At 40.8% G+C, this 72,089-nt stretch overlaps 1 protein-coding gene across 1 annotated transcript; it reads right to left on the bottom strand.

Annotated features, from left to right (window-relative positions):
• Window positions 1–32,743: 32,743 nt before the first annotated feature.
• Window positions 32,744–59,487, bottom strand: LOC124795963 (trypsin alpha-3-like). Its single transcript, XM_047260044.1, has 4 exons — window positions 59,320–59,487; window positions 52,439–52,552; window positions 52,123–52,269; window positions 32,744–32,890 (listed from the first exon to the last, which is right to left on the bottom strand). Exons 1-4 carry the CDS (start codon window positions 59,485–59,487, stop codon window positions 32,744–32,746), a joined length of 576 nt encoding a protein of 191 aa, XP_047116000.1.
• Window positions 59,488–72,089: the final 12,602 nt, after the last annotated feature.

Raw genomic sequence — 72,089 nt, 5'->3', positions numbered from 1 at the left:
TTTGGAAGGTAGGAGGCGAGGTACTGGCGAAAGTAAAGCTGTGAGGACGGGGCGTGAGTCGTGCTTGGGTAGCTCAGTTGGTAGAGAACTTGCCCGCGAAAGGCAATGGTCCCGAGTTTGAGTCTCGGTCTGGCACACAGTTTTAATCTGCCAGGAAGTTTCAGCTGTAGTAAATATGCGATGTGACATGGGGGATATCAAGTATGTGAAATCAAAATCTATTGCTGAATAACATTTCGTAATATGTTACTTCCCCTGAAGCATTGCAGTACGCGTGGACCTTTCATCACAGGATGTTCTTCCTCAAGATTAGCTCCCTCTTCGAAGTGGAACTTCTGAGGCCAACCAGTGTGTCAAAAGCGCCCCTCCGACAGAGCACTGCATATTTCAGTTGTTGCCAAGCAAGCTCGATTGGTGGCTAGGAAGCAGAGACCTCAGATCATTCCACTCAATAATTAATTTCTGCCTTGTGAAGAGCAATGTTCACGATGTGGATGCGGTGTACTCCTGTGTTATCGTCTGGAGACGACCTCACAGCTGAAATGTTGACTGAAGTGCTGGACAGTAGGTGGGAGGAGTCTGCCACGAAAGAACGCAGAATTGAAATTACCTTAAAAAGCCATCAGATATTTCGGACATCTATACATGATACCAGCTCAGAAAATGACCACCCTACTTCCCTGCTAATCACACAGGATAGCATGTCTCATATCTGAATTACTACCTGGCCACCTACATTCTACTCTACGACAGTCATCAGGAATTTGACAAATCCTGTAAGAGTCACTGAACGTGAACCTCGCGGCACAGTTTCTGTTCTTCATGCACTACTGACAACGTCAGCGCTGTTCTGGAGCTCGTAGGCTGGCCGAGGGGTGTGGTAGGCTGCAGCAGCTCTCCGATCTTAAATGAATCAGCACGTCACTGAAGAAGTTAATCGGCCGCACGAAGGATACCAACGACCAGTGACGCGGGACTGGTAGGATAGTAAAGAAGTGCAATTGGTCTATGAAGGATGCTAATTACAAAACACTCCTGTGACTCACTATAACTCTAGCGTCTAAGAGCCATGCCACATGGTACTAACAGGGGTTATCGACAATATATGAAGGAGGAGAGTGAGACTGACCACAGGTTTGTTTCACCGCTGGGACAACATCATGGAGATGCTGTAAAGTTAAGATGGTAAGCACTTGAATATACTCACGAGACGTTATAATAAATCACATTGGAGAGAAAGCAACAGAAGAGACGTTAAATGACATTTTCCGAAGAATTGTGAAGTGGTTCTCTGAAAATGGTGTCGCGCTAATTTTTGAAAAAAAAAACCAAACAAACAAACACGTTCTATATTCAGTTCTCTACATCATATACAGTCATACCAACAGTTATTGATGTAGCACGAAATGTAAATGGGTTAGGGTGCTCCATATTTTTTGCATGTACACATTGATGAAAACGTAAACTGGATTAAGCATATAACTGAGCTTCTCAAAGAATCAAATTCAGCTACTTTTGCTCTTCGTAGACTAGCTACCCATGGAAACAAACGTATGAAATTCCTGATATATTTAGCAGATTTACTCTTGAAAATGTCGTACGGAATATGATTTATGAGTTAACGCATCACTTAGAAGGAAAGTACTTATTGCACAGAAGAGAAAAGGAAGAATAATATGTGTTGTTCGCCCACAGATGTCATGAAAGTACTGTTTCAAGGAGCTAGCCATTTTAACTGCGCTGACATAATGCATATATTTACCAGTGAAATTCGTCATGAGTAATCCATCACAATTTGAGAAGAACAGTGATGTACATATCTACCACACCAGAGGGAAAAGTGACGTTTATTGCCCATTCTTAACGCCGTCAGTGGCTCAGAAAGGAGTTCAATATGCTGCCACAAAATATTTTCATTATTTACCAACAACATAAAATGTGTGTGCGTAGTGAATAACGTTTAAAATCTGATTTAAAATCATTTTTCTTGGAGAACATATTCTACTGTGCTTGTGAATTTAAATTTAAAAACTAGTAGCCAAAAAGATAAAAAAAAGGTTGCATAGTAGAACTGAACATAATTAAATCTTCATTTATGTCGACTGTAATCATGTATACATACCTTCTTAATTGACTTGTTCCACATAATTTCGATAAAAGGGTGAATCAAATGGTGTATAGAACATGTAACTAACCAACTTACTAACTACATTCCTTGAAAATGTACTTACATAATTTCAAGGATCATCTATAAATGAAGAATCTAGGACTGTACAATAACCCCACGTGTTTCACCCCCGCATGGATAGCGTAGACATTATTAGACTACCTACAGTGTGCACAATACGTTAAGGTAAACATTCTTTTCATGATTCATATATTAATGGATCAGGATGAAGCTCTAATGACCAGTAAAGTTGTAAGAACCTTCTACCACGTGCCTCAGAGTGGGACGCTATGAATGTTGATGTAGGTAATCCAGAAGATTTCCGTGCTACCAGCTCTTCTTAGCATAATGTGACTGTGTGCGTGGTACAGCTTTGAAACTTACTTTGACCCGAGTCAATCGAGTGACCTGTGTAAACGAGAAACGTAATTACGATCGCTATTCAAGACATAACATGCTCTGCTGAAATTCAATAAACATGCATAAACATGCATTTTACGTTTACCTCTTTCCCGCAGGTAGCTGCAGTTAATGATGCCCCATTGTCAAGATGGTATAGAGGTAGGCGATCGAAAAGGACAAACTAAATTGAGTTGTCAGACTGGTGAAAAACTTATTTTGCACAGTGAATATTAGACGCAAGGGGGTTTTCTCTATCAAATACACATATTCCTCTACGTCTCCTCAGAAGAGTGTATGAGTGTGCCCTTTCGTATGGCTGATGCTGTGAACAGTGAGTGGTTGGACAGCAGCCCTTGCTACAGATGAGCCTAGAGAACCACAGCTGTCTCAAGTATTTGTATACCTGCCCAGCCCAGTTTTCAGCATAATTACACATTTTCTGAGCTTTTAATTCTTATCACTCCAATGATCTAGACGCCCTCTCCTTTCATAAGGCACGGTAATAGCATTTACTAGTGCTTATCAAATGACATTATCTCTGTGTTTTTTTTTGCGGATTAGGAACTCGTGACTTCGTAGAGTGGTTACTGCATCCTATACAATAACCCAACCGATTATGGATAATCATTGCGTTATTTTCCTTTCTCCTCCGTAATGGGACACACTTCTTGTTACTGCTTGTGGAAAAAATGCGTGAAACGTTGCATAGCCTACTGAATCACGTACTAGTCGATCAAGTTTTATCTCTGTTTTAATTGTTTATAAAGTAGTGTGCCAACCACTGCTGAGGATGCTGCTGCTGGTGCAGAGAAACTTCTGGACGGCGAGGATTCGCCATTGGCTTCCACAAGAATTCCTAATCTAGCAATGCCAGGTAACGTAACTGGTGCCCGTTTTACACCAGAGGATGAGGTAATGTCAGCTCCAGAGGGAGCTCATCAAAACACTGAGAACAGCGCGTGATGAGCGAGGGGATGTTATAGTGCTCGATTTAGCGCCCGCTGGCTGATGCAAGTACCGACCATGTCCAGCTGTCTTTCCCGGCGCAACATGATGTTCCCTTCTCCTTGTCGTGCAAGAGATGGAAGGTGCCTGCTTGTTGGATGCCAGGAAGGAACCAGACTGGGTGTGTGCGGATCAGATGCTCCACCAGCCCAAATTAGCATCCCGTCAGCTCTCCGTCACTGTCGTCGGTCCACTCGTTGATCCCGTCTAGTTCACGTGACACTGAGTCGTCATACAGCTAGTCAGACACAGACCCCCTGTCGAGAGACCCGCGGTGCTGGTGGCGACATGTCGTCCACCACTCCTGCTGCTCTCCGCCATCCCCATCTGTGTGGCCATCTTGTGTAGCTCACTGGAGTTGGAGTCGCCCTAGGTCGTGTAGGGCGTCTCGGACATGTACACCTTCATGAGGTCATTGTTCACTGGTGTGATCAGTTTCTCTGTCGGTGGTGTGTCAGTGTTTGTTGTTCTCGACGTTGTGATAAGACGAGACCTCATACGACAGGACTCTGGAGAAGGTTCCGCCCCTAAGGATGGCCCTCGATGGCCAACAGCTAGACGTGGAGAACCTAGGGCGTCAACAACTTCCAGAAGCAACGTTTCGTTTTCATTTTATATTTCTTGTCATATTGCACAATCGCTCAAAAAGAATTAAAATATTTTCATATAAGACAAAATCAGGTACATTCTTTAGTGGTTTCTTAACCCATACCTTTTTTCCTAGTAACCACAATAACCATTTAACACGATAATTAATAATTGGTAGTATACTGCAACAACAAATTATCATACCAATTTATTTTTGCTAATGTTCACAAGTTTCCGAAACTGTAGCTTTTACCTTCGCATGCGTTCTACGCACAGCTTTGTATTACTTTTGACTCAAGTCATTGGAATCTGCTAGATCCATTTAGCACAACTGACTTTTGTTTTACCTGCGCATTTCCCACACACGACTTTGTGGCACAAAATTTCGTCTGGTCTTATTACTTTTACAGAGGCTGATTTGGCACTGACATGTTCTGAGGGATCACAAATTTAGCATTGGAGGGCAGCGTGGAGGGTAAAAATCGCAGAGGGAGACCAAGAGATGAATACACTAAGCAGATTCAGAAGGATGTAGGTTGCAGTAAGTACTGGGAGATGAAGAGGCTTGCACAGGATAGAGTAGAATGGCGAGCTGCATCAAACCAGTTTCAGGATTGAACACAACAACAACAACAACAACAACGATTTGGCACTTCGTCCGCGCTGTAGGTGATTACAGTCCTGCATCCTATTCCGTTCCCTGGTGTTCTTGCTCTTTCGTAGCCCCTCAGTTCATTCGCAAGCTGAAGTATCAACCTCCACTTTTCTATTTTCTTGTTTGATACTATTTTGTAAATGACCCCTGCATTTATGTAGAAGACATGCATTAGCTATCTCCTACATGCAACCTTTGTAGCATATTTATGGGTCATTTGGTCAACCATGTTCATCCCCATACTTTGTTCCACAGTAGAATGTTATGGTTTTATGTTTCTTATTCCCTTCCTTGCTTTTGCTACCTCAGAATGCAGTGTATTAAGGACAACGACATGTTTATTCTTCTTTCCTTCTTACACAGTCATCATGCAGTCTGTGTTGCCACTATCGTGCGGGATAGCGATGAAGTGTATTTCAACACTGGGCTGCCTGACTTCATCGGGGTTTTGCGGAGGATCTTTCTCATTGTACCATCTAATGAAGTTTTCCTTTCTTTCAGTTTCTTAGCAAGTTCAAGAGAAGGAAAGCGGTTATCTGTCGTCAGATTTCGTCGTTGATTTACAAACAGCTCCATGAGACACTGAACGGTTCACTCTAAGTGGTTGCTTGTCTCTGTGTGCTTCCTCTTTACCGGGGTACGGGGAAGCATTACATATATACTTAATCGTTAGATCGACAGCCACCCATAGTTTGTGATCATATTTGTCTGGTTTCTTAGACGAAAATTTAGTGAACTTGCATTTGGTTGGTTTAGTAATTGTCGCTCGTCAGTGGTTATATTTTCTCAAGGGCGAGAAGAACGAATACCGTTTTCAACAAATTTCAAATACAAGAGTGAATTGGTAGCCTGCCAGACAATACACTCGAGTCGATTTTCCATCGAAATGGAGAAATCTAAGGAGCCCCAGAAATCTGTCTCTTAGCATAATATCCTTGATAAAAGTAGGTCCCATGAGTGCTTTCAGAAATCATCCACAGACAAACATTTTGTACAAATGACACTCTTAACATACATGATGGCTATCAGTTTCTCCAGATAGTCAAGTGACACAGTCCAGTCATTGTTTTTAGTACTTTTCGAGCAATTCATTCTGTGTATTTCTTCATGAGAGATGGCACTGCTTCGTCAAAAGTAAGGCAGAAGGTACTGGTGACAGAGTCGTCTACACGTTGGCAAGCGTAAGCAGTGAGACCTCCTCTCTCCTTCAGAATGTTCACAACCGACCTTCTTCCCGAAGATGATAAACTGACAGTCTCCAACACGGTTTCATCCATAACAACCAATCTTACAGACGCTTCCAACTTCGCCTGCTGTGATGGAAGAGTTGATGACTGACGTAGATCAACAAATGAATCCTCTTCGACTAACCGCTCTTTGTTCACAGTGCCTTCATCTCCACTTGTCTCATGTACGTAATAATTATTTTCATCACTGAAGTCAATTTCCGATTCATCTCCGGAATTCTCTCAGAGACGTAACACATATCCATCAAAAAGTTTACATTAACGATATACGTCCGGGAATGTGTTTGGGGAAGATGACTGATAGCTGAATGACTCAATATAAACTGTTGTGGATTGGAATTTACATGTGCCAAGTTGCAACAATGAGCAGCAACTACTCTGCATGACTACTGACTGTTGCTGTTCCATTGGTGGATAATTTACGCATATTCAGAAGAGAAATTACAGTGGGGTCAAATTGACCCCTTGCACCGTCCTAGGTATACTACATGAAATGTCGCAAAAATATAGCTATTTTGTAAATCCTGATACATCATCGTAAAAAGGAAAATTAACTACCAATACCATATGATTTCATCAACAAAGTAAATAAATTGGATATGACAATGAAGGAAAATTGTACGAGAGGGGTCATTTTGACCACTTCCACCATGATAGTGTTAATATACTTCATACAGAACTGGGCGATACCGTCCTGTAACACGTGCATCTTAAAGTGCCGTTTTTGGGACAGGGAAATTTTCGAATTAACAAACGATCATCTACCAGAACAAACATAGTCCTAGTAGAGCATCCAAAATGGATGTCTTATCACTATAAACCGATAGTATCAGTTGCATATGCACATATCGTGAACACTTTGAGTGTTTTTAAATTGATACCAAGAGCAGACAATGACAAACATAAAGATAAAGTGGAGGTACAAGGTTTTAACGTGAGTCAAGGTAAACATTTACATATGAGGCACTTCAAATGTTTCGATGACATCAGAATTTCACTTCAGAAAAAATTCCAGTGGCTTGTTCTTACACATACTTGTGTAACCAAGTCTTTCGAATCTGCAGTTGGAATTATTTTACGTCGAACACTATACATGCAAACAATGATTTGAAAATTTACACAAGTGTTCGAGAATAGTTATCACTGAAGATTATATACCACTTATATGAGAAACTAAATAAATACTGAATAAACTGGTTTATTGCGGTTTGATGATAACGCTGAGTTGGAACTGCTGTTATGTTTAATGGTCTTTAAGTCTGAGAACAGAATAACTGTGTGAGATATGTAGTTGTGGAAATGTTTGGTCTCGTGCTATCGTCTAAGATTCAGTCTGGCAGACAACTACCTAGATACAAGGACGCATTTCATAGAGAAGTACAATCAGGAGAGTGAGGTACTTTACTTGTACAGTCTTCCCGTCAAGGGATTCTGATATCCCCACATCTTTTCAAAAGCACCAGTTCACAATGGCGCGAGTTTTTTACACTTCCTTTAAGCACTGCTCACGATTCGCGTGATCTGTTGATGTACCACGTCGAGCGTTGTATCATGTGAAACGTATTTAAATTCAGAATTAGGATCTAATATTTCAATGTTCTATCTGACAACCGATAGGTATGAGGCATGTCATTATGCTTGCAAACGACAAGAGGAATAACTCTTTAAAGCAAATCACAAAGATGCTTGTTCGAAAATTCGCCAAGAGAAAATGAGGGTTAAACATCTCGATCTACTGTCGCACCTGACATATGCAAATACGTCACGTATTATAATTCATTTTAGTACTTAAATTCTTTTCAGTACCAATATTTTTTCACTAGTAGTCATGTGAATCTAAAATATTGTTCATCAGAATCATATTATGGCTGTTTAGGCTCATTTGTAAATTAAATCAACATATTTCTCTGGAAAATCATACTAATAGTCGTTTAACTATCGTAGGACAAAACATGTACCTTAAGATGTTAACCTTACAACGAACAACAGAAAAAAAATGGATTTTAAATCGGCCATGTATTAATTCTCAATTCTCGTAACGCAGTGAGCGACAGAGGAGGGCGACAAAAGGTTTTTAAATTGTGCATCAAAAGAGCTTCTTGATATTTACGCCACTTAGCAAGGATCACTAACATCGCCAATCACAATTTCTAGACAGTATTTATTTCAACGGCTCTACTGGAGACCGAGTTTATTTACTACGTAAAATAGTCTGTCACCTTTCTGTTTTCACTTTCATCAGTAATTAGTTATCTATATTTTTATGAGAGGCCAATTGTTGTTATTTTTTATGTTTTCTTTCTTATTCCCTTTGTTTCTTCTCGTTCTTTAACATGGAACGGAAAGTTTTTCGTTCATCTTTTCTCATGTGTATATAAACATTAGATATCGATGTAAATTGTGATATCATGACGTGAAAGAATAAAGGTGGACTTACGTAATAAGTTCAGTGTGTTGAATATATCAGTAAGTTAGAGATTGCTTGGTTTCTGAACAGGTATGAAGTATCAGTTACAGTCTCTGTTTGTTTTGCTACTCGTGACGTTGGTTTTTATCTTTCATCCTGGACTAAAAGTTTCTTTATGCAGCTGCACTATCTAGTCACTTCTCATGGGAAACGAGGGAAAACTGCGAGAGGAGCCTGAACCTCACTGTCAGGACTGGCTCTCCCAAGGCTGTCAGTATCAATTTTGGTATTCTGGCTTCCTCCATTCGTCGTACGTGCCATTCGTTACCACTGTAATTTCTTCCTATCCATTACGTCATATACTCTTTCTTTTATTTCCATTCTCCTTGTTATTTCGGTGTTCCTTATCTTCTCTTTCCTGCAGATTCATGCTGATTTCCTCCAGAAGTCCATCTCTAGAGCCTGTAACTTTTTAATGTGCTTCAGGTTAATTGTGCAGGAGTCCGTTCCATACAGAAGAGAGGCCCAGTATAATCCAAGGTAGTCATCACACTTTAAACCCACCATCTTAATTCTTACTCCGTTCTGTGAGCAATAAGACTCTACCATCTGGTGAGCAAGATGTATGAGACAGGCGAAACACCCTTAGACTTCAAGAAGAATATAATAATTCCAATCCCAAAGAAAGCAGGTGTTGACAGATGTGAAAATTACCGAACTATCAGTTTAATAAGTCACGGCTGCAAAATACTAATGCGAATTCTTTACAGAAGAATGGAAAAAATTGTAGCAGCCAACCTTGGGGAAGATCAGTTTGGATTTCGTAGAAATATTGGAACACGTGAGGCAATTCTGATCCGACGACTTATCTTAGAAGGTAGTTTAAGGAAAGGCAAACCTACGTTTCTAGCATTTGTAGACTTAGAGAAAGCTTTTGACAACGTTGACTGGAATACTCTCTTTCAAATTCTGAACGTGGCAGGGGTAAAATATAGGGAGCGAAAGGCTATTTACAATTTGTATAGAAACCAAATGGCAGTTCTAAGAGTTGAGGGGCATGAAAGGGAAGCAGTGGTTGGGAAGGGAGTGAGACAAGGTTGTAGCCTGTCCCCGATATTATTCAATCTGTATGTTGAGCAAGCAGTGAAGGAAACAAAAGAAAAATTCGGAGTAGGTATTAAAATCCATGGAGAAGAAATAAAAACTTTGAGGTTCGCCAATGACATTGTAATTCTGTCAGAGACAGGAAAAGCCTTGGAAGAGCAGTTGAATGGAATGGATAGTGGCTTGAAGGGAGGATATAAGATGAACATCAACAAAAGCAAAACGAGGATAATGGAATGTAGTCATATTAAGTCGGGTGATGTTGAGGGTATTAGATTAGGAAATGAGACACTTAAAGTAGTAAAGGAATTTTGCTATTTGGGTAGCAAAATAACTGATGATGGTCGAAGTAGAGAGGATATAAAATGTAGACTGGCAATGGCAAGGAAAGCGTTTCTGAAGAAGAGAAATTTGTTAACATCGAGTATAGATTTAAGTGTCAGGAAGTCGTTTCTGAAAGTATTTGTATGGAGTGTAGCCATGTATGGAAGTGAAAAATGGACGATAAATAGTTTGGACAAGAAGAGAATAGAAGCTTTTGAAATGTGGTGCTACAGAAGAATGCTGAAGATTAGATGGGTAGATCACATAACTAATGAGGAGGTGTTGAATAGGATTGGGGAGAAAAGAAGTTTGTGGCACATCTTGAATAGAAGAAGGGATCAGTTGGTAGGACATGTGTTGAGGCATCAAGGGATCACCAATTTAGTATTGGAGGGCAGCGTGGAGGGTAAAAATCGTAGAGGGAGACCAAGAGATGAATACACCAAGCAGATTCAGAGGGATGTAGGTTGCAGTAGGTACTGGGAGATGAAGAAGCTTGCGCATGATAGAGTAGCATGGAGAGCTGCATCAAACCAGTCTCAGGACTGAAGACCACCACCACAACAACATATAACTGGCACATTCAATGATAAGTTTCCTGGCTAGTCTATTTGATACCTCACTGGCTTCATGTAAACCAAATGGCCCTCTACATATTTTACAAAACACACATTCATCTAACACCCTCGTTAGGATGGGTAAATCTATCCGAATATAACATAACCTACCATTTTCATCACTTTTTTCGAGAAAGCGTTTTATTTTAATCTTCGAAGCACTAATGGGAAGTTTCTCTAGATGCTTGCATTTCGTTGTCTGTAACTTCATATGTTGAACACAATGTTTCCCTTTATTCGAAAATTTATTACCATAAAACCAATGTTTCTTAAAAACACTTCAGTTTGGCCTTGTATATAATCCTACTCGGAAAATTACATATTTTGTAATGAGATAAAAATACGAAAATGTAAAAAAATATTCCATACTAGCTCCCCTTAAAGACACTCGAACTTGCCCATCATCGTCGAATGTCTGTGGAGTGATGTGACGTGCTGTCGAGACTGTGCTACTCTGCACTGCGCCGATGTCACAGACGCTTCTGCTTCAGCCAGCCCAAGTCTCTGGACATAAGGGCATAGCTCTGTGTTCTGCTACTGGCCCAAATATATCGATCCCTTGTCGGCGCTCATAGGCAGCATACCGCACCTGGTACACGCGGCGCTCGGGGACCACAGCACAGCTAAGGCACCTGAGGATGGGCTTATAACAGTCCGAAACCGGTCGTGTAAAAATAAAGTAATTTACAACTGAAGCGGTATTATCAACCTCTGCTATGTTTCAGAAGTCTTACCTACGAAACTGGTCGCGCAAATATTTACAGTTTCCAAACAGCCAGGCACAAATTCAAGAACAAACATAGTGAAGTGCAGCAATCCTGAAGAAACTGCAGGATGCTTACACGGAGGAGTTACAGAAAAGTTCTGGAATGGACATGTTCCTAGTAGGTGAGGTCATAAGACATGGAGAAAGCATCAGTGTAATGGCTCGCCTTCCACACCCTAAACTATAACCTTGGGGCGATGCTCACAAAGTGCTATGTACTGGAACCAGCAAATCTTAGACCATGCAGTAACATGAGTACTAGGAAATGAATCAACAGAAGTGGAGATGGTATTCTTGATAACCTACCCCAAATTCCTGGATACAACATATGTGGACCTGGAATAAGCTGTAACAGCATCTAGCTCGCAGTGACCGAGGTACACATGGAGGACAACTTCCTATGCCACAAATAAAGATCGTCACATTGCGGACCGAATTTTAGATGATAAAGTCAAGCAGATACATCATAGAAAATACATTGGTAATTTGCAACATACTGCTGCATTCACAGTTGGTAAGGTAATGCATGCCAAACTGAAACTGAAGAACTGGATGTAAAAACATCACCAGTCCATCTTTTGTCAATTTTCGCTTTTAATCTGTCCCTGCCGAGAAGAAATTTCCCACTCCAGCTATTACCCCTAAAACTGTCACAACACATTTTCAAATGAATGAAATAATATCCCAATTCCATGGACTTGGGTTGTTTTTCCATTCAGTAATACATTGGAAGCCACATTCTATTTTCAGTGCCACACGTCAGCTGCATCAATCAATAACAATCAGTAAGGGATCAGCTTACAACATACTGCGTTGTTGATATTTTATGTATTTTACCATCCTCACAGTTTCTGTGAGGGACAAGGATATACCACTCATACAGGAGAAATACATCTGTGTCTAAAAACAGGCGCAAACTGCAAGTGTAGGAGAAAACGTTGTGATTTTTGAAATACTTAACCTGAACGTGAGGTATATGGTAACGCAAGGCAGTGTAAAAGGATTTACAGGGAAGAAGTGTATCAGGCTACTTCATGCGCAGATTACTGATCCGAATCACTGGGGGCATCTCTGACTTTCACAACAGTACTGTTAGAGAAAAGCCTATTAAAACACCAACAATTTCAGATGTTCTCCCCAGAGAGGATATCTCTTCACCCAGCTGTATTCATAAAAGCTTTGAGGGGATTGAGAAACAGAAAATTCAATTTGCTATATCTCAGGACCAGGGTGGTATAGCCTTCTGGGCAAGTGAGGCAGCTGTAGCTTGTACAGCACATAATGAATTTGAGAAGGCATTCGTCGCCAAGTATTGGTTGACATGCATTCAAGAAAGACTGAGAAAATAAATTTTTAGTCTGGAGATTTGCAGCACGAAACGAGGAAGACATCAGAAATGTTTTGAGAGAAATATAGCTAAGACCAACAGCGAACAACGTAGTTTTGAGAATGCTGAAAACCGTTACTGATTCCAGTATGTGAAAAACTTATCAGTGTGACAGATAGTAACCCGGAAAATTTCAGAATCAAGTGTCGCAATGGCGGGGCACCATATCCTGCAAGCGAAAACTGTAGTAGACAACAAGATACTCATAGACCAGCCCACTCAGACAGGCGACAAAGAAATCATAATGAGGGACATAGGTTGACTCAATGAGTACAACGGCGCTCAGAATGGAAGAAATGACGCACGTTGGCAACCAGATTACACTATCCAGTGGCAGCCAGATTTTAGATGCCCGTCGCAGATTAGTTATAATAACAATAGCCCACGTATACCTGCGTGAAACACGAGGCGTCTGCCAAATAGGTTACCACCCTCAAGCATCATGCAATAAGAATAGTTGAGATATCTGAAGAATAGCTCTCAACTAACACTGACATGTCACACTAATACTGACCTGATGACGTTTTCTGATGATGGTCAGAAAGGGATGGAATGGGAAATGTTAAGACACAATGAGGAAGTCATCATCGGGAAGAGCTTTGTGGTAATTTTGAATTGTGCAGAGAACCTATAGAAGACCCCGCGAGAATGGGATACAATGAGCGACTTTCGAAGCGGAACATGCCATTCAGTCAAAGGTGGTAGTAAGTTAATTTTGATTTTAATAAAGATCGAGGCAGGAAATATGAGAAGGAAAAAGTGAAACTGTAAAAGGCTGAGGTACTGTATACTAATGGTGAACAGTACTACGTGCACAATGCAACAGACTGATTGACCGGGTGGATGATTGAGGAGGATAACTAGACTCATTGGCGAGATCATGAGTCCAGCGATTCAAAGGTTAATTGCGTGAGATAGAGGGTCCGCTAAAAGTTGGCGGATCTAGTCAGAGGGCTCAAAATATATAGCGAGGAAGTTAAAACACACACAGCAGAAGGCATAAAAGGATATGCCAAATCCAAAAGCTGGAAAAACACAGGGATAAAAGAGTTGTCTTTGCACAGGGAATGGACATGAGTCACACGAAGACAGGTCCCAACTACAATCCTTCGAACCCTACTCGAGCAGTAAAGCAAAACCTTATAACTGAAGATAAAAACCACGATCACATAGGTAACTGAGAACCAGGTCAACCACCCGCGAATCATCTACTAACTTTAAAGGCAAGTAATGAGGATGGCTGTACATACTACGGAGGGCCAAAAGTCAGGGACATTCCACGATTATATGGGATACGGTCAGTCTGGTTCAAGAGGAAAATTGTGGAGTTTGCTTGTTACGCAAGAGAAAACAAGGGGTGGGCATAATATGCCCAATGCTTAGACACTATAAGACAGTGGACTCTTTCCGAAAGGAGTGGAAGGACGGGCGCCAAACTGCAGTAGACTCCTTGATTGTGCGGAGCTCATACTGACAGCAGTAACACACTAGATGTCATTGCTCTTTCTCCCATAGAGACACTTGATGTGCATCCGCTTGTCTCCACCTGGAATCATGAAACGGGATGGGAGTAAATATCCGCCTCTCTAGCTAAATGATCAACCAGTTCATTCCCTGGGATGTCCACATCACTTGACGCCTAGAGTAAGCCAACGGAACAGGCGGCACCGCCAAAGCAGAGAGAAAGTCATGGATAGTAGAGACCATAGGGTGACGAGAATATCATCGGTCTATATCCTATAAGCGACTCATTGAATCGTTAGATATTGAAACACTTTGGTGGGAGTCTTAAGAAACAGAAAGGAGGGCTCTGTTAGTAGCTGGCAACTCTGTTTTGAACATACTACGTGATTATCGCAGTTTTTTTCAAGGATGGAACATACAAGATGCTGGGATATCATAGTGGCGACAGAGACCTTAGGACCACCCAGTAGGTCGGCCTCTAAACCGTGGTTTGGCACCATCCAAGTGGGGGTAGTTTAAGAAATACAATGGGCAATTTTCCAGTGAGTGTAGGTGGAGATACCAACAGAGGGAAGTGAGACGTTTTCCAACTGGTAGTCCCACCCAGGGGAGGATACCAGGAAGGAGAAATCCGTCTTTTGCAAAGAGCATGTGGTACGTGGGACAGTCAGGGAATTGTTGATTGGCGATTGCACAAGAAACAAGGAGTTGGCTCCATCATATTTGTAGAGGGGGAATCCCCACTTCTACGAGGAGCCTGTCGAGGACAAGTGCGAAAGGTATCAATAGCTGGACGCACTACATAGTGATGAAGAGGATCAAGTAGTGTCAGAGTGGAAGGAGGCACCGAGTCATGAACGTGACAACCATAATCAAGCCTGGGCAAAACCAGAGTGTGTTAAAGATGGAGAAGAGTAGCAGAGTCTTCATCCCAAGATGTGTGGGCCAGGAGACAGAGAACATCAAGCTTCCACATGCAGGTAGTCTTAAGGTTTCGAATATGAGGCAGCCACGTCAGCTTTTTATCAAAAGTAAGGCCCAAAAATTGGGACTACGCTGCAGTATCTAGCACTGGTCGGCTAAATACATTTCTGGATTGGTGTGTACTGTGGCGTGATGGCGAAAGTCCATAAAGCGCATTTTGGAGGAAGAAAACTGGATGCCTTGGGAGAGGGCCCATGCAGAGCGTCATTGGGTGACATCTCGGAGCTGGAGTTCAGCAGATGCTCCTGAGTGGGAGCTGAATCAGATCCAAGAATCATCGACACACTATGCTGGAATAACAAGAAGATGTGGTTTCAGGACGACGTAGGTCACCATCCCGCAAGCTAGCAGCTGGAGAGGACGCCCCCCAACACGCCGATCAAGGTCTTAATCGCCGTTTAGAAGCTCCAGCCTATCACCTAGCCGCCGCAACCTGGAAAAATGATAGGAAACTACGTCCATATCCTCATGGACGACCAACCAGCCCAAGCTCTTGTGGAGTCTGGAGCATCATATTCAGTCATTTCGGAGAAGTACCGTCGCCAGTTGCAGAAAACAGTATTCGTCGACAGCAAAATGTCTCTTCTGAAGGTGGATAATGGGAAATATGTAAAACCTACAGGGAGACGTACCATTCCTGTGGGTATAATTGTCCATACACAGCCATTAGAAATGATCGTCTTATAAGAGTGTAGTGAACTGTCGCCGAGAACCGCAGATCCTCCCAAGACGCATGTGCGTAGCAAACGCTGAGCCGTTAATTGAAGAACAGCTGAGCGTCATAGAAAACTCCCATGCTGAGTCTGTGGGCTAAATTAGAGCTACCACTACGAGACAAGATCTTATAGCTCGACTGTCACCAGCTCTCACTAAGGACTTGCCATTCTTCAAAAGTTCTGTGAATGCTTCAATCCACAGGTGAAGAGCAAATTACACAAACCGACGGTGAAGCACCTGATTAGTACTGCAGCCCATCAACCAATAAACCAGAGAGCATACCGTGTGTCAGCAACGGAACGTCGGATAATTCGTGACGAGGTAGAGAAAATGATGAAGAATGACATAATTCAGCCTTCACAGAGCCCATGGTCGTCACCAGAGGTCCTCATCAGGAAGAAGGATGGCAGTTGGCGCTTTTGTGTTGTTTACAGGAAGCTTAATAAGATAGATAAAAAGGACGTATACCCTCTTCCACGAATTGACGATAAACTGGATTGTCTGAAGGGGGCTAAGTTTTTCTCAACAATGGACATGTGCTCGGGATACTGGCTAATCGAAGTATATGACGCTGATCGTGAGAAAAATGAATTCATTACCACTGAAGGTCTGTATTAGTTTAAAGTAATGCCGTTTGGCTTCAAATGGCTCTGAGCACTGTGGGACTTAACATCTGAGGTCATCAGTCCCCTAGTACTTACAAGGATACCTCCCCATCGCACCCCCCTCATATTTAGTTATAAGTTGGCACAGTGGATAGGCCTTGAAAAACTGAACACACATCAATCGAGAAAACAGGAAGAAGTTGTGTGGAATTATGAAAAAAATAAGCAAAATATACAAACTGAGTAGTCCATGCGCAAGATAGGCAACATCAAGGATAATATGAGCTGAGAAGCACTTTGGTCCCGTGGTTAGCGTGAGCAACTGCGGGAGGAGAGGTCTCTGGTTCAAGTTTTCCCTCGAGTGAAAAGTTTATTTTTTTATTTTCAGACAATAATCAAAGTTCAAGCAGTCACACATAATCAACTTCGCTCTCCAAAATTCCAGGACATGTTCAGATTTGCTTGGACATATGCAGGATTTGACGGTCTACACACGGAAAAATTTAAAAACGTTAAAAAGATGTTTTGACAGAGCACAGAGAAAACTGTGCGACTGTGAAGCTGTTGCATTCATTTGTTGCAGTTTATGTGACAAACTCTTATGTTTTAATCACTTTTTTGGGAGTGATTATCACATCCACGAGAAAACCTAAATCGGGTAAGGTAAAAGAATCTTCTTACCCATTCGCCAATTGTACAAGTTAGGTGGGTCGACAACATATTCCTGTCATGTGACGCACATGCCGTCACCAGTGCCGTATAGAATATATCAGACGTGTTTTCCTGTGGAGGAATCGATTGACCTATGACCTTTCGATCAAATGTTTTCGGTTCCCATTGGAGAGGCACGTCCTTTCGTCTACTAATCGCACGGTTTTGCGGTGCGGTCGCAAAACACAAACTTATTACAGTGAACAGAGACGTCAATGAACGTGCAACAGATCATAACTTTGCGAAAATAAAGAAAGTAAAATTTACACTCGAGGGAATACTTGAACCAAGAACATCTCGTTCCGCAGCTGCTCACGCTAACCACGGGACCACGGCGTTCCTGAGCGTATACTGTCCTTGATGTTGCTCATCTTGCGCATGGACTACTCAGTTTGTATATTTTGTTTATTTTTTTGGCAGTTCCATACAACTTCTCGATTGATGTGTGTTCAGTTTTTCAAGGCTTATCCACTGTGCCAACTTATAACTAAATCTGAGGGGGGTGTGATGGGGAGGTTCCCTTGTTAGAACTACTTAAACCTAACCAACCTAAGGACATCACACACATCCATGCCCGAGACAGGATTCGAACCTGCGACCGTAGCGGTCGCGTGGTTCCGGACTGAAGCGTCTAGAACCGCTCGGCCACAACGGCTGGTGATGCCGTTTGGTTTCTGTAATGCACCAGTAACTTTTGAACGGTTGATGGACGATGTGTCTTTGTTATTTAGATGACATAGTGTTCTCAGAGACATTTGATGAAGATATAAAAAGACTGAGGGCCGTTCTTAAGTGTCCCCAACAAGGCAGACTGAGACTTAATCCAAGAATTTGTCTCTTTGCTACAAATACTTTGACACCTTGTGACAAACGAAGGTGTGCGGCCAGACCCAGAAAAGGTGAGATGTATAACGGAATTTCCTATTCCTTAAAGTATCAGAGCTGTGATAAGCTTCCTCGGATTATGTTCCTATTGCCGTCATTTTATCAAAGACTTTTATATCAAAGCCAGGTCACTCCAAGAATTGTTAAAAGCTGATGCTAAATTTATCTGAGGTGGTGCTCAACAAGATTCTTTCGATTTGCTGCGAAAAGCTCTGACGACTGACCCTGTACTTGGTCTGTATGATTAGAGAGCACCTACAGAAATACACACAGATGCCAGTGGGTACGGGATCTGTGCAGTTCAGGTGCAAGTTTCAGATGGAAAAGAGAAAGTTATAGCCTAAGCTTCTTGGACATTTACAAAAGTCGAGAGAAACTACTTAACTACAGAAACATAATATCTTGCTGTGATCTTGGTCGTGTGCAATTTTCGACAGTATCTCTATGGAAGGCCATCCACATTTGTTACAGACTATCATCCACTTTGTTGGCTGACAGATCTTAAGGATCCAATAGGTCAACTCGCCAGGTGGGCAGGGCACTACGTCTTCAAGAGCATGACATTACCATAGTGTACAAAGGTGGAAGAAAACACCAAGATGCTGACTGTCTCTCAAGAAACCCTGTGCAAGACCATCAACACTTTGTGGAAGATAGTGACTGTCTCGCTGCAATCCAGCATCTCTCTGCTGAGCAGAAGAAGGATGCCGAGATATCTCAAATTATGCTTGCCTTAAATCGGTCAGAGGATAAGAAAGGACAATTTAAAGAAGTTAACGGATTGCTTTGCAAGAAAAACTTTGATCCGTTTGGAAAGAGGTGGCTACCAGTGGTTCCTAAACACGTGCGTTTGGATGCTCTACAGGAATTCCATGACACACCTGAGGCCGGACATATTATTAAGACATACGATAGTATAAGCATGACATTTTTCTGGCCAGGTTTATTTAGCAGTGTCCGTCACTATGTGTCGCACTGTCGAGAATGCGAGAGGAGAAAGTTAGTTCCTCAGAAACCACCTGGCCGACTCATATCAATTCGACCAGCCAAAACGCCTTTCCAGCAGATTGGGATTGACCTCCTCGAACGATTTCCAACGTTTGCTAGTGGCAATAGATGGATTATTGTTTGCACAGATTATCTGACACGCTATGTAATTACGAAAGCCGTGAAAACAGCCGAAGCATCCGAAGTAGCGAAATTCATCGTGGAAGACATTGTATTAAAACACGGTGCCCCAAGGTCCTTAATTACGGATCGAGGGAAATTTTTCAGTCGAATCTTGTGACACAGATAAGCCGTCGGAGCAGAATTACTCATTACATGATGACTGCCTACCATCTTCAAACTAACTGGCTCATTGATCGCCTTAATAAGACCTTAGCCGACATGCTATGAATATTTGTCATTGTTGAGCAGAACAACTGGGATGAGGTGCTACCTTTCGTGACGTTTGCCTACAACACCGCCAAATAAGATGCCACAGGATTTACGCTATTTTTCCTGGTGCATGGGAGTCAGGTGACTACGACGATGGACACTGTCTTTCCATTACATCCTGGTGACGTGGACGACTACTAAATCGGCCAGGTGTTAATCAGTGCTGAGGAAGCTCGGCAGTTAGCTCGACTCCACACGCTGCAGGCTCAAGAAATCGATCGCCGAAGGTATGACACGAGCCACCGCCCTGTTGTCTATCAACCTGGTGACCTCGTCTGGATCTTCACTCCTGTCTCTCTGAGAAGCTCCTCAGGTGCTACTTTGAAGATGTCTACCCCGACACAAGACGACGAAAGGTCAGAGATACGGTCCACGTCCTTTTTAATGAAGCCCTACAAGGATCCTGCAACCCAGGGTAAATTCGAAGCTCCAGCGACTGGCAACAAGCGGAAAGGTGATGAAGAGCGTAACGGCAAAAGAAGTTCTGAGAAGATCACCTCCAGTGCAAGTATCAGTCAACGGGAGTCGGAGTAAGCAGGACCGTTCACTCGTTCCCATACTAGGAAGACGTAACACCGAGACGCTGTTCCCTTAAGGAGGGAGCAATGTCGCAGAAGAAGCTGAGTAGCACCACGGTCTAGTGATGCCGGCACGGTAACTCAGCGTGTTCGGCCAGAGGGTTATCTGCACTCTGTAATAAATAACTGTGTTAATGGATCAACGACGAACTGAAACGGGTGTCTTGCGACATCCGCCCCGAGCAGATGTAACAAACGAAAACGAACAAAATGAGATTAAAAAAAAGTGGTTATTATAATATACTGTTGCATGGAGGATCGTGATTTCAAAACTCACCTAGACTGTACAATTTTAATTTCTTCATTCGGTTCTGGTACTTTCTAGATGTATCCATAAATGTCAGGAATCATAGTACTGAAATGTTCTGAAGCTGTATATATACTGTATGTGTTCTGGCCGGTGGCAGTTCGTTCCGCGCTTTTGTATGTGCAAGTGCTGAATAAACCTTCGTTAAGTGAAGTGTTCGTTATTCATCTGATTACACCTTCTTTTACGTGATAATATTAATGATGAAAGGCATGGCATGAGATACGAATATATGGGCTTCAATTTTTAAAACGTGCTTGAGAGAATCGAGTGGTTCTTGGCTGCCAGAAACCTGAGGTAGCTGCCCCTTCTTGTGGAGAATGGGATGGCCACTGTTGTCTTGGGGAATAGGAGCTTAGAGTCAGTTTGTGGAGGGCCAGTCAAGAAGGACTCGGTAAGGCAGCAACAGAGAAAGTAGTGTGGATAGTACAGGTGGAGCTGCAAGTTTGCTTGACCAACAGTATGACAGCTTGATTTGGAGTACAGGCATGAGCTAGCAGCTAGTGGTTACTTGCTATCAGCATGCAAACAACTGTTCCTGGGTGCCTTCGCTCCAGTGAAGACCGTGTTTTGTTATTTAACGCAGTGCTGTCTGATAAGCTTAGATGTAATATTAATAGATAATACTGAAGTTGACAAGTATTCATGTACCACAAGTTCCCACCATTTACCACTCCTCATGTCCCCTGCACTACAGCACAACTGTGTGATGGGGCTCATCTCGGAGGTACGCCAGTTCATATCCCTGTGAAAGATTTGCACTGCCAATATTTGGCTGACAGGTGACAAGGAGTGGTGGTACGAAGTTCCTGATCACGAGTCAATGCCCTAATGTCTAGTACTTAATTCGAAACCTCTACACAGTGTTTTATAAAATGAGTGCAATGTGACACTCTTGATGGCAAGTTGTCACTCGCCCTTCCTTACATCCATAACAACACCAAACCATCACTACACTGTACAAGCAATGATCACAGTCATCCACACGACAGGGATGTTGTCACTACATGAGGAAATAAATGGCAGCCTCCTCCATTCACACCTTGCCACAATGGTGATGCAGGATTCATCCGTCAACTCCCCTGTGTTCAGTCCATCGCAAAGGGATTACTACCACTCCTACCACGACTAATACTATTAGTGCTTATTTATAGTGTTTTCTCAATAGTTTATTGAATAAAACAGATGAAATAAGAGAGTAATTATTAGCAGCACTACAATTTGTACTGCAATCGGTTCCAGGGCTTTTGGCTACAACCAGTATCATGACAGGTTCCATTGTGGGGAATGAATCTTTCATTCCTCATAGCAGTTTCATCACTTGGCGACTGGTCTACAGGTCTTTGGTAGATTGATGGTTCTGTGTCATGAACTGGAGCCAGCAAGTAGGGGCACCAAATAGGGGCGACTACCAAGTAGGAATGTCTTCTAGAGATCAGTGATATACTCTCAAACTCACTCAAACAACCATGTACTTTTCCAGAGTGAATGATAGGTGACACAGAAAAAAGGGCAGTAAACGTACAGATCTGAAATGTCCATCGAGGGACGTCAGTGAGCAGAACAAAAACTCTAGGAGGTTCTGCTGCAGCAGTGTCGTTGCAATATGCTGAGTTAGTTAGTATGGCATAGAATGTGTTGCAGATGAATACACCATGGGTGAAGTGTATGTCTATGTTGTTGCATCTCACTTTCAGAAGCACCTTCTGTCAGCCTTGTACGAATGGAAAGTGAAGAGAGATCAGTTCGTTAGAACACCATATTCCAGAGACGCCAAAAAGCTACCAATACGCTGCAATAAACAGATCTTGCCTGATTTTCCTCGTAGCCAGCACAGGCCTGTCCTGCTACATGTCGGTATACAGATTCCAATAGTGAGATCTACACCTAAACCTCGATGGAATTTTGGCAAAGCCAACTGGGAAGCCTTTACCGCTGAAATGGACCACAACATCCAATGGATCCCACCCGCATCGAAGAACTACAACCGCTTTGTGGGATTACTCCTAGCCATTGCCAAAAAACACATTCCCAGAGGCTACAGGAAAACTTATATTCCCGGCTGGAGCCAAGAATGCATAGACCTATATAATGCATATTCGCAAAACAACGATCCTGAAATTGCGGACGAGCTTCTCCAATGCCTGGACTCAGCAAGACGAGAAAAGTGGCACACTCTCATGAAAAATATGGACTTCAAGCACTCCAGCAAGAAAGCCTGGTGCCTTCTTAAAAACTTAGGTGAAAGCTCCACTAAAACCTGTATGGGTGGCAACATACACCCCAAAGAGGTAGGCAAACAGAATAGTTAACCTTACGAGAAAAACACCACACAGCAACAAGGATAAGACTATGAAAGTAAAGAAAGAACTGAGAACCAAGCTCCGACAATCCACACCCGACAACAATTTCTCAAAAACCTTTACCATCCTAGAGATCACAGAAGCAATGAAAGAAATGAAAATGGGTAAAGTGGCTGGTTTAGATGAGGTCTACCCCGAGTTCTTACGGCACCTAGGACCTCGAACTCTACTGTGGCTAACTCAGTTTTACAATGACATCCAACGATCGGAAACACTACCACCACTATTTAAACAAACCAAGATCGTCGCCATTCTTAAGCCTGGCAAAGATGGAAAGCTCCCAGATGACTATAGACCTATAGCTCTTCTAAGTGTATGCTACGAACTATTGGAGAGACTTATTCTCAACAGAATAAAACCCATTGCTGAGAATTTCATTCCTATTGAACAAGCTGGATTTAGACCCGGTCGGAGCTGCTGTGATCAAGTATTATCTCTTACCACACATATTGAGAGTGGATTTCAAAGGAAGAAAAAGACAGTCGCCGTGTTCATAGATCTATCGTCAGCATATGACACAGTGTGGAGGGAGGCAATGATTCTTAAACTCCAACGCATTATTTCTTGCAAGAAAACGGCTACCCTAATCAACAATATGCTTTCAAATAGATTTTTTGAAGTACACCTAGATGGAGAGATAAGCAAGAAATATAGGTTAAATGATGGCCTGCCCAAAGGATCCGTGCTAGCTCCATTACTTTTTAATATATATACATCAGACCTACCAGAGACGTCTTCTAAGAAGTTTATCTATGCAGACGATATTGCTCTCACATATCAACATCAAGACTTCCACAATTCCGAAAGAATCATTGAGGAAGACCTTATCAAAATGGATGAATATTTCGAAACATGGAGGCTCAGACCTAATACTTCTAAAACCCAAGTCTCCTGTTTCCACCTCAACAACAGACAGGCAAACTATGCACCCCACGTAGAGTTCAGAGGCCAGCTGCTTAACTACAATCCCCTCCCAAAGTATCTGGGAATTACATTGGACCGATCTCTGACGTACAAGGAGCAGTTATACAAATGCGTAGCAAAAATCAAAACCAGAAATAATGTCCTACACAAACTCACTGGAAGTAGCTGGGGAGCAAGCGACACAGTTCTCAGAACATCTGCACTTGCATTAGTATATTCGGTGGCTGAATACTGCGCTCCAGTCTGGCTAAACAGCACTCATACAGCAACGGTGGACACCCAGCTAAACGACACCATGAGGCTCATCTCAGGCACTATTAAACCGACGCCCCACCAGTGGCTCCCGGTACTGGCTAACATAGCCCCACCTCATCTAAGGCGAAGATCTGAACTGAAAAGGAAATGGCAAAAATGCGCTAACAACCGTGACCTACCCTTACACGAAGACTGCAAGAATCCCAGCCACAGGCTCGAGTCCCATAAGCCATCATGGAGATTAGGGCAACAGCTGATCGAGGACAGTTATGATATCGACGAAGCCTGGCGTCGGGAAAGGGATATGTCTAACCCTTATCACCTTAACTTAGTCTCGGACCCAACCGTACGGCCCGAGGGCTTCGGTCTTCCCAGAAAATCTTGGACAACTTTAAATCGTATCCGAAGAGGCTATGGTAGATGTAATTACTGGAAGCACAAATGGGGACAGACTGACTCACCCATCTGCGACTGTGGGAATCCACAAACTCTACATCATATCGCAATGGACTGCCCTACGAGGAGATTCCGTGGCACAATGCAGGAGCTGCACCTCCTGGAGGGAGTTGCTTCTGGTTGGCTGAGGGACTTGGACATACAACCATGAGTCTGGTCTACTCTTCTCCTTCTGAAAAACCTATTACTAGATACTATTACTATAATTTCTATGTATTTTTGTGTATTTTGTGTTTTACTTCCTTTTTTAGATCTAATAATTGTTTGTTGCCTGTAACATTGACCATTCATTGTTTTTATCCGTTGTTTGTGTTACTACTTACTTACTGCTGTATTCTATTAGCCATAAGAAATATATATATATTGACACAGATGACACTTTCTTGCCTCTTACTTGCATCCTTGATTTGAAAGGAAAGCTTGGAAGAAAGCACTTGGCAGCTCTCTTGGGAGTGAGTGAGCTGCAAGGAGCTCAAAAAGGAGGAGTCGCCCCATTCTCTGTGCTCTTGCCTCATTCCCTGAGTCAGCTCCTGATCGCTGCTCACTGTTCTCTGTTTCTGTATAACTCGCCACTTCCCATTCTCTGCTTCCCTACAGTTTAAAGTTCTCTGCTCTTCTACTGATAAATACTTTCAGCTTCCCTACTTCCCACTACTCTCCATTTCCACACCACTGCTGACTCTGTGTGGAGCAGATCTCAGCACTCTTGGCTCATTCATCGATTCAGATCGAAGTTTGACTTCATTTCTTCTTGACTCAGTGCTCTCCCTTAGAGTCTGGCTCACCATGGATATCTTTCATTGTAATAACAACAGTATGTGTGTTGCATTACTATGTTTTATGTATATATTACGCACAAATATATTTTAGAATACATAGCCTGTACATTTCATCTCACTTCTAGTTTCTACTTTTTAAAAAGTACATTTTAGTAGCAAGTATTTAATTTTTGTGTACAACATATTTTTCTTCTTTGGAGGATGTAAGATACTCATGTTAATCTCGAATTGAGTAGCTTCATGTGGTATATGTATATTACAAAACTGGGTAAAAAATGTAAATTGTCCTTTCTGTTAGGAGAAAACTCCTTATTTTTCTCATTCTTCATCAAAACTGAAGACACATCTAAAGTTCAGTCATCTAACAGTACCTATTAAATGGTATGGATCAGGAAGCCGATCAGTATTACAATCAACTGCTGAAATTCCAGAAAATGTCTTTCATAAATGGTCTTGAGTGATGACAGTTTCCAGTTTAGATGAAATATTCTTCCAAAAAATCAAAGTGAATATCAGGCAGTATCCAGATAGCCATTTTTTTCTTTTGTGACGCCCTCGATTTTTGTTTGCAATACTATCATACATAGACTTGAAAATGTTATAAGACAAGTCACACCAAATAAAATAATGACGTTGGATACACCATATTTTTGTTTCGCATAAATTATAATTTACAAAGTAGAAAACGTTACCAAAATTCATAACGCCCATTGTTTGAAGAAACTGAAAATAACTGCATAGGCAACGACAGGCTGACACCTGTAAACAATATTCTTTTCTACGAACTCATGGTATATTTTATACATGAAAAGAATCAAAGTAATAGTTTCTAGAGTTCTTCCAGTCTGAAGAAAGATGAACTGTCGAAAATATTTCTAATGCGGCAAAGGCAGTTACTGTCAAATTTAAAATCATAGCCATAATAATGGACAATGCTTCAGACATGAAATCTTCTCTGATGCTTTTGAAACTTCCAAGTATACCATGCTTTGCAAATTCTTTAAATTTTCACTAACAACATGGAATGGAAAAGTTAATACAGAATACAGTCCAAGAGGCCAGATGAGCAGTAACACTTTTCGAAAAGAGTCGATTTGCCGTAAGCAACATGTTGAAATATAAGGCGATTAAAGGAGAGGCCGTTCGCCACACATTCGCAGCCATAACAGGAGGAATTCTTCAGTTTGAAAAGAGTATGATGATGCCATCATACAGCTCCAAGTAAGCCACGACCCAGAACTGCAGCTGATGTTGGACGAGACGCATATTGTGACTCTTTAAGTTCATGACGTAATTAGCATCCTAAAAAGTTCTGGAACTGCATCCGGATGACGTCGGTTTCTTACAACCGTATTTCAGCTCACAGTTATTCGATCGTCTTCAGTTGAGTGTTTTACACTGGAGATTGCTACGTCCCCAAGTTCATACCAAAAGTTGATGTGGAGTCACATACGAGTAAGTTACCATTCCATGCGTGTGTTCTGTCGAATTCAGGCCCTCTTCGAGTATTGGTCATCTCCGGCGCATAGGCACCTGTGTAATGCTCAAATTAGAGGCACGCCCTCTGTCTGAATGCTGATGTGCATGATAAAAAATTTAGATATGAAATTAACTGTCGCTATGTTTGTTATTAGGCGTAAAATGTATTCTTTCTGTGGCCATGTGTGAGCATTGTGTAAGAGTACGTATTCCCTGTTGGTAAAAATCCTTTTTCTGTGCTCGTAGTCCTGATTTTACTGTACGAATTGAGCTGTGGAGGTGGATGAGGCAGATATGAAGTCCCCAACCTAACTTTCGGATGAGTTTCTTCTGGTGGTGGTAGGAGAGCAGTAGAAATAATCGCATTGGTATTAGATACTAAACCAAACAACTAGTTTAATGAATTACCAAACCTAAAACACTGCATCAACATTATTGGCAAATAAAAGACTGATATCAACAATGACAACAACCCCTTAAATTTATGCACTTTTCAAAGGCAAAGAACCCATCCTAAAAGCGACGACACATCACCACATACGTGAAACTTGGCAAGTAACTGCTCTAAGTAAACAAGTTCCGACTTTTTAACTAATAGTTTTGAAATCTATAATAGACTTTTGACCATGTTTCCTCTCAATTACAAAACGCATGTGATGGAGGTAAACGTATTATTTTAGTAAATGCATAGGCAGAAGAAAACCATTAATACTTCTATAAACCTGTTACCAGATCATGACCACATGAGTCAATTTCAAACAGTTAAAATTAAAGTAAATTAAAGCAACTTTTTTTTTCCAAGAATATGAGTAATGTATCCTTTTCATCTTTCTGATCATCAAATATTTAGTAACTGCTTGTGAAGAACAAAGTCCTACGAGGCAGAGAGTACAAACCGAGGGACCAATTCGCAATGCACATGATAGCTTCAAAAGCAATCATAACAAGGTAAAACGAGGTACACAGACTTGAATTGGATATGGCATATGGATCACATACATTACCTGGCATAACGAGATACACAGACTTGAATTAGATGCGACATATACATCACACCCATTACCTGGCGTGATATACTCTGTGATTAACAATCAACCGTTTAATTTGATTATTAAAATGAGTATAGCTACCTGACAGTGATCTAAATCAGCTAAAAAGAGATTAAAAACAAATTATTGGTACTAAACAACTCCTACTATTCCATAGGAAATAACTGAGTATATAATATCCATGCACTGTTGAACATAATTTATTAAATACTAGCCTTTTCTCCACTGCAGTGCTTGCTTGTATTTATGTCTCATATAATGCGGACATCTTTTGGTCCACCTCTTCCTGCCCTCTCTCTCCCTGCCCATCACCTCCCTGACTCTCTATTGGTCCACGCCATTCTCCCAGCTTTTTCTACCCATCCTCTCCCTTCTTTCTGTCCATCTCATCTACCAATCTCTCTGTGTATCTACCCCTCCCTCTCTGTCTTTAGATCTTCACTTGCACCTCTACCCCTACTCTTCACCTGCTGCCCCTCTCCCTCCCTATCCAGCTCCTCCTGCCCTCCCTCTCTCTTCATCTCCGTCTTTATCACTCTCAACTTTCTGCCAGGGCGTGCCTATCGATACGTGTAGTCCATGAAAAAGTGGCCAATAAAGCAGGTAGGTACACGTACAACACTCTCTCATGCAGCACAGCCGATATGCCAAGGCCTTGAAAACTCAATTTCCCATTATGTATAGGCAGCCATGCAAAGGAAGCCTATACTGTTCCTACATAACACACCTGTTTTACTGGCCAACTTACACATTGGCAGTAGGAGAACGGTTTTTTGCTATTTATGTGTAGGATGTCCTGAAAAGCTGGCTGATGTGGCAGGTCGATACCATTCTCACATAACACAACTGTTGTGCAGAGCAGCCTTCATGGCAGGACCTTAAAATCAGGCATGCCTGTGTCTTCATAAATATTAGAGATATCGTTTTATAAACCCCACTATGTTAGTTCTCTCGAGGCAAGGCATCTGTGTGTGATATTTGGCCCACAGTGGTATAGAGCCCGGGAAGGGTTCTTACTCGTACAGACATAGATACATTCCGCTTTACACACACACACACACACACACACACACACACACACACACACACACACACAGTCATTAAGCCACATCTGTGAACATATATGTCACATATAATATGCACATCTCTAGGTCCACTCCTCCATTCCTCCTCCCCATCCCTGCCCATCAGCTTCTCACTTCTCAAGCTGTCCATCCTCTTCTCACCCACTGAATACCCCAGCTATGCTTGTGTGATGGTGCTCCGTCCCAGCAATAATCCTCATGTTGCAGACTCCACCAACTACCAGCGACTGTTAGATATCCATAGAGGAATGAAATGCAAACACAACATATTATATGTAGGGACACATTTGTTAATAATAGTACACTCTAATATACAGTATGTGTACTGTTCATAGGTACCATGATATATAAATTGCTGGGTTACCTCACTCTGCTACAAGCCATGTACAACTGGCCATGCACGAAATAGGGTGCCGTAAACTTGAGGCCACATACATCCATACTTAGCCCTTGAGCTTTATCTAGCAAGATAGATAAAGTCAATTGTAAGGCATCACTGACCTACAAAAGGGTACTGGGATTCCCTATTGAATCAGCAGTATACAAGACATGGATACTGATTCACTGGCAACCCTACCTGTTAAGACTGTTGCATCTATCACATTTGTTAATGTCTCAGTCTTGCACAACTGCATGCCATTGTGAAGTTTGGTACATTTAGATTTCGCAGTGACATAATGCATGTGCTGTCTTCAGCGCCAAACAGCGTAATGGAGTGCCATTGGGAATTGTAGCATACTTTCTTTTTGAGCGCTGTGTCAGCAGACATGTAACAGGTTACATCACAAAGCAGCATGTCAACGATTTCACTATCTGTCAGTATTTGTTACAGATTTCGTGTCGTTTCTGGTAGGAAGGACAGCCCTTATAGGCAAGCAATCGACATTGTGATATTAGGGCAATGTATCGGGATACACACATACACTGACGTCTTTTAGGTGTTCATACAACATTACGTAGCTTGGATCATAGTGTCACCCTTCCCTCAGGGTTGCAGGGTAGGTGTCCTTCCAGCCTGATGTCAGAACATATCACTGTCGTCATTATACCATGTCGTCTTTTCCAAAATGTAGTATTTGTACGTAAGAATATCAGGGTTGGAGATGCATCGGTATTTCACGTTGGATGAATACAGTGGAACATGTCATTGCTAAGAAACCGGAATATGTCCAGCAACTTCATAACATGGGGCATACTCTGAGTGTGTAATTGAAAAACATGTAGTGCGCTCTCTGCGATGTGCTGATGGTAATCACCTTGGAAACGACACATTGTTGTACGCAGAAGTTTGCGTGAAGGCAGGATTGGATGGGCCTAATGTGGGCGGAGGCAACACATCCACATTTGGTGCGTTGCCTACCAGATTGCCTATAAGGGGCCAGACATGTGGGCTGCCTTGCAGAGCAGGTCGATAACGCAGATCGATACTATTCCCAACAACATACCGGTAATGATATGTAGCGTATACAGCAGGGGAAAAAGATTAAGATTTGTACACATGTTATTTATTTGCCTATAAATTTCTCCACATGCCAGTGTAAATGTACAGATGCTATTATGACTGATCGTATGAGGCACCTTCACCACAAGGATAAGTGACTGATCCTGCAATGATAGCGGAACCCATGGGGAGGAAAGGAAAGTCTCACTGCTCCCTGATCATATAAGTGCCTTGATTGTTAGAGCATCTGAGTATAGGAAGACTAGTCGTAATCTGTCTCTGTTAACATGTATCATGAAGATTCACTTTGAACATGTACGTACATTTCCAAAACTCTATTTCAATCCAAATATCATGTATTGCAGGAGATATTGCATGGCATTGAGGTAGTAGTACACAAGACATTCAGTGAAAGCAGTGATATTCCGCCACTTAAGAAAGTAAAACCAAACAGTGCGTTTATATCTCGTGGTGGAAAACCAGGATTCATTATCCAAAAATGTTTGTTTTGGCCGTCGTATGAAACTTGATGTCTTTCACTTGAGCCAGACGTATTACAGGATTCCAAAGCAGTTGGCAAGACATAACACAAACAATATTGTCGCTCGCAAACAGGACAATGTGACTGAAAAAATATTTAACAAGGGCATGTCAGAACTGGGATAACATATGCATAATATGTTGTTGAACGATCATGATTTTAAAAGGATGAATGTGAAGGTCAAAGTGCAAAAGGCAGTCAAATGACATATCTCAAATGAGCAAAGAGCGAGCATTTCGTACTGCTGTACATCGAGGGCTGACCTCGTCAGCTTGTCGAAATATCTTGATGTTTTCTGATGTTCTAACAGTCCAAACGCATCCCCAAGCTGTTCCAGATCTCACCGTTCCTATCGTTCTGAAGTTGTTTAACCATCATTTTACTTTTGGGCGAGATGGAACAGCATCGTGTTGACCAGCATTGAACTGAATGCGAAATCTTCGCTGTGTCAGCACTACAGAATGACCGTTTACAATAAGGTGTCGTAAACAAAGACGCTCCGTTCGATAAAGCAAGGCTCCATCGCTAATGAAATAGCAAGTAATAACGAACCATTGCGCATGCAGTATCTCCCCCACCACCTAAGTTATGGTGGACTCTAAAACGCAACACCTCCACACATTTCCGACCTGACTAAGAAGGCAGGACATCCCTCCTGCAGCTGTTCAGACGAATAGCGTGGGGGTTACCCTTGGAGCTTTCACGTTTTTCAGTCCGCAGCTCGTGGCTGGCTTAGTGGCTAGGGTTGCTGCGTCCAAATCACGAGGTCACGCGTCCGATTCCCGGCCGGGATAGAGATTTTCTCCACCCGAGAACTGCGTGTTTGTGTTGTCCTCATCATTTCATCATCATTCATAAAAGTGACGAGACTGGACTGAGTAAAGATCGAAAATTTGTATGGGCCCTGATAACCGCGCAGTTGAGAGCCCCACGAGCCAAACATCATCATCATGTTTTCCATTCTGAAAAGGCACCAAACACATCGTATCGCGAAATGTATCTCTTTCCGCTGAATCGTTAGCGCCAACCGGCTTTGAATGATAAGGCTAGAAGCTATTTTTTCAACAGGGCCGCCATCTTCTCATTCTGTTACTAATACGGTTTCCAGAAAACCGAAAATTATTTGTTCTTGTCCCCCTTTGTTCCCCAGCTTGGGAAGCCATAGCACGCTTCGCAATTGCCGAAAAAATTAGCTATCGAGGTAAAAATTGATGGTCAAACGTAATGGATAATTAATTATGCATGCTATACTCCAGTGATTGCCGCCATCTGTTTCGTTCCCTCTCTGAGATTCAGGATCTATAATTTTGCATCATTCAAATATTTCATGTCTTTCTCTTTGTCAGGCGAATGAAACTGTCGTTGAGACTTCTCGCGTTGGTGCGTGTGTGCTAGGCAAGTTTCTCATATACAACCGCAGCTCACAAGGATTTTTAGAGGCATGTCGATGATCTTCGCTGGAAAAACAACATCGCTCTGAACTCGAAACAAGTAGCACATTGAATCTCCATTTACCAGTTATCGATTTCATTTAATGAAGTATTTAATTGCAGGTTAAAAATTCTGTTCCCCTTTTGCCTGCTCAGGATACTTGAATGAAAATCTTAACTTAACCACACTGTTTGTAAGCCACTATTTTTATGAGTTGTTCATCAATGCTGACACGTACGTGTTCAAGTAAAACCGAAAGAAACAATAAGCATTACAGTAACTACATACATAGGAAATCGTGGTCAGACAACACCAGGGTTTGAGGCCGTCCTTTTGGTTACGCCTTGAAAACCTCTTCTAAAGAAAATCTTAAGGAGTAGGTCACTCTGAGACTCTTGTCAGTGCTTATTGTCGTCGACACGGAGCAGTGTACATTGATTTTTGTCAGGTGGTTTGATTCGTTCCAGGCACAGACTGAAATAAACGTACAATGTGGAGAACAAAGTAGGTATTATTTCTTAAAGCTTAGTATTGTGGTTACTATAGTTCAGAGCACGAAAAAATCAGGAAGCTGTCCACATCAGACTGCGTTCTGATTGATCCAGTCGACGTAGTAGGAAACTTCAGTAAAGACACCTGGCGAGTCTGCAGTTGCACAGTCGTAACCACCCCAGGAGGTGATACCCACCTGCTGACCGTTCACCAGCAGCGGACCACCACCATCTCCCTGAAAAAAGAAAGAAATATTCTTAAAGTTGTTCACATATTGTACAACACTTGAATTGTCCTGGAACGCTGTAAATGAACCTAATGCAGTCTTTTGAAGACTCCGCGCTAGTGGCTGATCCAAGAAAACAATCAAGCGTATGCCTAGGTACAGCAGATAAGCGTCGACGGCCGTGGCCTGTATCTTGTTTAGCAGTTTATCACCTCGCTTGCACTTCGCTATTTTGTTCCCCACCCGTATACCTCATCACCTCATCTTAAACGTAGCACAGAAATCAAAATAAACAGGGTTCTAATTGTTGCTATTATGTTGAGGTATGGAATGTCGTAATACTTAGTGCCCTGCAGTGCTTTAGAAGAAAATGCTACGACCAACTTTTGCCTCAATAGTGCTAAACAGATCAGTTTTCGTTCGAAAAACTCCAGTGATCTAAGTGGTACGTTGGTTAACATACCACATGCATATCTGTAATGAGGTAGAGCTAAATCCCTCTAGGGCTACCAGGATTATGTTTCTCGTTGTTAACGTGAATCACCTCCTATTGATGCAAAAACCATTCTCTTCAATGGACCACTTCACTATTTTGTAGTCTGCCTAGCCTAATGAGCCTCCGCTTCTTCTCCAAAAGGGGTGTGCTTTCCACATGCCTTTAAATTATCTTCCTGCTTCTCCAATACTTCTCGTCGATTTTCATTTCTTCTGCAGTTCTGTATATTTCCATTTAATTAGACTATTCTACATTTTTTTCTTCATAGCTCAGAGTTTCCTGCGAAACGTGAGCGATCCTACCAATGTTTTTTCCCTTATTCTCTTTCTTCTTTACCGCTACGGAGATAGCAGACGTTCGATTTGCGGTTCTGAAGTGATAATTATGAACTTTTGTCGTGACACGTATGACATCATTTTACTTCGTATATGTAATCTTAAAGTTTATTGTAAAATAACGAAAGGTTTCAATAAATTAGTTTCGTAAGTGTAGAGCTAAACTTCCCTAGCAGACTTCTCTCGATGACTAGGGCGACTCTTAATGTGCTTGCACAATGTCCCAGTTATTTCAACATTCACCACAAACATCTTAATTTAAGATTTGCACTAGATCACAACAGTACCAAAAGGAAATCTTTCAGATACAAAATTATAACTTTAGTAATGAGGTTAGATCACATCTTCAACATTAAATTACAAATTCCTGGTACAAAGTAACCCTTTTTAATTTCTTCAGTGTGAGTGAAACTGAGTAAGTCTGTACAAATTTCTAAAATAATGAAACATAATCAGGTATATTTCAATCAGATGTTTGATGTAAATTTTTATGAGACATAAATTCGCACCTTTCACGTAGATACGTGACCTTACGAACAAAACAGGAATCACAAAGTATCTTGACTTGATATTTTGTTGCCGCGAAACTAGAAAGTTAGCAGTTCTTTTCTTTTATCAGTCTTCTGAACGGTTTGATGTGGCTCGTCACGAATTTCCCTCGTTTGACAACATGTTCATCTGAGAGTAGCTCTTGCACCCTACGTCTTTAAGTATTTGTTGCACGTATTCAGGTCTCTGCTTTCTTCCACACTTTTCATCTTTGCAGTTCCTTTTAGTACCATGGATGCTTTTTGTTACACCTAGGGTTGTTTTGACCTTTCGATATGCTAAATCAGTCCTTCCCAAGATCATTTCTATTTCGATTTCTTACAGGCGTTTCGCCTCGTATTCCACGAACATCCTACTTATTTCATCCCTAATTGATTTATATTTCTATATTCCTGTATTTCCCCTGAATATTTTTGTACTTCCTTGTTACGTCGGTCAATTAAAGAATTTCTCCTATTACGCAAGATTTCTCTATAGTTACCTTCCTTACACTTATGTTTGTCTGTACCATATGTGTAACTGCTCTTTTTAGAGATATCCACTCTTCATGAACTTAATTGCTTACTGCGTTATTTCTTATCGCACCACACACATGAACTTCAAACTGGTTCTTCCAGACAATTCTCTTGAAACTGAATTCATTCTTCGTCAATCCAAAATAGTGGTATAAGTCAGTATTTGTTCCTCGGTATGTCCTACAATTTAGTATCTGAATGTGAAATCTCTGTGTGAGCATTATTTAAGCCAGCTGGAACTTCCCCTTGCCTCCGGGTATTTTCCAAATATACCTCTTCCTCCTGTGATTCTTGAACCGTGTTTGCACTTTAACTGGTTCAAATCTGCTATAGAACTCAATTAGTCTTACTCCGCTCTCATTTCTACTACCAAACCCATATTCTACCGTATCCCTTTCTTCTACTACTTCCTCTACAACCACATTGCAACCCACATAACCATTAGATTATCATATCCCTTTACATATTGTATCATCTTTCGAGTGTCTTCATATACTTCTAGTACACTCTATCATTCTACTTGTGACATTGGTAAGTATACCGGAATATTGGTTTGCTACTGAATCTGATGGATACAGGCCTGTGTAGTGGGACGCGAAAATGAAGCGTCGCCCATCCACCAGTGTCAGCCCAGTTTTCAGGTGAATATAAGTTTAACTTAGTGTTTTGTTTATGTATTTTGTAATATTTGTAATGGTTGTGAATTATCTAAAGTTTTGTATTTATTTTTATGTTTCATGTACGGAGAGGGCGGCGCAACGGACGGAGACAGCATCTTCATTGCCGGGACCAGAGAGAAAATTGCTGGCCACTATACGTCGCGGGTCGACAGCCCAAGAGCAACAGAAGATCCTGAAACCGAGTTGTTGTGTCGTGCTTCTAAAAACTGAAAAAATAAGAATTTTTAATGTTTCTACAACAATGACGTCATAGAAAGTTTACTCATGTTGTAAATGTTCAGTTCTATCTTGTCAAGGCTCATGTTCACGTCTATTTATAGTATATATGAAGATAATAAATTAGTGTATACTAAAAAAGTTTAAATACGTGTTCCGAGAATTTATTTATGAAGAATTATGTTATGGAAGAAGTATTACTGATTTATTTGACAAGATTATTAATTTTTGACAACGTTCATTGTGAGTTTGAGTCTTGAAAGTTTATTCAATGTGGTTTTAATATCTATTAAAGCAGATAACTTGCATTAATATAATTTCTGAGAAGAAACAAACGACATCTAAATTGAAAAAGTTTGCGCAAACCAATTGGACTGAATGACGTAATTCTGCGCATACGACTCAAATGATGATGTTTTAATTACAGTTTCGTTCAAGAACCATTCACAGACAACTTCAAAAAGAATTTAAATAATTTTGAAGTGTTTTGTAACTGACGTAGGTGACGAAGTCTGCACATGGTCATATGTCAAAAGAAAATCATTTATACAAACTTACGTCGTTACACTACACCGTGGCGACCGTGACAGGACTTGTGTGCAACTAAAGCACACAAGTACGAAACAATTAAACCATCAAGAGTCCTTCGGAAGTCAACGAGAGTCTTCGTGGAGCCTTCACCAGCCAGCGGCGACTTCGCGGGTGTGGGCATCTGACGGAGCGCAGCCAAGCAGTACGGTCAAGCAGTTATTCCACGAGAAGGCGCATTTGTTGGGCAGCAGCTGAACGCTGCACACCCCGACAACCTTTTTCTCCCTAAACTAACAGGCCCAGTACGTCAGCTGGGGGGCGTTCCTCCGGCTGGTATTAGAGGTGTTGCTTCGCCTGTCTACGGTGCAGCCGGGCGTGGTTGCAGCCAGTGACGTCTCCTGTGTCTGCCGGTTGCGGAAGCGTGGTCGCAGCATCTCAGCGGCTGCATCGACGGCTGTTACTTCTGCAGCCCATAGCAGCACACTGATCACCGAGAACTACAAACTACAATATTAGTGTCCTGTGAGTCTGTTTTAAGTTGGAAGTGAAGTGTTGTACATAGGGAGTGTGCTTTAATAGGATTGTTGATTACACGTCTGCGTGTGTAACTAGTTAATATCTTACAATAATGTGGGGAAGTGAAATGTCAGACGAAGAGCAATCTGTGTCCGATAGGAGCATGAGATCTCTTTTTAGGGCGATCGCTAAATTAAAACAATCTAATGGGGATTTTTTAGCCGAATTGAAACAATCGAACGAAGAATCTACGGCTAGAGTAAAAGAGGAACTTAAAGGGGAGCTAACAAAATCTACAGGCACGTTACAGGAACATCTTAATGAAACCAGCCGAGAATTAAGTGAGCTAACAAAATCTATAGACAGGTTACAGGAACATCTTCATGAAACCAGTCGAGAATTAAGTGAGCTAACAAACTATACAGACAGGTTACAGGAACATCTTAATGAAACCAGTCGAGAATTAAGTGAGGTAACAAAATCTACAGACAGGTTACAGGAACATCTTAATGAAACCAGTCGAGAATTAAGTGATAAAATAGAGGCTTCTAAAGCTGAAATGCAGGAAAAACTAGCAGGACTTAGTAATAAGATTGCTGATAATTGTAAAAGATTAGAAGAACATATCCAGGAATCGAGTGAGGAAAAAGCTCTCATGCAAAATGATATTACTGACTTAACCAAGAGACTAGATAATGTCAATGTCTTACTTGTAAATGAAATAGAGAAAAATAACGATAAGTTATGACATGAATTTTCTACGCAAACAGAATCTGTTCGTAGAGAATTATTAGAATCTACCAAACCTGTAGAAATTTCTTCAATAGATAATGTAGAATTAGAGACATTAACTCATCGAGTACAAAAGGCTCATACTGAAATAGAAAACATGAAATTTTTAATTACTTAAATATGCAGTAACCTTGAGACTTCCAAAGATAACAATATTGACGAAGGTACAGAGCGTTCACATCGTGAACACAGTGGAGAATCGATATTAGCTAACCGTGTATCCAGTACAGAAATGTGAATACAGGAAATTACTAAACGGTTATCGGAATGAGATAATAATGAAAACATTTCAAGTAGTAGAAGTAATAATGTAATCAGAGACAACAGTCGCATCGTGTTTGCTAGCTCGGACGACAACAACACAAATAAAGAATTCACGGCAAGCAAATCCGACGCAACTCCGTCTCTGCAATCTAAACAAAATCCAACTATGTCTCTCGCAGAATATTGGAATGATATAACGACAAATTCAAATGTAGCTAGTCGATTTCCTGTATTCAAACCAGGAGGCGAACTTCACCCTATAATCTTTATAACAGCTTTTGAAACTTCATTATCTCCTAAATGGAGTAATGAAAAACGGATTCAATTTGTAATAGGACATTTAGAAGCAGAAGCTGCGGAATGGGCAGTACTGTATAGAACTGAATTTAGGGGCTGGGATGATTTTGTTAAGCAGTTTAAACAAAATTATTGGTCAAGAGGAAAACAACAACACTTAACTTTAGAGTTGTTAGACCCTCCTCCTTATTCTAAACGGGGGGGGGGGGGGGGGGAGGTTATAGGAATTATTTCGAATGGCATTTAAACCGTGCTAAATTAATTGAAGACCCAATTATTGAAAGTCATCTAATACGAGTCCTAATTAGTTGGTTACCGTATTATGTAAAGGAAAGAATGATAGAAAGTAAATGGTCACAACCTTGCGAATTATTAGGATATTTAGAACAGTTAGATATACTTAATAGAGAACGGGAAGACGAGAAATTTAGATGTGGTAGAAATGACAATTCTCGAAATAATAATAATTCAGAACCCTGAAAATTTAACAACAACAATCATAGCCGGGTTTGTTGTATAAAACGTCAATCTAAAGACAAAGAGAGCCAACAAAATCGGGGTAATAACTCTAAAATGCGGAAATTACACAACAACGATAATGAGGTAAATCATCCTCAAGTAATTAATGAAGATCAAGTTGTAGGTGACGTTATCATAGAAAGTTCGGAAAACTAGTAAAGTCCTTTAGTATGGGTCGACTAAAGGGAACTGTTAGTCAAAATTATACAAGACCCAATTGCAATTTATCATTAAGCTGCCAAAAGGAAGGTGATTGGCAACAAGATTTACTTCGTGAAGACAATCAGATAAGGTAGAATATAACTTATAAACCCATTATTAAAGGTTATATTAAAGATACCGAAGTAAATATTATAATCGATTTGGGTAGCGAAGTAAGTATTTTATCTAAAGAATTATTTCAACTTAAAAGGAAATATTGGAATTTCCCAACCATACCTGTAACTGGGGTGAAAATTATAGGAGTTACTGGTAAAAGAAGTCAAAGTATTACTGAGGAAGTTCGTTTAACTTTTGAAATTTCTAAACAATTAATTTCTCACTCTGTACTTGTTGTAGCCAACTCAAATGTGGCCATAATTTTACGTATAGATTGGTTGTGAAAATATAAAGCTATATTAGATTTTAAAGACTCTTCCTTAACCATCCATAGGAAGGCATGTGCTTTTAAAGTGAGGTTTTCTAATAATCAAGCACCTGAAAATTGCTACGAATCCTTACAGATTAAGTACACACAGACCATGAACCTATTAATAGATTCTAGTGATCTTGAATATGAAGTATGTGAGGCTAGTAATAGTATCGAAACCGAAGTGAAAGAAAAATGTTATTCGACGAATTGTCTAACTGAACAAGAAAAGGAAGAGTTGCAATCTTTATTGTTAGAATTTAGAGCCGTCTTCTCAGATGACCCGGGGAGAATCAAAGATTACGTTTGTAAACTTAATATTAAAGATCAAAAACCATTCTTTACGAAACCTTAAACCTATTCCAGTACAATTCAAAGAGCCAGCTAGTAGAGAAATAAGTAAGATGCTAGAACAAAATATTATCGAACGATCATATAGTGCTTTTAACAGTCCTTTGTGGGTAGTTAAGAAAGCTACTGGTGGTGTACGACTGGTTCTGGATGCTCGTGAATTAAACAAAATTATAGAGATGGAAAGAGACAGACCTATTCCTATGGAGGAGGTACTTCTTAAGATTGCTGGTTCTCGTTATATGAGTACAATGGATTTAACTGCTGGCTATCATCAAGTAATATTACACCCGGATTCACGGCAATATACAGCTTTTCTTTTTGAAAGCAGATCATATCAGTTCCAAGTTTCACCTTTTGGACTTAATATATCATTGTCAACTTTCATTAGGGCGTTAGATTCTGCTTTGGGTCAGCAATTATTACAAAAGATTATTTTATATGTAGATGATATTTTGGTAGCCACTAAAACGTGGGAAGAACACGTAACGATATTACGGGAATTGTTTAACCGCTTAATTGACAGAGGAATTACTTTAAAATTAGCTAAGTCTTACTTCAGAAAGGAGGAAGTGAGATTTTTGGGGCATATAGTGGACAGTAAATGTATTAGGCCAGACCCAGCACGTATTGAAGCTATTTCTCGATGCCCGAGTCCTAGAATTCGGAAACAACTGAAATCATTCATAGGAATGGTAGGATTTCTGAGAAGATTTCTTCCAGGGCAGGATATTGTTAATCCTGAATTACTCGATTTATTAAAAGAGAAATCAGTATGGCTCTGGGGAAAAGAGGAAGAGGAAGTTTTTAATAAGATAATGTTATACCATCCAGATTTCAATCAGGACTTTTGTATGTGTACAGATGCCTCTGATTATGGTGTGTCTTGCGAAAAATTCCAAGGTGATCTGACCAATGAAAAGGCATTATATCAGCCTATTGGATTCGCTAGTAGAACTTTAAATAAACATGAAAGAAATTATTTTGTAACCGAGAAGGAAGCTCTCACAGTGGTATGGGGTTTTCAAAGATTTAAAGGATTATTAATTGGAAGAAAAAAAATTGTATATACTGATCATCAGGCTTTAACCTTTTTAAACAATTGCCGGTTACTTCACCGTAGATTATTACGTTGGGCATTATGCTTGCAAGAATTTCAGTACGAAATTAGGTATATAAAAGGATCTCAATATGTAGCTTCAGATGCTTTGTCGAGACTTCCAGTAAGAATGGAGAATATTAACATTGCGGAAGAACCAGGAACAAATTACCACGTTTATTTACTTTTAACTCAGGAGAACGAACGTAAGGTTAAACGGATAGTAACTGTTATTAAATGCAATCAAAGAAATGAGGATCAATATAGGGAACTTATACAAAACTTTAATAATGGGGAAGAAACAATTAACACCCGGGGTATTTGGTTATATTTCAACGACTTGTTGTATTGGAAAGCGCAGAGGGAACACCAGAGATGGAAAATCTGCATTCCGCAAACTGTTGCGTACGAATTAATTACTTATATTCACGAAGGTTACGGGCATTTTGGAATTCATAACTGTATTAAACATCTAATTAAGCATTATTATTTCAAAAATATGTCCCATATTGTGAGAAGTATTATTTGGACTTGTGAAACCTGTCAAAAGATTAAAGTTAATAACAAATGTAAGCGTTATAAATTATATGCTGTAATTCCTCGAGGTCTATGGGATCTACTATCATTAGATTTTTTTCGGCCCTCTGCCTCGTAGTTCAGGAGGATTTACTTATGTGTTTGTTGTAATGGAATGTTGGTCCAAACATGTGAAACTATATACTTTGAAACGAGTGAATACAGCAAGCGTTATACGCTGTCTTACTCGAAATTACTTTGTTAACTGGGGCATTCCTAAACGACTTATGTATGACAACGGTAGTGCTTTTATTAGTCAAAAGTTTCAAGATATGATAAAACAATATGGAATCAAACATATCTTAATTTCGAAGTGTCACCCTCAAAGTAACTTGGTAGAAAGAGTCATGAAAGAATTAGGACGATTATGCAGAACTTGTGCATAGAAACATATTCGGTGGGCCAAACTAATGTCTGAATTCGAAAAGATATTAAATGAATTGCCTCATCTGACGACAGGATTATCACCTATAGAAATTTTAGGCAAACGAATTATAGGTGAGCCTTTAATAGCTGCTCTACTTTGGCCACCAGTAAATGAGATCCAACAGTGCATTCGAAGCGACAAAATTCGCGAACAGATTGTTAAAAATGCTGAACGCAGAATTAAAAGTTATAATCAACATGTTATGGAACCCTCATTTCAGGTAGGAGATCTTGTATTAGTACGATCTCATCCTAAAAGTTCAAAGATCAATAAGGAATGTAGAAAATTCTTCTTAATCTTTGAAGGTCCATATGTTGTTCATAAGATTGTACATCCCAAAGCGTTAATTCTTATGGAACCTTCATCAGATGTAATTAAAGGATTATATAGTGTCGATCAAATTAAATGCTTCATTCCTAAATAAGTTAATATTTAGTATATGTTACATACGGATGAGCGTTCATAGTTCATTCATCTGAAGTTTTTCGTGGTAGTTACGTGCTATTTTAAAGAAATGACAGGAAGTTTAAACAAGTGTTCTACAATAATCTACCGGTACTTCAAAAAGGGAAAGATAACTAAAAAGGGATTTACATGGACGAAATGTTTGTTGTTAGGTCAGAAGCAATTTTTGTATATTTTATATTTACTCGGATAGTAGGAACCAAAGGGTATGGTTAATAATTTAAGGACCATGGGCGTCCAGAGCTATATGGCTCACGAGAACATAGCAGAGTGCCTTTAATAGAGATTTATAATAGTGTTAAAATAGAACACACCAAACGGCGCTCTCTCGCTTGTTTCTCCTAAATAAATTGCCATTACCCGACAAAGCGCCGAAGGTAAAGAAAGCCGTTCCGAGATTCTAAAGAAAGTTTTGCTTAATTTCTTCTTGACCTCATGCATAAATAAAGCATTATGGAAAAGAACGACGTAAAGTAAATAGTACTATTAGTTATTGTGAGAAACTTATTAGTAATATATATTGTGGAAAGAATAACTCTAGTAAATGAATAAAACTGAAACTAACCTATCACAATTTGAACGCTCTGTCCTAATGTGACAACGTTAAAGAACGTACTAAATTATTATTTACTAGCAACTACTAAATGAAAAGGAGTAATCTCCATATATTCAGTTCTGAATAACCATAATAGCATAATTAAAAGTAAGTGACAAATAGTCACAACAATATCGTAAAAAAAGGATTGAATCTATCTAAGAGCAAGGACTTTATATTACGGAAAATGTGAGAAAAATGTATAATATTAACAGTTAAATATGGTATACAGGGTGTTACAAAAAGGTACGGCCAAACTTTCAGGAAACACTCCTCACACACAAATAAAGAAAAGATGTTATGCGGACATGTGTCCGGAAACGCTTAATTTCCATGTTAGAGCTCATTTTAGTTTCGTCAGTATGTACTGTACTTCCTCGATTCACCGCCAGTTGGCCCAGTTGAAGGAAGGTAATGTTGACTTCGGTGCTTGTGTTGACATGTGACTCATTACTCTACAGTACTAGCATCAAGCACATCAGTACGTAGCATCAACAGGTTAGTGTCCATCACAAATGTGGTTTTGCAGTCAGTTGCATGTTTACAAATGCGGAGTTGTCAGACGCCCATTTGATGTATGGATTAGCACAGGGCAATAGCCGTGGCGCGGTACGGTTGTATCGAGCCGGATTTCCAGAACGAAGGTGTCCCGACAGGAAGACGTTCGAAGCGATTGATCGGCGTCTTAGGGACCACGGAACATTCCAGCCCATGACTCGCGACTGGGGAAGACCTGGAACGACGAGGACACCTGCAATGGACGAGGCAATTCTTCGTGCAGTTGACGATAACCCTAATGTCAGCGTCAGAGAAGTTGCTGCTGTACAAGGTAACGTTGACACGTCACTGTATGGAGAGTGCTACGGGAGAACCAGTTGTTTCCGTACCATGTACAGCGTGTGCAGGCACTACCAGCAGCTAATTGGCCTCCACGGGTACACTTCTGCGAATGGTTCGTCCAACAATGTGTCAATCCTCATTTCAGTGCAAATGTTCTCTTTACGGATGAGGCTTCATTCCAACGTGATCAAATTGTAAATTTTCACAATCAAAATGTGTGGGCTGACGAGAATCCGCACGCAATTGTGCAATCACGTCATCAACACAGATTTTCTGTGAACGTTTGGGTAGGCATTGTTGGTGATGTCTTGATTGGGCCTCATGTTCTTCCACCTACGCTCAATGGAGCACGCTATCATGATTTCATACGGGATACTCTACCTGTGCTGCCAGAACATATGCCTTTACAAGTACGACACAACATGTGGTTCATGCACGATGGAGCTCCTGCACATTTCAGTCGAAGCGTTCGTACGCTTCTCAACAACAGATTCGATGACCGATTGATTGGTAGAGGCGGACCAATTCCATGGCCTCCACGCTCTCCTGATCTCATCCCCTCTTGACTTTCATTTGTGGGGGCATTTGAAAGCTCTTGTCTACGCAACCCCGGTACCAAATGTAGAGACTCTTCGTGCTCGTATTGTGGACGGCTGTGATACAATGCCCCATTCTCCATGGCTGCATCAGCGCATCAGGGATTCCATGCGACGGAGGGTGGATGCATGTATCCTCGCTAACGGAGGACATTTTGAACATTTCCTGTAACAAAGTGTTTGAAGTCACGCTGGTACGTTCTGTTGCTGTGTGTTTCCATTCCATGATTAATGTGATTTGAAGAGAAGTAATAAAATGAGCTCTAACATGGAAAGTAAGCGTTTCCGGACACATGTACACATAACATATTTTCTTTCTTTGTGTGTGAGGAATGTTTCCTGAAAGTTTGGCCGTACCTTTTTGTAACACCCTGTTTAGAAGAAGTTTTATTTTCGGTTAAAACCTGACAAACTGAATTTGTGGGTGGGGTATGTAGTGGAACGCGAAATTGAAGCGTCATCCATCCACCAGTGTCAACCCAGTTTACAGGGGAATATAAGTTTAACTTAGTGTTTTGTTTATGTATTTTGTAATATTTGTAATGGTTGTGAATTATCTAAAGTTCTGTATTTATTTTTATGTTTCATGTACGGAGATGGCGGCGCAACGAACGGAGACAGCATCTTAACTGCCGGGACCAGAGAGAAAATTGCTGGCCACTATACGTCGCGGGTCGACAGCCCAAGAGCAACAGAAGATCCTGAAACCGAGTTGTTGCGTCGTGCTTCTAAAAACTGAAAAAATAAGAATTTTTAATGTTTCTACAACAATGACGTCATAGAAAGTTTACTCATGTTGTAAATGTTCAGTTCTATCTTGTCAAGGCTCATGTTCACGTCTATTTATAGTATATATGAAGATAATAAATTAGTGCATACTACAAAAGTTTAAATACGTGTTCCGAGAATTTATTTATGAAGAATTATGTTATGGAAGAAGTATTACTGATTTATTTGACAAGATTATTAATTTTTGACAACGTTCATTTCGGGTTCGAGTCTTGAAAGTTTATTCAATGTGGTTTTAATATCTATTAAAGCAGATAACTTGCATTAATATAATTTCTGAGAAGAAACAAACGACATCCAAATTGAAAAAGTTTGCGCAAACCAATTGGACTGAATGACGTAATTCTGCGCATACGACTCAAATGATGGTGTTTTAATTACAGTTTCGTTCAAGAACCATTCACAGACAACTTCAAAAAGAATTTAAATAATTTTGAAGTGTTTTGTTACTGGCGTAGGTGACGAAGTCTGCACATGGTCATATGTCAAAAGAAAATCATTTATACAAACTTACGTCGTTACACTACACCTGCAACTGAAATGTTTACATTAACTCACTCTGTGCCCCATATTCCTATTCATAACCAATCCTACTCCCGTTATTCCACTTTCTGCTGTTACTGAGATTATCATATGTTAATTTGACCATAATTCTTACGTTGTTTCCATTCCACTTCACTGACCACCCAGTACATGTAGTTTTCCTTTTCAGATTTCCTAGCTTACATTCAACGTTCCAATTTTATATGCTCCAGGTATCCACTCCTAAAGTGTTATCCGTTTATTAGCTGTACCACCTGCGTCTCACATTCACCTTCCCCTTGGCAGTCCCCTCAACGATATCCGAATGGGCGATTGGGATCTTTTGCCGATAGAGAGATCAGAATGACCCTATTTCAACTACATGGCACACATCCTGTGGGTATCCCTACTGCTTTTTTAATGTAATGTTTCCCACTGACTTCTACAGCCTCATAACGTGGGTTATTGCTGAGTCTTCAGCCTTTTAAATACAGTTTCCTGCCAAAAGGGCAAGAGACTGCCCTGACACTGTGTGCTTTCGTCCATCCGCTTTAACAAGGCTGTTGGCAGAGCGAGGGTGACATCTAATGCCAGAAGTCTTAGGCCGCCGTTTTCTACGATTTTTATTCAAAATTATGTAGTGGTTAGGTTCTAACCCGTAACATTTGATGTTTTGACTCCTAGTCAAAGACGCTCCCCAAAACGTAGGGTTACACAACCATAAACGATAGAATAGACACCGTTAGTTCAAGGCATGTAACTTATAGTCGAAAACTAAATTCCAAAAATTCTCAGACTTCAGTAATATCCTGTTGTGTTTCTATTCTTGATTTGTTTTCTGGTTAGTCTTACAACTTGTAAGAAAAGTAGCTGTTGATGCCGTAAGATTTTATAATGGGGTGTTGGGGCCAAATGCATTACTAGCCTAGAGCGTCCATATATCTGTTCCTGAAAGTGTCTGCAACCCTGTGTCCAGCTGAAGTACGGTCCTCAGTGGTTTACAGAACAGTGTCTGTTTCTCACCACGGCGCCCCAGTGAGATATACAACTAGACTTTGTGTATTCTCTTTCCTGAAAACTGTATCACCGTGTTGCAAATACTTTCAGTTTAGTCACCTTCGCTTAATTCCGTCTCTCAGTAAGTGAATTTTTCTCCCTGAATGCAAAACATACTACAAAGGAATTACCTGTCTCAGAAGTTGGGAGATACTGCCCTCAAAATATGAAAATATTTTTCTATTGAAATAGGCTATCGCTCATTACGCGGTTGCCAAATATCTATAAAGATTTAAATATTCTTCTTTAACAGCCAAACTTAAGACCAGTATTGTTTTTAGATCATCTATAAATTCTCTAAAGTGAAGTTACTGTACAGTAACGGGATGAAAATCTCAACACCAGGAAGGAGCTGCGAGGAAAAAGCGGAATTTAGTAGACGTGTCCGTACATCTGAAAGATGATGCCTTTTCACTCTTTGCTCCAATCGCGTAAGAATGGAGGTAGTAGTGCCACTATGAGGATGCAAATCAGCTTTGCTTTAAATACAGGCTGTAATAGTGGTGAGCATTAGTCACCTTTGAGATTTCATGTGATAAGTTAATGATCTCAGCAAAAATACCTTTTAAGGCTACATAGACGCCATTGTCAACATCTCGCTGAGATGAACGAGAAGCTATAATATGTGGAGCTGGTTGCTCCTTCTGCGGTATTGCAAACAGGATAGGCAGGAACGTAGCTAATGTATATGATTAACGGCAGCGGTGATCACGATAATATGTGGTCACAAGCAGACTAGGCTCTGGATGGCTACGTGGTGTTACCGAGAGAGAAGAACATCGTCTTCCGTATATGACCCTGGTGCATCGTACTGCATCTGAGCAGCAGTTGGCACCGCAGTGACACAAAGAACTGTTACTTCAAGGACAGCTCCGAACCAGGCGCCTTGTAGCGTGCATTCTATTGACCGCAAAGTATCTCCACTACCTAGTTCAGTGTGTCATTGGAGGGCAGGATGAAGATTTTTTTGTGTTTTCTAATGAAAGATGATTCTTTCTTAGAGCCCGGGGGTGGCCAAGTGTTGGTAACAAGGACGCCAGTAGAGCGCCTTCAACCAACCTCTCAGCGTGCTAGACATATTGGACCTACATCTATGTTTTGGTCAGGGTTGCGATTTTGTATAACACCAGAATCACCATTGTAGTTACCCCATGCACTCTGACTTCAGATTTGTACTCGATTCTGGTGATTCGACTTGTTGTGCTGTCCATCATTAACACCATTCCAGGGCGTATTTCTAACCGAATAACGCTCACCCGCATGCCGCTGTTGTAACCCGACATGCTCTTCGGAGTATTGACGTATTGCCTTGGCGTACACGATCACCAGATCTGTGTCCAATCGAGCACATACGGACCATTAAGGATCGTCAACTCCAGCATTAATAGTCGTACTGGCCGACCAAGTGCAATAGGCATTGAACTGCATCCTACAAACTGACTTCCTGCATTTGTACAACACAATGCATGCGCGTATGTATGCTTGCATTCAACATTCTGGTGGCTACACCGGTTGTTAGTATATCACCATTTCACAATTCCAATGGATTACCTCGCTCTTACATTAACTTGTGATCTTGCAACGCTAATCACACAAATATATTTCACGGAAAGAAAGATGAATTTCCGAAATTTCATTACTCTAAATTAATTGCTTTTGATGGTGTGACTTGTTCGCATCAGTGTATATACTCCATTTACCTGTTACATAAAAATTAATTTATTTTAAACTGGTGAGAGTTTTCACATTCCATTTTTCATATTTCATGTGAAACTGTAAACAAAATGCTATACCAAAAAGAGACCCCACCATCTTCAAGTTTTCTATATTTTCGATAGAGGATTACATAGCCTGGCTTTTTGCGCTGCTAACTCTTACGTCGTATAAATGGATATATCAACGTCTTAATTTTTCACAACTACAAACCCCGACTCTTTACTTGGTTGTCAATCTCATGTAATACTCCCTATCCCACTCTTATGTTTGTCTATGGATACATGAACCATGGACCTTGCCGCTGGTGGGGAGGCTTGCGTGCCTCAGCGATGCAGATAGGTGCAACCACAACGAAGGGGTATCTGTTTAGAGGCCAGACAGACGTGTGGTTCCTGAGGCGGGGCAGCAGCCTCTTCAGTAGTTGCAGGGGCAACAGTCTGGATGGTTGACTGATCTGTCCTTGTAACACTAACCAAAACGGCCTTGCTGTGGTGGTACTGCAAACGGCTGAAAGCAAGAGGAAACTACAGCCGTAATTTATCCCGAGGGCATGCAGCTTTACTGTATGGTTGAATGATGATGGCGTCCTCTTGGGTAAAATATTCCGGAAGTAAAATAGTCCCCCATTCGGATCTCCGGGAGAGGACTACTCAGGAGGACGTTGTTATCAGGAGAAAGGAAACTGGCGTTCTACGGATCGGAGCGTGGAATGTCAGATCCCTTAATCGGGCAGGTAGGTTAGAAATTTTAAAAAGGGAAATGGATAGGTTAAAGTTAGATGTAGTGGGAATTGGTGAAGTTCGGTGGCAGGAGCAACAAGACTTCTGGTCAGGGTTATAAATACAAAGTCAAATAAGGGTAATGCAGGAGTAGGTTTAATAATTAATAGAAAATAGGAATGCGGGTAAGCTACTACAAACATCATAGTGAACGCATTGTTGTGGCCAAGATAGATACGAAGCCCACGCCTACCACAGTAGTACAAGCTTATATGCCAACTAGCTCCGCAGATGACGAAGAGATTGATGAAATGTATGATGAGATAAAAGAAATAATTCAGATAGTGAAGAGAGACGAAAATTTAATAGCCATGCGTGACTGGAGTTAGATAGTAGAAAAAGGAAGAGAAAGAAACGTAGTAGGTGAATATGGAATGGGAGGAAGGAATGAAAGAGGAAACCGCCTGGTAGAATTTTGCACAGAGCATAACTTAATCATAGTTCACACTTGGTTCAAGAATCGTAAAAGGAGATGTATACATGGAAGAAGCCTGGAGATACTGGAAGGTAGCAGATAAATTTTATAATGGTAAGAGAGAGAGTCAGGAGCAAGGTTTTAAGTTGTAAGACATTTCCAGGGGCAGATGTGAACTCTGACCACAATCTATTGGTTATGAACTGTAGATTAAAACTGAAGAAACTGCAAAGATGTGGGAATTTGAGGAGGTGGGACCTGGATAAACTGAAAGAACCAGTGGTTGTACAGAGTTTCAGTGAGAGCATTAGGGAACGATTGGAACGAATGGGGGAAAGAAATACAGTAGAAGAAGAATGGGTAGCTTTGAGAGATGAAATAGTGAAGGTAGTAGAGGATCAAGTAGTTAAAATGACGAGGGCTAATAGAAATCCTTGGGTAACAGAAGAGATATTGAATTTACTTGATGAAAGCAGAAAATATAAAAATGCAGTAAATGAAACAGGCCAAAAACGAATACAAATGTCTCAAAAATGATATCGACAGGAGGTGCAAAATGGCTAAGCAGGGATGGCTATAAAAAAGATGTAAGGATGTAGAGGCGCATATCACTAGGGGTAAGGTAGATACTGCCTACAGGATAATTAAAGAGAGCTTTGGAGAAAAGAGAACCACTTGCATGAATATCAAGAGCTCAGATGGAAACCCAGTTCTAAGCAAAGAAGGGAAAGCTGAAAGGTGGAAGGAGTATATAGAGGGTCAATACAAGGGCGATGTTCTTGAGGACAATATTATAGAAATGGAAGAGAATGTAGATGAAGATGAAATGGGAGATATGATACTGTGTGAAGAGTTTGACAGAGCACTAAAGACCTAAGTCGAAACAAGGCCCCCGGAGTAGACAACATTCCACTAGAACTACTGACATCCTTGGGAGAACCAGGCCTAACAAAACTCTACCATCTGCTGAGCAAGATGTATGAGACAGGCGAAATATCCTCAGACTTCAAGGAGAATATAATAATTCCAATCCCAAAGAAAGCACGTGTTGACAGATGTGAAAATTACAGAACTATCAGTTTAACAAGTCACAGCTGCAAAATACTAACGGGAATTCTTCACAGACTAATGGAAAAACTGGTAGAAGCCGACCTCGGGGAAGATCAGTTTGGGTTCCGTAGAAATGTTGGAACACGTGAGGCAATACTGACCCTACCACTTATCTTTGAAGAAAGATTAAGGAAAGGCAAACCTACGTTTCCAGCATTTGTAGACTTAGAAAGCTTCTGACAATGTTGATTGGAATACTCTCTTTCAAATTCTGAAGGTGGCAGGGGTAAAATACAGGGAGCGACAGGCTATTTACAATTTGTACAGAAACCAGATGGCAGTTATAAGAGTCGAGGGACATGAAAGGGAAGCAGTGGTTGGGAAGGGAGTGAGACAGGGTTGTAGCCTCTCCCCAATGCTATTCAATCTGTGTATTGAGCAAGTAGTAAAGGAAACAAAGAAAAGTTCGGAATAGGTATTAAAATCCATGGCGAAGAAATAAAAACTTTCAGGTTCGCCGATGACATTGTAACTCTGTCAGAGGTAGAAAAGGACTTGGAAGAGCAGTTGAACGGAATGGACAGTGTCTTGAAAGGAGGATGTAAGATATGTAAGATGAACATCAACAAAAGTAAAACGAGGATAATGGAATGTAGTCGAATTAAGTCGGGTGATGCAGAAGGAATTAGATTAGGGAATGAGACACTTAAAGTAATAAAAGAGTTTTGCTATTTGGGGAGCAAAATAACTGATCATTGTCGAAGTAGAGAGGATATAAAATTCAGACTGGCAATGACGAGGAAAGCGTTTCTGAAGAAGAGAAATTTGTTAACATCGAGTATAGATTTAAATGTCAGGAAGTCGTTTCTAAAATTATTTGTATGGAGTGTAGCCATGTATGGATGTGAAACGTGGACGATAAATAGTTTGAACAAGAAGAGAATAGAAGCTTTCGAAATGTGGTGCTACAGAAGAATGCTCCAGATTAGATGGGTAGATCACATAACTAATAAGGAGGTACTGAATAGAACTAGAGAGAAGAGAAATTTGTGGCGCAACTTGACTAGAAGAAGGGAGCGGTTGGTGGGTCATAATCTGACGCAAAAAGGGATCACCAGTGTAGTATTGGAGGGCAGCGTGGAGGGTAAAAATCGTAGAGGGAGACGAAGAGATGAATACACTAAACAGATTCAGAAGGATGTACGTTGCAATAAGTACTGGGAGATGAAGAAGCTAGTACAGGATAGAGTAGCATGGAGAGCTGCATCAAACCAGTCTCTGTACAGAAGACCACAACACAGATACAAGTAATATAGATACATCTGATTCGTCCTGTTTACAAGTACGAATATAATTCACGACTACTGGTTTGCCTCTGCTCAGCTTTGTGATGCTATACTCTTTTTCTTCTTACATTAACTTTTGTAGTGAGTTACATATAAAACATTAGCGTGGGTTTGAAGTTTATACACGGAGAATGGTTACAGTTGATTGATAAAAGAAGAAGAAGGACAATGCGTAGTGAAAATCAAGGGAACACCGTTCACCTTCCTGACACAGCAGACGTTTGAAGTCAGAAACTTTCAGATAGATTTATAAACGAAGAAGAGAAAATACGACCACTCACCCCACATTCTCCTCTGTCGGCTTCTCCAGCGCAGATGTTGGTCTCCCTCGGGGACATGAAGTAGTACTCATACGTTGCCGCGCAGTCTGCGTCCGACCAGACAGGGGCGTCAACCTTTAGCAGGGCACTGGCGACGGATGTGGACGACTGAAACAAATAGGGTGTACAGCACTGTTATATGCCATCACCGAGATTGTCTCACTCCCAGCTGTTACCATCATCATCATCATCATCATCACCATCATCACCGTCAAGTACAGTGCGTGGTGTTCTGAGGCTCACTTCGTCGTTATCCTCCTACCATTAGTGAACCCACCTCGGTTGTTCCCCAGCCGACCACGGTGGCTGTGGTGCCGGGAGACGTCTGCTGGCCCGATGACGGAAGAGAGACCGCCTGTATGGTCGACGAGAACGACAGCGGTTGCGCCAACTGCAAGAAATGAGACCTGACTGTCAGCTAACAACCACTGGGGGAACTTTTCTGTGCATTAGTAGAAAGCGATGGAACCGGTCTTCAAATACATTATATGTTTCGACCTGGCCTGGCCTGGCCTGGTCACTATGTCAGCGGCAGCAGTGTCTTCGCTTACATGGAAAACTAACGAACTGATGCCAAAGAAACTCCTAATACATTGATTTTACAACGAGAAAGTTAATACCATTTTGAAATTCTAATTACGAGGTAATCTTCAAATTCTTATAGATGTAGTTTAGCTGTTTGAGTATGTAAACTATTTCTTCGATGCTGCGTGTGTTATCAACATATCATCTGTAATCTTTGATTTTATCAGCACTCTGCTTGAATTTAGTAAAAAAAAAATCCTTTTCTATCCAGCTAAAAAAGATGTTCACAAATATGCTCATAAGGCAGTTTCCTATTGCTAGGTTGTCTTTTTATGTTTACACTTGAAAAGAAATTGTACAACAGCACTAACTATAATGTTACAGTCAACTAATATGTTTTGATCACACTGGCTTTGCCATATTCTAATCAGTCCTTCCTAAAAATGAGTATTGCTTCTGCTAATGGGAAGTTTGTGTGGATGTTTAATCTCTTTTGTTAAGTTTTGCTATTTTCTAAACATAAATTTAGTATAAAAATGTATATTAATCAAGCTGTTAAGATTCTTAAAAAAAATACTCAGGACTAACTTTGCACTCAATAATGGAAGAATCATTGATTCCTCCTTATATATCGTTGGTGCAACCCTTAGTCTGGTTGTTTCGGGATTCATAATTACACAAACTTTAATTTCCTGTCCCGTGAAAATAGAGCTGAATTTAAGCATTTTTTATCTATGCATTTAATTTATTTGTAGCATCCTCGTCAGGTTTTTCTTTATGAAAAATTCATGTACTTTTTTCTTTTATTGGTCACTGAGAATGATGACCGTGGTATTTTCCTATGAACAAACGATATTTTCTGATGCTTAATCCGTTAGACTTACGACGAAATCACTATAGCGAGGGAAAAAAATTTAAAATACACTGTCATGCAATACATCTGAAAGGAAACAGATAATTTAGTACATATGCTCCACAATACAAAGGTTCGAGTTGGTTTCTGTACTGAAAACTCGTTAAATTGCAGAATACATCATAAAATACTGAAAGAACCGCCTTTCATTCAAACTGGCATTTGCGAAAGATATAGAGGGGATTTCAATAAATTATACTCACGGCAAATGGAGATCAGTTTTAACAGAACGATTATAGAACACACCACAAAGAGTTAAACAAATCGTTAATATTTATTATCCATCTGAGAGGAAACAGCCACACTACATGTTGGACATAAAGTAAAACTTAAACACTGAACAGACTGGGGGGGAAACCATGAACATATTGGAAGAGCAAGACATATAAGGACATGTTTCAAAATGGGCTACCACAAATGTTAAATGAACAGACGCACATGTAAAAAACTTTTAAAGGATTTTTCGCCAGTTCTACTCGTACTTTTGGTTCGGTGTCAATAGAATAACATGAGGGACTGTTTTTGTGTGCATGAATTCAGTCGGAATTTTTTGCAGAGCAGCGCTGTGTTTCTAAGCAGGAGTGGATTTTTAACTTCTACTGCTGACTAAATTGTTTAATTTTAATGTACTAGTTTAGTGAAAACGAACCCATGCGACAGTTTTAGTAACGTCTTACTAAGACGGCTATTATACACAGCAATAATTAATGTAAATGATTTTAGTATTATGCAAATCTCCAAACAATTTTAACAGTTCACAGATTTGTGTTTTGCTGCTTTATGGTTAGTGTACTGGCGACGTGTGTATCGATCATATTTAGAAGTGACATATAATCAATAACTAAAAAAAATAAAATGTTTAATGACTCTTAGAAACATCTGCGTAGTGTCACGAATAATTGATTCTACTAGTAATGGCTGCAAGTAGTTTCAAATTACACTATGTAATATTTTTATTAAAAATTTTGTGCAATTATGCAATGCTGTAGCCACATGACTTTAACTCCCTGTTACGATAATCTCTGACTTCTGCAAAATGTCATGTTAAGTGTAATCTTTGTATGACGCTCATTTCCCGCGTTTCTGCAACAGGTCTTTTATGTTTGACGAAGCAAAAGAGACATTGTGCTGTTAAGTGAATTTGAAAGGACCAGGAAGATAGCTGTTATTGCGTTTACTTCCGTGAGATGATGTAGAATCTGCGCTTTGAAGTGCGATGTGATATGAAAGACGTATGACATTCGACATTTGTGTGTGTGGGAACAGGTGTATACCCCACACAAAAGAGCGAAACAGGTTTTAAATGTGATACACACATCACCAACACCATCTGAGTAATTTTATGACAATTGTAATATGAAGCATAACGAAATTTAGCAATATTTCTTATCTGTTTACTGTTCTTTTCTTACAGCATTCACAGATGTCTGAAAATGGTGCAATAAAGGCAGCTGGCATAACAACCTACATTGGCTTATAAAAATTGATTCTCCTTTCCGAACTTCTGTGTCATTCGGTATTACATTCTTTTCTATGTATTGGTAATATACGACCTCCTGATGTAACTGGTTTAATGGCCTGCTTTTTCTAATAATTCTCACCACAGGATACTGATATTTTTATGCCCCAGATGCAAACTCAATGGTGTGCCAGAAAACCTAGGCTGCTTTACATATATTATTTTGAGACGTAATCCTTCTTCATTTACTCAGTCTGAGAACTTCTGCTGGGATTGCTTAGATTAGCACCGGTGATAAAGGGTAGGTTTTCAACTCTGATTTCTCATAATTGTGATGGAGCCGCATTGGAGCTGTTGCATCGACGTACATATTTCTCACTTTATTTTCTTCAACTAAATCAGTGCTTCGTTTCTCAGGTCGTGTTGGGTTAGATGTGTAAAAAGATATCTCAAAATTACTCAAGTAATTTCATTCATAATTATCAAAGCATCCATAATGCTTTACCCATTTCTAAAGTCAACTTATTAAAATGGCAGAATAAAACCCGTCTTTTGTGTGTAGCTGACATTTTAGAAGATCCTGTTAAATTACTACGAGAAGACTAGTAGATCTGTAGTTTCTGTGCTTTCTCTTTCCTTTTTTATAAAGTAAATGTTTACAGCAAATAGTAGGTTGTTGGATTTTGTCTCGTTTCGACGCTCTGCAAGATCTTTTCTTATGATTTTTCTCCACTTTTAGTAATTCCTGGAGAACGGCCATCATCTATATTGGTCTTCATTTCATTCCTGAGTGACTAATAATGCGATATACTTTTCTATCTGGAAATATTTTGTGTTTCCTTCTTTCGTAAATCAGTTAAATCCCTTTCTCTATTACTCTCAATTTCTTTACAGTTAACTGTCTTTCACCCACGTATATCCTTTCAACATCGACGATTACCCTTTATAGAGCTGCCCCTACATCTTTGACGTAATTACCAAGTGTGGAATTCATCATTGCAGCATCTACAACGGCAAAAGCTTCACTTGCACATGGATACTAGTTCAATATTCCTCATTGTTTTACTCTGATTATCCTCAACAATTCTGTTCAATTGCAGCCCACTCTTCCTCATAAAATATGATCTGTGTCTATATCTTCTCCAATATCTGATATTTGCACTACGATTAAACGCAGCTCTTATCTTCCAGTTTCTCACCGCGTTTACAGCGTATCCTCCTCCTCCGCCTCTTATGACTTTTCAGCTGTATTTTCCGATATTAGTGAAATGTATTGCAGGAGTTGAGGAACTCTCTCTCCTTTCATTCTTACTATCGAGCCTTTTTTCTAAGGTAAGTGACTTCTGCTGCTTAGATTACTACAGGGTTCCAATACCCATGATTATTAGATTTCTATCTCCATTGTATGATAAATTATTCGTTCACTTTCCCCACACCTCTCTCTGTCTCGTCATCTGCTCCTTGTAACGTTAGCACATATACCTGATCTATTGTTGTTAGCACTTATTTGATTTCGGCTCTAGGGAGAATAATCCGTTTGCACAATTGTCCACAGTTTCTCACTTATTGCCCTACCTTGCTACACGAAAGAAATCCTCCTTTGTCATGCCATTCACTGATATTTTTTATGTTACCCCATGTTCGGCTCGTCCCTGCTATATCTAGTTTTATCGTCTGCATTTAACTTTTCAGATTTCCTGATTTACGTTCCTCTTAAAGATTTATGATGTTGTATGTTCCAACTCATGGAATGTTACCTTTTCGTTGGTATACCGTTCTTCTTTTCATCGTCAGTTCCCCTTGCCAGTCCTCTCCATGTCATCCGAATGCGGACCCCCTACATATAACCAACCAACCGAACAGTGACTGTTTTGGGATCTTTGGCCGATGGAGACACATAACTTCTTCTGTTAGCCTCCTAATATCGAGTGGATATCATTTTTCCACTCCTTACTGCATTCTAATCCAGTTGATCAAAGTTGATTCTTCCTCTTTCCGGGGCTTTGTCCCATTCAAATGGCTCGATAGAGGTCTCCATGTCTGTCCGCTCCGCAACCCTCAATTTATATTTTCCTTCTCACGATAATGGTGACTTCTTACACCGGAAATTTTCTACTGCCATAGCTGATATATTTCTTCATTCCAGAATGAGATTTTCACTTTGCAGTGGAGTGTGCGCTGATATGAAACTTCCTGGCAGATTAAAACTGTGTGCCCGACCGAGACTCGAACTCGGGACCTTTGCCTTTCGCGGGCAAGTGCTCTGCCATCTGAGCTACCGAAGCACTACTCACGCCCGGTACTCACAGCTTTGCTTCTGCCAGTATCTCGTCTCCTACCTTCCAAACTTTACAGAAGCTCTCCTGCGAACCTTGCAGAACTGGCACTCCCGAAAGAAAGGATATAGCGCAGACATGGCTTAGCCACAGCCTGGGGGATGTTTCCAGAATGAGATTTTCACTCTGCAGCGGAGAGTGGCTAAGCCATGTCTCCGCTATATCCTTTCTTTCAGGAGTGCCAGTTCTGCAAGGTTCGCAGGAGAGCTTCTGTAAAGTTTGGAAGGTAGGAGACGAGATACTGGCAGAAGTAAAGCTGTGAGCAGCGGGCGTGAGTCGTGCTTCGGTAGCTCAGATGGTAGAGCATTTGCCCGCGAAAGGCAAAGGTCCCGAGTACGATTCTCGGTCGGGCACACAGTTTTAATCTGCCAGGAAGTTTCATATTTCTTCATTTTCTGTAATCGAATCCACAAATGACGACCGCTGGATATGCAATGTAAGGCTTTAACGCCTAGATCACGTTGCATAGACGATGTGTATTAAGTTTTAAGAATTCTAAATTAAAACAAAATTAGTATTGAAAAGAATGCCACAGTACATACTATTAAGTAGTGGTCCAAACAACCACAACAATAATGCTATCTCACTGACGGAAAGAAATGCGATACCAAAAAATAATTAATTTCGTGTATCAAGTTTCGGGAATACATTTGTCTATGTAACATTGCTAGATTGCACGTTAATGTAAGCGGAAGAAAAGCCATCACAAATGTGAAATGCTGGTACATTAATAACCGTGTAACCGCCAGAATGTTGACTGCATCCATTCGAACGTGCATGCATTGTGTTGTACAGGTGCCGGATGTCAGCTTGTGGGATGGAGTTCCATGCCTGTTGCATTTGGTCGGTCAGTACCGGGACGGATAATGCTGGTTGTGGATGACGCTGAAGCTATCGACCGATGATGTTCCATATGTGCTCGATTGGAGACAGATGACACGATCAAGCAAGCCATGCCAAAATGTATATATACTGCAGAGAACATTGGATTACAACAGCAGTATGTTGTCGTGCGTTATCCTGTTCTCATATGAAATCGCACCTCAGACCATAACTCAGAGTGTGGGTCCAGTGGGTCTAGCACACAGACAGGTTGGGTGCAGGTCCTCAACTGGTCTCCACAGCCAGTTTTCATCAGAAGAAACAGCGGACCTCCGTCCTGTCCTCCAATGACCTCTCGCTTGACGCCACTGAAGTCGCTAAAGGGGTTGTTTTGGGGCCAGAGGAATGTACGATACAGGGCATCTGGCTCGATGTTGTCTTTGAAGTAACCGATTTGTAATATTTTTCTTTGTCACTGTGATGCCAATTTCTGATCAAATTGCTGCTGCAGGTGCAGTAAGACGCGTATTAACCGTAAGTCAAACAATGTTCTTCCCTCTGGATAGTGCCACGAGTACGCGCGAAGTCCGGTCTTCTTGTTACGTTACATTCTCCTGACCATTGCTGGTAGCTTCATGTACAGTGGGTACATCACTGCCAAGTCTTTCTGCAATATCGCAGAAGGAACATTCAGCTTATCGTAGTCCTATTACAGAATCTCATGCGACCCTGTGAGAGGTTCGCAATTGCGTCTTTGTAGTCTCAAAGGCCCCCTTCACTAACATCAACTCATCATGTCCAATCTCAAAGGTAACTAACGCTCATGACCGTTTCAGCTTATATTTAAAGCAAAACTAATTTGCATCCTCAAAGTGGTGCAACCAGCGCAACCCTCATTCGGCTGGCGCGGAATCTAATTAGACATCATCTTCGAGATGTAGAAACACGCCTGCTACTTTTCATTTCTGTTGCACAACTCCTTCTTGGTGCTGCAGTTTTTTTTAACTTAGAAACGATAAAAATAAACCTGTGAGGAAGACTAATTGCTAACAGTATGCTGTATTCCAGGAACGAAAGAGGGCTATGGAAAGGGTAGAGTTTACCTTGAGCAGGGCGATGTCGTTCGTGTACGCCATCTCATCGAAGCTGTCGTGAACGATCACGTCGGTTACTGACACCACCACGTCAGAGTCGGCGCTTGACTGGGTGGTGCCGGCGTGGACGTAGATTGCCTCCACGGTGTATCTGAAATAAAAAGCAGTCGTCTCCATCTCTACGCTGCTAAAGTATTGTTTGACGTTTCCTAAAACGAAAATTTAAACAGATTTTCCAGTCAAATTAATGTTGATAGTTTCTTTAAATCTTTTAAGACGAACAGAGATTAGCGATGCCTCAAGAGACGGTTAAAACTGTTGGGTTAGCTGAAGAGCCAACACCACGTTACTAGAGGAGGCCGAAATGCACGCGTTTTTGCTCACGCAGGCTGGCGTGAGGAGGGAAGGACTATACTGACGTCTGGTCTGGATCATGACAAGGAATGAGAATTTAGAAAGCGGACGTAATTAGTTTGATACTTAACTTTAATCCATTAATGATGAACGTCGCTCTTGACGGTACATGATTCACAATATCAATATCAATAGTAACTGAATATGGCGCCTTGCTACGTCGTAGCAAATGAGGTAGCTGAAGGCTATGCTAAACTGTCGTCTCTGCAAATGAGAGCATATGTGGGCAGTGAACCATCGCTAGCAAAGTCGGCTGTACAACTGGGGCGAGTGCTAGGGAGTCTCTCTAGACTAGACCTGCCGTGTGGTGGCGCTCGGTCTGCAATCACTGATAGTGGCTACATGCGGGTCTGACGTATACGAGGTGCGGCTAGAAAAAAACCGGACTGATGCTGGAAAAATCGTTTATTTACAATTATTTACAATTTCATGTTATCTCCTTCAATGTACTCTCCTCCTCGGTCTCTACACCGCTCCATACGAATTTTCCACTGTTCATAACAATGCTGCAGATCATTTTCGGTAAGTCCCTACATTACTTCCGTCGCTTTTTCTTTTACTGCTTCAACAGTCTCAAATCTAGTTCCTTTCAAAGCTGACTTGACTTAAGGGAAAAGAAAAAAGTCACAGGGGGCCAAATCAGGTGAGTAGGGTGGATGATCTAAGATGGGAATGTTGTGTTTTGCCAACAACGTCTTCACTGACAACGCACTGTGAGCTGGGGCATTGTCTTGGTGAAGGATCCATGACTTTTTTCTCCACAAATCGTTCCGTTTTCTCCATACTCGCTCACGTAGGGTAGCCAGGACGCTAATGTAGTAATGCTGATTCACTGTTTGTCCCTCTGGTACCCAATCAATGTGCACAATCCCTTTGATGTCAAAAAAAAAAAACAATCATCATTGCCTTGAATTTCGATTTTGACATTCGTGCTTTTTTTTTGTCGTGGAGAACCAGGAGTTTTCCAATGCATCGATTGGCGTTTAGTTTCGGGATCGTAAGTAAAAAACCACGATTCATCGCAAGTAATAACATTTTGTAAGAAGGTGGGATCACTTTCAATGTTTTCCAGGATGTCAGAACAAATCATTCTTCGGCGTTCCTTCTGTTCAATTGTGAGACACTTTGGAACCATTTTTGAACACACTTTGTTCATGTTGAAACTTTCATGAAGAATCTGCCTAACACTTTCCTTGTCAACTCCTGTTAACTCAGACACTGCTCTGATTGTTAAACGGCGATCTTGTCGAACAAGTTTACCGATTTTTTCAATGTTTGCATCAGTTTTTGCTGACAATGGTCTGCCAGTGCGAGTGTCATCACTGGTGTCTTCGCGGCCATCTTTAAATCGTTTAAACCACTCAAACACTTGTGTTCGCGATAAACAATCATCGCCGTACACTTGTTGTAACATTACAACGTTTCACTTGCAGATTTTCCTAGTTTGAAACAAAATTTGATGTTAACACGCTGTTCTTTCTGTACACTCAACATTTTCCGACGCACAGACAAAACGTCAACTACTTAAAACAGACGCCACGGGCAGACTGAGTGCAGGGGGCAGATGAAACTCGAGCAGTAGGCGGAGCGAGAGTCACGTGACAGGCCACGCGACTTTCAGCCTTATTGCATTCGTTTTATTGTTTCACCAGTACTAGTCCGGTTTTTTTCTAGCCACACCTCGTACTAACGGACCGCGGCCGATTTAAAGGCTACCACCTAGCAAGTGTGGTGTCTGGCGGTGACACCACAAAAACAAACATTGTTACGGAAGCTGTTTGGTATCTAACACAGATGTTTCGTGGTGTAGAATATTTCGCGTATTTTTCTGTTCTACTATTTCATAAGAGAAATTTTCGTAGATAATTGTACGACTGCGAATAACTTAAATGCTGCTGATGGAAAGAATCATCCAGATAGGTTGCCACAGCATCATAACGATATTTACGCTAAACGTGCACAAACAGATCAGTTTTCCAAAATATATTATTCACTATAGTCACAAACTACAAGCCTTACCAGTATCGTTTTTGTCTTACTCTAGTTTTCATGCACCATGTATTATGCACTCGACTTCTTCTAAGCTATGCACGTAACAGATCACTCAGAACTGACAGCAATTGTGCGAGCGAAGTCGTTGTTAGTATCAGGTAAGTATAATTAAACACTTGCACTTATTATATCACGGAACCAAATTAGCGACATTTATACAGCAAGAATAGTCATTCAGTCATGTACCATTTATATCAACATGTTAGTGGAACACTAATAGTTGCGCCAGTTTAACACCCAAGTGAAACAAACAGCAGCGACACAATCCAAGTATAGAGGGCAAATGTGTTACATTTTATATAACTCATGTCGCCCTCGTATGTCTTTATTAATAGGATACTCTTATTCGTATTACACAGAGATGTGTGTTTCCCTCTGAGATGCTTACATAAAAATTTTGACCACCTTTAATAATTTTCAACTACCTTCACAGTAAATTTCTAGAACTTTACCTACGTATTGCTGAATTTTTTTTTCGTTGTTGAAGTGTCAGTATAAAAGTATGTATAATTTTTTGTGTCTAAGTCCAACATTTTCCGGTGGAAATTGATATAAATTGTAAATTATGCAATAACTGATTTCAGTTTCAAACTAAAACTTAAAGAAATTTTATATTTTAGTTCTTTTCAGTCTAACGGACGGTGCACTTTTATTGAAGCTACAACAAGAGAATAGAAGTAGTTCTTTGTGCTCTCACTAACAGCTTTGAAAAATCTTACTAATTATCGGTAATGGAAAGAGTTTTTTCTTTCAATTTTTAGTATAGCAATGAGATTAAGAAATCTGTCACTGCTACAGAGGACTGTCAATGTAGAACTTATTTTTAAAGAAAAAACAAACAATTTCCATCATCCCTAGGTTTAAATTTCTTTTTAAACGACTCACCAAGCGCCTGTAGGGAAGACAGGTAACTAATGTCTGAAAAATGGAAGAGAGTGTAGGTGAAAAAAAAAGTCGCTTGTGTGGAATAGCATTCTCGAACTGGCTCCATGAGCCTAAACAGTCACACTCTGCTCGTGTTCATCAAACGTACTTCCTCGTTAGCCTTTTAGTCAGAGCCAGTTGAATGCCCCAGTGCAACGCCTCAAACATCGGCCAGCGCGCTGCCAGGTCCGCAGTGTCAGCAAACACTGGCGCTTCCACGTGAGGGACGTTGCGTGTTCTCTCGTCGCATGAGCGGCCGGTCTATCTATTATGCCACACCAGGCCATCGACCCAGCTCCAGGTGTTTCAACGCGACGTCGATACTGGGCGACTTTCGTAGCTCTCAGATTTAAACCAGCAGAATCAGCCCATCAGCGAGTCATCCAGCTGGACCATCCGATGAAGCATAGCATGTGTCGGTCGTCGTCGCATCTATGACACCGTCTCTACCGGGCCGCAAAGCCAACAACCGCTGCCTGAGTGCCCTGGTCAGCCCTTGAAGTAACTGTGCCTCAGAAGTACTCAGATGGAAAAACGCTTATAGGTTATGCTGCAATTGTAAATTTGTAAATCATCCAACGGCCTCCGATGCTTACCCCGTGCCTAATATGACAGAGACATAAAACAGTCTGGGGCAATGCCGTTACTGGCTACCTTATATTTACTCAGGGCTGACACGAATTAGAAGTGGCACCAGAGGATCGGCCTTAAACAGCATTTTTAGTCCCATCTGGACACTTCCAGTGTCGTCGGTTCCCTTTCGCTCTGAAAAAAGTGCCACTGACTTTCTACCGGTAATAAGACTTGGGTCTAAGAGGTCTGAAACCAAAGCAATGTCTAGTACATCTAGATGAGATAAAAGTGCACTCTAGGGACATCCAGGGGCATATGGTGCGTCTGCTGAAAGTATTTTGAATGGTCGCGTGAAGCACGGATGACCCTCAGCTCAGAAAAGTCTCACATTGTAATGCAGGAGCTTCACTATCTAGGTCACATTTGGACAGGGTGGGATACGCACAGACCCTCCGCTTATGCAAGCAATAAAAGAAGTACAATCATATATTGGGATTGTGAATTTCTGTAGAAAATATATTCCAAGATTTCCAGAGGTAGAAAGACCCCTTGCACGTTTGTTAAAAAGAAAGGTGTACAATTTAACTGGACTCCGTATTGTGAAGAAGCATTTCAGTGATTAAAAGAACTGCTAACTACAAATTTCAGTTTTCATTCTTCCAGACTATCGAAAACAGTTCATCTTGTACTGTGACTAGAATAGACATGGTCTCAGCTGTTTTCTGAGTTCACAAGTGGATGGGAAGAAACACCACATAACGTATACTTCCAGGCAACGGAATAAGCTATTCAACTACGGGAAAGGACATGGTGGCAGTAATTTTTGCTGTCACATATTTATGTTGCTATCTGCATGGCAGGTGTTCTCAGGACACAACAGATCACGCCGCTCTAAAATGTCTTCTACGATTAAAGTATCCAACTAGTAGGCTAACCCTCTTTGCCCTAACGCTTGGCACATTGAATTCTGTGTTATTGTATAACCTGGGGAACGCTGACGGATTAACACGCAAAGTACATCTCATAGAATCCATAAGAATTAACCTGGAGAGAGGCGCAGAGCTCCGGGCGCCAATCCGGTTGTCAGCGATGAATAGAAAACGTGAAGTTCAGCTCTGATGACGGAGTGCTTTACAAGCGAACACAGTGCAGTACCAACCTGTTTACGGAACGAAGTGTTGAAGCGAGCCCATTATTTCATCTTAGCTGGGCGCAGCAGACGACGAACCACGGACCGCCGGGTTTCGGAAAATTACTGGCTGCCACAGAGGAAACGCTACTTTGAGCACTTCGTAAAAAACTGAATCCCTTGCGTTCAAAGAGCCGAACTGAGTCGCCAACAAATATCATTGCCAAGACATCCTGATCCAGAGAAACGTTCCTAATTAGCTGACCTCGACTTCCTTGGCCCTTTCGCTCAACACCAGCAGGAAACTAATATGTACTAAACATAAGTGATCACTTTCCGTTTTACTTGACCATGATCTCCACACCAAACCCACAGGCAGACACAGTGCATCACACTTTCGGTAACTGTTTCCTACTTAAATTCATCACATCAGAAGCAATAACAACAGACCAAGTCAAGAACTTGAAACATGAACTGTTCAAACAGCTATGTGACTACTGCGCGTTAAGAAGTTGCGAACAAGCACCCTTCACTCGCGAGAGAACGGTCAACAACAGAGAGAGAGCATAGGACATTGTGCAAAATACTAAGTCATTATGTGAATAGTAGCCGAAACAACCGGGACACGCTATGACAACATATCGTGAGGTTGTATAATTCAAAACTCCATGAAGACGCGGGTCTTTCACCCTTCGAGGTAGATTTGAAAGATAAATGCCTTCCCCCTTAGAATTATGTCAACGTACTCCAGGGGAGGATGTATCGTCTCTTCAGGACATTAGTAAACGGCTAGAAGAGATATGACATGACGCTGAAAAAGTGAACTCGAAGACTAGGAACACAGGAAAACGCTCATAATAAACAAACAAAATTACCCAAACATCATATCAAGCAGTAAATTGTGCTACTTAACTCTCAGGTTCCAGAAGGGAAAATTAAGAAGTTGATTCCGCGGTACCAAAGATCCTATCGGGTAGTCTAAACGACATCCGCCGTTAATGATAAACTCCCTATCCAGATCACTGCTGTCCATATGAGCAAAATCGACCACTTTTATGGTGATCCAGAAACACTGCCTCAATCGGCAGCTCCTTCCAAAGGACGAAGAGGACTGGGTAAAGGAAGCAGAATCCAGAAAGATATAAATAAGCCAATGACACAGAGTGTAGCTGAGATTGTTCCAACATGCATCCATCTTAAGATCATAAGGTGGTTTCACGAATTGAATGTCTGTAAGTAATTAGCAATTACGTGCTACGGTTATACTTACGATGTGTTATTTCTGTGTGAAAGGTTCACAGGAAATATTTGCTTGTAGGTAGTAGGATAGAGTACTATCAATGCAACAGTAGCGTGTCTGATTGAGATCAATTACTGTGTTTTAAATGTTAGTACAGAAGTAGATAAGAAGGTATTTTGTAAGTTGGTTGTGAAAGACTGACTATATGTGTGACACTCTTTGGGGTGTAACTTCAAGGTTGGAGATTCCTTATAACGGACATTTTCTAGGTCAGTTCAGTCACTTAAGATGATGAGAGATTTGAGAAGGTACTACTCTCCACTATGGAGTTACTGCACTCCTGAGCTGGACAATTCACTATTCGCCCCGCAAAGCGACTACGCACCGTACATGAGTAACGCGAATATACTATGTTTCTCTTCGAGAACCCAGTAATTAAATCTCACAGGGAGATTTTTACAAGTGAAACCGATTTTTTCCGTAAGATAGGGACACACTGGCTGCACTCAGTACCAAAACCGATTGCAGCTATTGCCACCTACTAAGACAAAGTACATTTCGGCAGCGCTGAACGCATATGGCTAAAAGGTGGGGACTGCTAATGAACGGTACGCAATGCGACATTTCAGGTTCCGCTTTCCGTTTACATGCCACCATTATCGGGACCATAACTTGAGGCGAAACAAACGCTGTATCACTGTAAGAGGAACAGAAGCCGGCGAGTGTGCCAGCGCTTAGCTCAGTTCACTAATACCTGCGCCACGTTGTCATAACACACCTGTACTTAAAATACAAAGGTTTGCACCAAGATTCAAGAGTGAAATTAAAAGTTAAAATAACTTTTCCAAACTTCGGCAGTGTATGCTTAAGTATGTTAATGTTAACACTCTAAAGTGTCAGAATGTTTAAATGAATGTGTTAGTCAAACTAAACGATCCGAGGAAAAAAGGGACACTATATAATAAAACAAGAAAGTTAAGAACTGATCAGAAAACGTAAATGTATGTCACAATTAAAAGTTACAGGTCTCAACTTGATCAGAGCTATAATGTAGTTAAAATCGGCCTTTTTACGAAAAACTGTAGCCGCTAAATAACAGACTCAGAAAGCTGAAAATACGTATGTCGCCTCAGTTGCATATAAAACCTTAAATATACGTCACCACTAAGCTACCTTTATCAGTTTTCAAGTTATTTACTAAAAACCAAATTTTGGACGAAAACGTAATTACCCATGGTAGATTAAGTATCATTTGCATTTTTAAAAGGCTGTTCTATTTATAGCACTCAATTACTTTCATGAAATAATATTGCCGTACCAAGTTTCAAGTCTCTATTGTAAATAAAAAAAGGTTACAAGAAATCTTTAAAGAGGCAATTCAGAGGCCATGCTCTACTGTCAGTTATGTTCTAAAAATTCTAGCCTGCCAAGTTTCAATGCAGTATAACTAAAGCTTTTTCAATAACTCAAACAAGCTTAACTCTATTTATATAAAAATTAACAGATCGTAAATTGTTAAGCGACAGAGCTAGCAATTAATACGTATCCGAGAAAGGGTGCCATTTACATACCAATACCTGCGCCTATGGCGGTTGGTGACAGATGATCTGTTTGGTGGATCACTGCGCCCCTGCATAAATACACCGAAAGACCTAGTAGTAGGACACATGTCGCACCGAGATATCAAACTCTCCGCGTCGGTCAAATGCCCACGCGCGTTGTGTCTCGGATGACGCCAGAGCTGGGCGGACTTGAATGCGCTTTCAGTAAAAATAGCAAGTAAGCATGCGAGGACTGTACACCGCCCTGGACTGCTTGGATTTCACGTAAGTAACTGTTTATGTGCCGCCCGCAACATTGACAAAATCGCGTGGCAAGTGGCGAGATTATTTTCGACTCTTAAGGCGAGCAATTAACTTTTAGAGATTAGAAATCAGATCGATAGACCATTTTACTTGGAACTTCCCATAGAGGTCATCACTGAACTGTAAGTAGTGTTGTTTCCGATAAGAATGGTAGTTACAGCACTAAGACTTATATTCTGTGCATGTGAACTTTTACAGAGTATATCGATCAGTTGGAAAGTAAAACTTTTGTTTATAGCCACAGTTCGTCATCCCGCTGGCTAAACCGCACGTGGGAACATCTTCTTTCAGTGAGCACAAAGAGTAACGTGGACTTGCAGACTGGAAATTATGGTCAGTGTTTTCTCCATCGTCTTTTGGCTGACCGCAAAAATAGTTTTCAGCCTCTTATTGACGACGAGTTAGATGGAAAGCACGCAGAGGCAGTTTAAGGGTCCTTCCATAATGACAAAACGAAGTAAAGACCATTTGAATATTACTCGCCGCCCCATTTATGGTGCATCCATTGAGAAACTGAACTGTGAAAGTGATCGGTACGAAACGGAGAACTCGGTAGGAACTAACAGGCAAAGGAAGTAAGATAAGCCTATAGCAGCAGGAGAACAGTGTGGAAGCTAACCCGTGAATGTTAGCCACAGTAGCCGTGAACGTAACGTAAGGAGATAAGAAGACGACACTGCGTTACAGCTATTGCGGGCGCTCAGGTTAGACAAAGACGGCACATCGTCTCGGAGCTGCGTGGATCTGCAAATTTCCTGTAAGCTGTTGCGCGCGCTCAGCGGTGCCTTTGTCCCCTTCGAGCTACTGCAGTAGGCTACACCCACCACCATAACTTCTGTCGCTACCTGCGTTACGTCGCAGCGTGTTGCATCGCATCTTCTGGTACACGGCACCGGCATCGCTCGTCCAGGACAAGTAATTAAGTCAATAGTATTTAAAGTACTTGTTAATTGCTTCTAAGAGGCTATTAAAATGTAATCTACCGGAAAGTATGATGAAAAATGTGAGGTGGAACCAGTATCTATCGATGAATCCTCAGAATTAGAAAATGAAATTAAGGAGGTTGTTTCTGTATAAGTAATACATCCAAAATCCGTAGGTGGTTTATCAAAAGTAGAATCGGAGGTATATTTCAATATTATTACGAAGTTAGGACCAATTTCTAATGATGATGTAATTGAGGTTGAAATCGAAAAAGGAAAAGTGGAATTAATGATGTTACCATATGATGAAACTGAGTTCAATATTTCTGAAATTTAGCCAAGTCATGTAATGCCTGAAACTCCTTTAAAAACGGTTGAAATGCCAAGTGGCAATGTAGAGGCACCAAACTGGAAGCAGTTACTCAACTATAAGATGGTATATAGTAGTAGGTAGTTAAATGGTAAGATTCATCTAGTAATAAAGAATTAAGGAATTAAATTAACTCAAAACTCAACAACTTGATCTATAAAATTTATTCTACCCACCAAGAACTGCAAGTCAAAACAGGGCAACAACTATCTACAGTGCATAGTATTTTCAAAACCGAAATTGGTGAAGTTCGTAAAGATTTGAAGGACGCAGATATTCTCGTGGAAGGGAGGTTCTCAGAAAAAGAATAGGCAATGAATCCAAACATTGCTGTAATCGGTTTGAGGCAGTAACTAATCGCGTAAATGCTTCTCAAGAGGATATGACTGTGTAATATTATGTGAGGATTTTGATAAAAAGTCCAGGCAGTAGAACTGCTAGTAGACGAACTAAATACTAGTGTTGCTGACATAGAAAATGTAGTAACTTATGGTAGCTTTTGTAATACTACTGTACAGCACGGCGCTTCAGCTGGCACAGCTTTTATCGGATGTTGTCAATTTGTACGTTTTGGTTGACAGTTCTGGAATGATTTTGAGGATGTTTTACCAACGTGAGAAAATGTCTGTCATAAAACGTTATTTGTCAGGAGGTGCTTTGCGATAGTCAGCTGACTTAGTAATTAGACGCAAAACTCTTTCTGAAATTAAAAATGCGTTTATTAGTGAGTACTGTTCACGCAACAAACAAAACGGTGTTTAGAGAGAACTTTCAAGCTGTAAAAGGATTACTCCTGGTTGTGGATTAGCTATAATTTCTGACAGAAAAGATTGAACCAGAAATGATGATCATAGAACTAGAGGATAAGCTGCCTTGGTAATAGACAGAACGTGAGTGCGTTCATCGAATATCTGGAGCGAGTGGAAAGAATAGCTGCTGGAGGTGCTGGTTCAGAATAATAATGGCTCCTCTAACTGTCGTATAAACAAGCGAAATAATGAGAGTGAGAATGTGAACGTTAGAGGTATGGAAGTTCAGAATACACGACCTAATTGTCATGCTCAAAGCCATGGTAGAGCAAGAGGAGATAGACAGCCACCGTGCTTTCATAATAATTGTTATGAAGAAGGCAGAAATATAATGTACTATTGAGACAAGACCGAGAGCAGATACTACGTGATTTGATTCTGAATCGACTGAACTCAAAAGGCTACGGTGGGAAACTAACTCCCGTCTATGAGGGAAACGGTGCTCAACAGGCGGAAACAGTCAACACTACCAGCAACAACGATACAAATCACAGTCACTCAGCGCACCAGACCGATAACAGGGATGATGAAATAGAAAAATACCACTCTCATTATGCCGTTGACAGCATTTTTGATTCACTGGAAAAAAGGAGCAAGAAGGAAAAAAAATACTACAGATAGTAGAGATGTACCAGTTAAATGGTTTGAATCAGATGAGGAAAAAGATAAGTAAAGGCTTACATCTACACCAATGATGGCAATCTGAAGGCTGAAGTTTCGGTGGAGGAAGTGCAGTTAGTTTTTTTAAGGTTTTCAGGAGAAGGAGATTTTAGATGAAGCGGGTAGGAATAATAGGGATGTCATAAAACTTATTAGGTGTTTTGACTTACCACAAACTGTAAAAACAGATCACACTATCATAGACAGCAATGTTGCGCAGGAATGCAGTTGCTCAAAGCAAGAGAATAGTTTAGGTGACGTACAGCAAACGAAAGACGAAGAAGTCTTCAAGTGCTTTGATTTAAAATTTGTCGACACATTGGAAAAGCCAGCTGCAGATGTAGAGGTTGATGTCCCCTTGAATCTAAATATAAATGAACTTGCAACTAAATAAAATTACTTTAGCTAGAGACAGATTAAAAAAGATTTATTAGAAGACTTCGATGTGAAACCTGTAAAAACTACAATAACTCACCCTATTATAAAAACTAACATCTGAGGAGTAACAGTGCGTTTTCTTACTGATAGAGGCAGCGAAGCAAGCGCTTTGTCCAAAGCATTCTTTGATACTATTCCAAATAAAAAAGAGTTAATTCTCATTAAAATAAGTGGTTTAAGAACAATAGGTGATACTGGACAAGATTCTAGAACAGTGCAGCACGAAGCTTTGAAATCAACTGGTATAGGCAACATAGTAAAAGATCATTCGTGTTTAGTTGCGTTCAAGTTGTCCAAATGCTGATTGGTGGCACAGACCTATTAACTAAATATCAAGGAATGGTTGATGCGAACAGCGCAACTTAATGCTAACTTTAGTAGATTCTTGAGTGACCACAGAGCCTTTCATTGGAAATTATGTGCGTAGAAGTAATGAAGCATGGGAACTGCCTATTAGAATAATGGGGACTAAGAGATACTTGTAGAAAGTTACTGAAAGATGGCATCTGCCCCAACTAGTTTCAACATTGGTGAACTAGTATTAGCAAAAACAAAACAAAAATCCAAGAAAATTTCAACAGCAACAAAGAATTTTATGCATTTTTATCAAGGACCATTCAGAATAATGGGTAAGCCTCATGTAATACGCGAAAGCGAAACTGATAGTAATTTGTATCGGAACATTCTCCTCTAACGGCACACCACGAATTCCTCTCCTGTGCTAACCTCTTCATCTCAGAGTAGAACTTGCAACTTTCGTCCTCAATTATTTGCTGGATGTATTCCAATCTCTGTCTTCCTCTACAGTTTTTACCCTCTACAGCACCCTCTAGTACCATGGAAGTCATTCCCTCTTGTCTTAACAAATGTCCTAACATACTGTCCCTTCTCCTTGTCAGTACTTTCCTCATACTCCTTTCCTCCCCGATTCTGCGATGAACCTTCTCATTCATTACTTTAGCAGTCCACCTAATTTATAACATTTGTTTGTATCACCACATCTCAAATAATTAGATTCTATTCTGTTTCGGTTTTCCCACAGTTCATGTTTCACTACCATACATTGCTGTACTCCAGACATAAATTTTCCGAAATTTCTTCCTCAAATTAAGGCCGATATTTGATATTATATTACCGACCATTAAAATTGCTACACCATGAAGTTGCGTGCTACAGACGCGAAATTTAAACGACAGAAGAAGATGCTGTGATATGCAAATGATTAGCTTTTCAGAGCATTCACACAAGGTTGACGATCCGTTACAGCCATGCGGATAAGATGTCTGTCATCTCCACTGCTAGTGATACCAGGCCGTTGGGATCCAGCATGGCGTTCCGTATTACCGTCCTGAACCCAACGATTCCATACTCTGCTAACAGTC

Source organism: Schistocerca piceifrons, chromosome 4 (assembly GCF_021461385.2).
Source record: "Schistocerca piceifrons isolate TAMUIC-IGC-003096 chromosome 4, iqSchPice1.1, whole genome shotgun sequence".
Lineage (NCBI taxonomy): Eukaryota > Metazoa > Arthropoda > Insecta > Orthoptera > Acrididae > Schistocerca > Schistocerca piceifrons.
The sequence above is the reverse complement of the archived record's forward strand: the minus strand, read 5'-3'. Positions and strand labels throughout refer to the sequence as shown.

Coding starts and splice junctions, on each gene's coding strand:
- LOC124795963 (XM_047260044.1), bottom strand. CDS start 59,487: ATGGAGACGACTGCTTTTTATTTCAGATACACCGTGGAGGCAATCTAC. Junction 52,270..52,438: donor TCGGCTGGGGAACAACCGAG/GTGGGTTCACTA, acceptor TATTTGTTTCAG/TCGTCCACATCCGTCGCCAG. Junction 32,891..52,122: donor CCGACAGAGGAGAATGTGGG/GTGAGTGGTCGT, acceptor TTCTTTTTTCAG/GGAGATGGTGGTGGTCCGCT.